At 44.5% G+C, this 56,127-nt stretch overlaps 2 protein-coding genes across 2 annotated transcripts; both read left to right on the forward strand.

The window, feature by feature from the left end:
• Window positions 1-1,813: 1,813 nt before the first annotated feature.
• LOC128298753 (cytochrome P450 4C1-like) lies at window positions 1,814-3,016 on the forward strand. Its single transcript, XM_053034531.1, has 4 exons — window positions 1,814-1,961; window positions 2,220-2,341; window positions 2,414-2,847; window positions 2,896-3,016. The coding sequence occupies exons 1-4, from the start codon at window positions 1,814-1,816 to the stop codon at window positions 3,014-3,016; spliced, it is 825 nt and encodes a 274-aa protein (XP_052890491.1).
• A 12,721-nt stretch (window positions 3,017-15,737) lies between these two features.
• LOC128298495 (atrophin-1-like) lies at window positions 15,738-46,094 on the forward strand. The gene is made up of 2 exons (XM_053034245.1): window positions 15,738-16,984; window positions 45,872-46,094. The coding sequence occupies exons 1-2, from the start codon at window positions 15,738-15,740 to the stop codon at window positions 46,092-46,094; spliced, it is 1,470 nt and encodes a 489-aa protein (XP_052890205.1).
• Window positions 46,095-56,127: the final 10,033 nt, after the last annotated feature.

A 56,127-nucleotide genomic window follows, 5' to 3' on the forward strand; every position in this document is an offset into this window, starting at 1 on the left:
ATAGTTCAGCGCCGGAAGAAGATTACGATCACACGTGGTGTTACAAGGGGTGAGTGTTAAAAAACTATTATAGAAAAAGCATGAGAAAGCTTAAGACATTGGACATTTTTTCGTTTACAAGGTCAACTCGCACTTCTTCACTGAAGCGTCTCCAAGGGCTTCTCTTGCAACTTTTGTTTGAAGAATAGGGTAAACTCTTCGAATTTATGTTTCCACCCTATGTTGGTTGCTATAAACGATAATCGTTATTACCCCTGTTTGTAGGCAAGTACTAATTTCCTTCAGCAAATATTGAATACGTTTCTTCATTTGTACTAAAATATAATTTGTTCAAACATAAAACCATCTAACATTTTTTTAATGATCCATAGTTCATCAAATTTGGTACTTTATCGCATATCTTTTTATTTCATACACGTCAGCCTACTGTTTCCTATCAAAACATGTTTGTTTACTCATGTCTTCTTTAACACACATCTCTTCTTTCAGAATTAGTACAATTTCCCATGTCTCATGATGACGAATGTATCGCTACCCACATACGATTATTTACTGAATCCGAAAAGCACTTAAACGGCTTTAATATGTCAGTAACTTTTTTCTTGAAAACAGCCGTCAGAGGAATGGTAGAAATAATCCCTGATGCCCAAATCTTGTGACGTAAACAGTTTCTTGAGAGAACATTGCTCTTTGCAATGACGTGCAATCATTAGACGTGTATTTGTAATAGTGTAACAAGCAGCGTACTTTAAAATAGATGGCACACATTTTTTAATACTTCTTCGTCAATCCTTACGTATGCGAATGAACAATTCGACATGACCCTTATCATACGTGCAATAATTTAAAACATTCATTCAAATTGTAACAACTGAGCACTGCTAAATATATTACAGATCACAATAAAATATTTCTTCAACTACAACAATCAACAAAAGTTGCTATTGGTATGAATAGACCCGTTTCCATGAATTTATATTAGAAACTAGAATGAATACAAAACCTTTAGAGGTTTCAACTTTACAACAAATGTTACTAGTAAAAACAATATTGAATAACTCCTCAGTTATACTGGCTAGCCTTCAATTCAATGAGATGGAAAAAAATCTCAGTTCCGATGCGCACTAACAGCACCAACAACTTATATGACCTTTTTTGCGATGGTACTTAATCTTGATTTCTGGAGCTGTGACATTAACCAAATGTGGGAACATTAAAACAGTGAAGGTTTACAGCACAATTTCAAGTGCACACTCTACATTCTTTTTCGTTAGTTTGTGATTAGCGTTTGAACTGAACGGAGTGATCATGTTTTTCCTACCGGCGATCATCGTGGTGCTTGGATTAGTTATATACTGGTGTAAGCTATCAAGAGATAGTGGACTATTCGCGAAAGATCTTCCAGGACCAAGATCGTACCCTATTATCGGTTCTACACACTTATTTATGCGCTCCGAAGAACAAACGTTCAGTGCAATCAACGAGTGGTTTCGCAAATACGATAGGATGTTCAAAATATCCTTAGGATCGAAAACTGTACTGTGTCTATCACATCCGGATCTTATCCAACAAGCTCTTACAAGTAGAGCATGCCAGGATAAGGCTTTTTTCTATCGTTTTCTCGAGATGGATTATGGACTCATATCGTCTCGTTGTAAGTCTTACTATCACAGATTGATGTCATTGGTGTAGACACGTTGCTGTTGTTTTTACAGATGCAGATTGGAAGCTGTACCGTAAGATGTTGAACCCTGCATTTAATCAACGCATCTTGATCAGCTTCATATCGATATTTAGTCGTTGCTCGGAAGATATGGTAGAACGTATGGCTAAGGAGGTTGACAGCCCTAAACCATTTGATATGCTCCATTATACCGCCCAATGTACGCTGGAGATGGTGTGTGCCAGTTCGCTCAAAAGTGACATTACGGATGATCCGCATGCACAGGATGTTTGCGGTGGTATTGAAAAGATATGTTCTATTATGAGCAGCCGCCTGTTTAATGTATTGCTCTACAGTGATTTGCTATTTACCATGACACAACGGTACAGAGAAATGCAGAAACTCCGCATCAAATTACAACGTGTGGTAGATCCCGTAAGTGATGAAATGATCAAAACAGAAATGATTTTACAAGGGATTTATGTACTTCAACAACAGATCTTATACGGACGACGCGAGGAAATTGTAAAAGAACGATTGGACAAACTTCATACAGAAAATGAGGAACAGTTTCGTAAACCACTGGTGTTTCTGGATCAACTGTTGAACACAAAACGTGGTGATGAAGATCTAGCAATGCAAGAGATCGAAAACCATATCTATACGATCATAGGAGCTGTATGTAGTTTCATTATCAATAATTACAGGGCCTTTCCTTGTTGTTTCTTCTAACATGTATTCCCCTTCCAGGGTAGTGAAACATCCGCCAATCAAGTGGCCTACATCCTGCTACAACTGGCAATGCATCCCGATATACAGGACCGTGTGTGCGAAGAAATCCGCTCGATTTACGGAGACTCTTCTTTGAATATATCCTTCGAAACGATATCCGCCCAAAACTATCTGGAGCAAGTGATCAAAGAAACATTGCGACTGTTTCCGGTAGCTCCGCTTGTTGGACGAGAAACGATCGAGACGGTTAAGCTGGGTGATGTCGTTATCCCGCCGGGAGTAACGCTGCTCATGAATATAATGCATGTGCATCGCAGCAAGGAGCTGTGGGGAGACCGAGCAAATGTGTTCGATCCTGATCGCTTCGACCCTGCAACTTATGATGCTCGGCAACAGCATCCCTTTAGCTACATTCCGTTTGGCGGTGGACCAAGAAACTGCATTGGATATCGGTATGCCATGTTCTCAATGATAATTATGGTCACTCAAGTGCTCCACAGATATGTGCTGTCCACTCCGCTCTCTGTTAACGATTCGTTAAAACTGTCGTTTGCAGTTACGCTCAAAACTGGCGTAGGACACCAGATATGCATAAAACGTAGAACGAAAGATTCCCTGTGAAAAAGGTTGACTCTGACTTTAATTGAAATAAGCAGTATTGTAGAGTTCAGTGGGTATCTAACCGCATTTAATATTCTAATATAAAGTAACTTATTCTTAATGCAATATTGAACTACTCAGAATTACTCTGATATAGCGAGCGAACGTTTTGTGTCATATTATTACTCAATATACCTCATTAACTATTTAACAATAACTAAAGTCTATATGAACATGAAATCAGGCAACAATAACCACTAGATTTAACTTCTGCAATCACAATCATTGCATTGTTTCTCACCGATTTAGTACAGAATGTCAAAAGAACAGTATGTAAAAAAATAAATTGGTAATATTCGAACATATTACGAGTGTAACTTGATTGAATCAAAAAAAAAAAATAATACAAATAATTGTTTAATTGAATTTTAAGCACTGTTGAATTTTCGAGGTAGCCTGCCTTACGAAAAATAACAACGCCTGTGGTTAGGCAAAGCGCAATACATGGCGTCAACTTTCCTTTAGTTACAGTGGTTTAAACACAAACATGGTTTCATCATCGGATTTTGTGCAGGAGAAAGAAAATCGCGAAACTTCATGGAAAAATTAAATCGACAACTAAAGTTGAACTTTGTATTCTTGTCTTTTCATTGTAAGTTTCATAAAAATATTTAATTTACAATGTGTCTCTAACTAAAGCCAACACTTGATCAACCTAGTGTTTTAAGCGTTTCATGGTCATTAAACATTTTCGAAGGTCTGGAAAATGTTTTACTATTTTCCTGCTAGTATACCTGTAGTACCTGCAAAAGAATAGATATGTAACTCATACATCAACAAAGGTAAAATAGTTTACCCCTAACAATTATTTTGATAAAAAAGAGGCTCACCAGTTAAAATAACTTATCTGGGCGATCATGCATTTGCCTGAGATTTAAGCTTGAATATATGATGAATTAATACTGCATCCGCACTAAATTGGTCGGAACAGTGCTGAGGCTATCCTACTATGGGTAAATAAAGTCTGCTACACCAAGCCAGCATTAAGCATGAGGATATTGCTCCGATAAAGAGGAAGAAAATACATTAACTCTAACTTTCATTTTATTTATTTTGATGTTTACTCTTCTTTTCTGTTCCGACCTAATTATATTCTTTAAAAAATAGTTATTGATTTTCGTTCAGAGTACGGAATACTAGAAAGGGGTAACAGGTAAAAGCAAAAAACTTTAACATTCAGTAATTTAAGTAAGCACTAACCCATTTTAACTTACCTGTTATGCTTTATCAAAGCCCAAACGGACCAAATTTGGGAACACCATGCAATGAGACATGTTAAGCTAATCGGATGATGATCTGATTTGTTGCACAAGTGCACGTTGCCAGCATGATCCAGTTTCTTTTTCCTCGAAACCAGCATTTATCAGATTACCACTACCACGCGTTCGCTCGGCTTTCAACTGTGGCATACACTACAACCGTGCATACGCGCTGTAAGTCACAAAATAAGTCACATTCAACAATATACGCACTGCCTCCGGCACACTTGCATCGCAGCGACGAAAAGAAAGCACACATCAGATGAAAACTACCACTGACGAAGAAAACAATACAATTTACTGCGTCATGTCGCTAGGGAAGGTCATGAGAAAATCGGTGACAGACGTGTTACCATGTGGATGCAGCTGCAATTGCAAAGATAAGCTCGTTCATACACCGAGCTGCAGCAAACCACTACCACCGATTTGACACACATTTCGGTTACATATTTTAACCGAGAACCAAACCGAGTGTTTTGCTGGAGTGTGCTACAAACGCATCCAATATGATAGATTTTGTTATTTGCCCAGAGCGCCAATTTTTAATTGCAAAAAAATGACTTCTCACGACGAACGGTTCAAGCTAAACCCAAATACACATAACCACTGCGCCGGAGTTTTCGCAAAAGCTGAAAAGAACCATCGCATACTGCATAAATGGAACTAACACGTCAATTTCGTATTCGCAGACTGTTTATTTGTTTACCAAGACCCCAAAATGCTCTTTTAACCATCTTCAAACACGTTTCAAAGATCATTTCGCTCGATTTTTTCCACTTTCTTGCTGTAAGCAATGCGCTCGGAATGGCAAAACCTCACCGACACCCTCGGCGCTAACATATGCATCAACAATGTGCAATTAACCGTTTCGATGACTAGCTGCCTGGCAACCGATGAAGTCGTATGGGGAACGAAATGAAGGAGGGAAAAATAAATGAAGAAACGAAAGTGAAACAGCTAAACAACAAAACAAGAGATGCATCCACAGTGGTGTAGACGCAAGACGAAAAAAAATCGAAATCCCATATAAACTCCGGTCACAAAACGTAGAAATAAACCAACCGTTTTGTGAAGGAAAGCATAGGGTTTTGCTAGCTAACTACTAGCCGGCAGAAGTTGTCCGACAGGTAGGTTTGAAACACACAACAAACATCGAAAAATATGTAACGAAATATTGAGAAAAGTTCGGACATGCCCCGAACGCTCCAATAACGCGAGCTGCTCAATAGATTAACGTTTGCTAATACAAACCACCAACCACAACAGCTGGCTGCGTTGCCAAACCGATGGATAAACGATGATGTGTAGCAAAAAAACTCCGTTAAACGATTATTCGAAAAGCAGGCAATGTGTGAACACTAAGGGTATTAGTAGAAGCTCACACAAAAAAGAAATTAAATGAGCAAATACTACATCAATCTGCGTAAAGCTACTATGAAAAGAGCCGACGCACCTGTGTTCCTGTAGTTGCGTGGATGCGCTCCATGCTATAGCTAATGATGTTATTGCGCAACAGTGGTCTGAGAAAGGGTCAAAGTAATTAAGAGCATATACTGGGTGGTGTAAAAAGGATGTACAAAGGTTGTGTCGGAGAAACGGGTACGTTTGCTTTACGTTTTCATTAGCGTGCTGTTTGGAAAATAAACATTCGAGAAAAAAATTACCACAAGGAGGATCTATTATGATCCCATGTTCAATCATTGTAATATTGCATTGGGCATGATTTAAACAAGTCTTTTATCAGAATGCCTGAAGGATGGATTTCTTAATAATTATATTGTACCTAAGCTTATGAGTGATCATTTACAACATTAATTCAAGGAAAAGATCTGATAAAGTCAGAATTCCTATCTCGAGAAAACTCTCTGTTCTTCAAGGGCTTTCAGCATTATAGAAACTCTAATCGCAGATATCGAGATCGTTTAGATCTAAAGCATAGACGGTCCGAGAAGAATCATTTATAGATACAATATAATGGCTATACAAACAGGACGATCAAGATTTGATGATATTGCACACGTACCCGTACGTAATCTTCACGTAAAATGTTTTAAAAAACCATTTATAATTCAATTGCCGCTCAGAAATTGCTTACACCATATTTTGCCCAATATTTTACCTAGAGCATTCTTCAAAAATATTCTTCATTTAGAGAAAACAGAGCAAAAGATCTGAACTACTACGTGAAAACTCTCCAATCTTGCACTGCACAGATCACTGCCGTTCGTTTGGTCAAAAGCTTTCTTTCTGGAGTGCGCAAAAGCACACACTAGCAGCTAGCGGCACTTGGGATGTAGTACGTGTTCCAGAAGGAGGCCAGCTCATTCGGTGGAAAAGTGCAGTGTTATGTAAGTGCAGTACAGGGTCGCGCTGAGAAATGCGTTCCCATTGGGATTGAGCGAGAAATGCGAAGGAGTTCAGCCGGGACGGTCACTGCCGGCTATGACCGGGCGGTTCTTGCGACCGCCACGCCGCGCCGGTACCAGTGCCGGTTTTCCCGTAGGCTAGTTCGGACGCGGTTGTCTGGCTGACCTGAATTGCGTTTCGGCCAGGCCCGTTCCGTTCAGCAGGCGTTCTCGCTACGGAACGTTGTTACGGGTGCCGGCGCGGACAGGGTACAAACAAATGAGATCTTGATTGAATTAGGTGCAGCATCGCATGCTAGCTGCATTTGCACCTTTCATCCTCTCCAGACTGCACTTGAGCTCCACTCGCAGCGCTAGACGCTTGTCGGCCGTTCACACGATCACTGGATCCGGACTCTCCGATTCTTGAATGCATTCGAACATCAGGACGAATGGAATGGATTGGAATGCCAGCAGAATACAATCCGCATCCCGTGCGGTGTGATTCTCGGTCGCGAGTACCACCGCCTTTTCGGACGATTGACCTCGGCCCCGGCTAGTATTATTATGCTGCCGCACCACGACTACCACCCATTCCGACCAGCGCCCAGAGAAGGAAAGCACTAGGAAGTGGTGAATTATTAATGCTTCTACATTTATCATACAGGGTTGCCGACACGGAGCGGATGAGTCCGCTTGCACCAGGTAGGCAACGTATACATATATGCATCCGAGGCGTGAAAAACGTACTTCGAATCGTACAGGCGGACGAAAGAATGAGATCGAACAGCGATCTCACGCGAAAAGCTTCCTGCTAAAACCAACGGTACTGCAATCGCGACTGACCGCGCTGACAAACGGCCCAAACCTTACAATCGGGAGCCTGCAGACTAACAGGCTGAAAAACGCACCTTGCCAATTTTCACTTTTAATAGCATCTCCAAGGGCGAGCAATACTGCAATGGCGATGGCGCATCATAAACTGCAACTCACACTTTGAAGTTGTGCACCGTTCCGGGCAATTTAATACTCTGGTGGTGGCCTTTTTCGCGGTAAAGATAAGCACTCCTGGTTGGGTTTTTTTTGTTCGCGCTTATCGGTGAACCATTCCGGTACCGCAATCGGTACCGTTCTACATATGCCGTTCCTTCTGAACCTCGGCAATCATTAGCTTAAGCGCTTCTGCCCGCACAAGTCCCTTTGCGCACGCCCTTTCACAGTACAACTGTTCTTTTATGCTTGTTCTAAGAATAAAAAATGCGAGATATATTACCTCATTGACCGGCAACAGCCAAAAGAAGCTGATGCAGTGTGGCATTACAAAAAATGGAATTTATTTGATTACTCTCGAACTTAGTTTTTGCTGTTGTTACGTAGAACTATAAATTCTGATTTCCCTACGTGAAGTAGCCGAAGACGAATTTTCAAAAATAGATTTTTAAATATAAGATAATTTGATCATTATCAAAATAATGTTTAATTGCTTGTTTATAAAACGCTACGGCCGCTTCTTGGTATTGGTCTGCTGCAGTAGTCCTCAAAATATATTATCTTAATTTTTTCCATCTATGTCGTCAACTTATTTTAGGATCTGGATTGAATTGCAAAACATGAACCCTGAAGTTTATCATTTTGAGCACGAGATGATCCTTTCTAGCGCTAAGTTGAAGAGTAGACAAGCAAACTTATTTAGATGTGGACACATTTTTAATAAATTTTATATCTTTCCCAGAACAGCTTATATTAACTGTCTGAATTTGCAGTACTTTTCACCGATTTGTACCCATGTATGTAATCATTCATTCAATCCGTGAAGCAATCAACTGAGCGATTTCGAAGGCCAACTATAAAATGAAAGTGAAACGATAGGTCATACGCTCCTGATCACCGTAAGCAAAATACCACAGGCGTAAGTGTAAACAGTCTGTCGGCGTTGTCGTCATTTTGTCATTTGACACCTCAAGGAGAAGGTGCATCCGTTATGATACGGCTGACGAAACAATCAAATGCAACCCATCGCTGGAAACCTGTGCCTTGGGCAAATGTTAGCATTGTGTCAACCCTATGGTTAGGGCGTGTTTCATTACAAACCACCACCAAACCGATCGCTAATCACACGAATCGAATTTCGATCACACAAACGCATATCTGCCCTATAGAGTTCCAGCCCAACCGTTGATTCAAAACCTGCCCGTTTTGCTTGCTTATTGGAGCGGTTTGCGGCCGGGATGGTAGCAGAAATGGCAAACATGAAAATTGATCTTAGGAATTTTGCGTCTCTTCCCAACCTTCTGTCCCGGGCGCATCAGCAAAGATCCCTTCACGATCACGCCGTAGATATGATTACTTTCGACATTTTCCCGTTTGCGGCGTTGACCTCGGCCAATTGGACATCCTCTGCTGGACAGATTCCGGCGTATGGCGATCCCGTTAGGGTCCGGGATTTTAGGAGAGAACAAAAAGACCCAACAACAACCGCAAAACCCATCAAATGGCCATTCCGGCGATCAAATATAAAGCAAAACCGTGTTCTACAGGCCTACTAAACTCGCGAGTTAGAACCCATCGGGGATCCGGGACCGGCGGGATCCGGCGGTGATCGCTTCATCGAGCCCCAACGCCACCGACGTCAACGACAACGACGACAAACGAAAGATGATGACGATCCACTGAACCCGTTGAACCCCTTAATTGGGTCCCATTAGCTTCACTTAGCTTTTGGTTTATTGCTTTACCTAGGAGCGCACCTTCATCCTCCTACGAAGCCCTGTAAGATCTTCTTTTGTTCTTCTGCTGCTACTTCCGCCATTCAAGCCAGCAGGCAAATTCTTCTACAAAACCACCCAAATGGTGTGATGGAAAATGTTTCTTCACCAGGTTCGCGGGCTCACTTCATCCGGAAGAGCGGTGGTATTTTCGACATACCGACACACAACCTGCGGACACAAAATTTCACTCACCACGCCAGGAAGCTGCATTTGCTTGCCGGAGGTTCCTCAACCCACGTACACTAAGAATTCCAAAGCACCCAACGAGAATGGTGGAAAAAGCGACCGAGATCACTATCACGGAAACTCATTGCAGCAACATATCGCTAATAATTTGTTGCGACTAAATATGTCCAAAAACCTTTCAGAGGGTGAACCAAGGAGCAGAGCAGACAAGCGACGGCACGAACGGCACTAGGCAAAAAGGGCTAATGGCTATCAGTGGCGGAGAGTTATGACCCATTTAGCATCTACGTAAGCGCCCCGTTAGCACCGGAGACGTTAAGAACAAGGGAGTGCTAAAACACATCATGTTATCGTGAATTGTAACAAAACAAAATGCTCGTTTAACTGTTGATGGGCAATGAAATGTTCCTGACGGTTTTACGAATAGTCTAAATGTTCTTGTGCTAATTGTGTTGAAAATAATCTACTATTTATATCTGAAGTACCTATATCACCCTTTAAAGCAATAGAACAAATTGTATAACAGCGTTAAATTATGCACTCAATCTTGGATAGAATAATTACCTTTGAGAATTTTGCTAGTTACTGAAAATTTATTGGGTTTTTAATACAATACATCAAACCAACTCTTCAATATATTTATTACACTTCTTAGATATTTTTGAGTCTGATTCTTAAAATTTATGATACGCGATTGACAATTCTATTTAAAAGTAACCAAGTATAGTAACAAGTATTCATTAAATGCTAACAGTAGTTGTATAAACTGTAGTTGCTCAGCATTCCCCGAGTAATTAATATCAATTAAAATTTATTCCCTTATCACTTATCAATCTTGTGCTATAAGTCACGATGCTCGATAATCATCTGTCTAGCATATTCGTCCTCGTGTATCAAGTTATCACCAACCCCTGGTACGGAACTACAGAGAGACGGTCTAGGGCTCCTTAATTTATGATAATTCTTCCTTCAAGCACTAACCAGACCACTTTTTGTGCGTTCCAAACATTGCCCTCTTGTTGTGCCACAATCTCCACACCGTGGTGGAGGTTCGCTTCCACGATCTTCAGGACGACTTTCGCAGATTGCTCAACTACACTGAGGGCCCGGTTCCAGTGCAAGTTCAACTTGTTCAATGCTGCAGAATCCTGAACCACCATACGCTTTCAAGGACATTATTGCACATTTGTCTGATATACGCCCCGACTAGCCCGATGGACACATTCGAACCAGAAAATGAACACTGCACTAAGAAAAGGGCAATATACGGACCGGCTACAAAACCGGACAGTATCTGCTCAATTCTTTCCTTTTACGGACTTCCTGAACGCTGGTACGGAATATGCTATTTGCCTGATCGCCAAACTGTTATCAATTGTGGCATAATAGGTACAGTGAACTAATTGTTGGATGGTAAATTTGCAACCTTCAAGAAAGACAGGTTGCACAGTCATTTTATCACTGCTGAAAATATCATTTGGATCAAGCAAGAGCAAGAGCTCAGCGTTCACTCAGACTTTCCAACACACTTTTCACACACCATCCGATACGATCAACAACTTCCTCTTCATAATACGCCAGTTAACCAATTTATTGACAGAACGCCGGTGAAACCGTTTGCCAAAGTGCTTACCCATGTTTGCTTAAATCATTCCCTCTGCGCTTTGCTGCGTTCCCTAGCTATTGTTTGTCCGGAATCGGCTAGTGTTGCTGGAACGCTTCTAAACTACACTATCGGTCACCATTACCGCTGATCTTTCCAGCATGAAACATTCATAAGTCTTCATTTCTGGCACCTTCGGGACACATACCTACTGGACAGTTTATTTTTGGGAACCTTCTTCCAAACATTAGATGAAGTTGGTGTGTCTGCATGACACCTGCGTCTTAAATATTCGTAATGAAGTTTCCTCGCTGCTTTTGATTTTGGGTGAAAGTGCATCATTGCTTCGTTTGATCGCTGACCGAACGCAGATGGTACATCAGTGAAGCAAAACAATGGTTTAAGACTTTAGAAACGGAACAAACAAAATCTTAAACACTGATTGCTGAGCGGGAAGTTAATAAACGGCAAAACTGTTTCGTCCATGGAACGTGCCCCTTGGAGATGTGTATGTGGCCGTATGGCGCCCCACGATTGCTACGCTCGCCATGGTTTCCTTCGTGATCTCTAGGATTCATCCTGTTCCGCTCATACGAGCCCCGTAGCATCATTCGGTAAATGTCACTTCCTCGTTACCGCCACAGCGATACCACCATGGCGATCGTGCTCAGGAAGACCGGCTTGACATTTCATCGCAAAGCTTCCATTGCCCCAAAGCGGGAAGATCGTGCCAGCGGACGTGCAGAAAATTTGAAGACGATTCGTAAACGGGGGTCAGGATGGACTGACGAAAAACAACAAAACACAACATAAGCTTCCCCTCCAAAGAAAGTTTGCCAGTTGTCCGTTTTGCGGAATAAAAGGTGCCGCTGTGGTAGACGCGCACAAACATCAGCAGGGAAGAAACTCGACCTGTATGCCATTAAAAATCGTTTCCCTCATTACTCATCGCGGCAATCCGAGTTGGACGCTGATAGCGCATGCCGAGTTTTTGCCGTTTGCCACCATGTTCCTGTCGTTTCGGATTCCCGGCTGCCGGGGAAAGCAATACAATCTCGCAACCTTGGACAATTTCGAAACCTTCGAATGGTGCCCGTTACATCCCGTGCAGCTGAAAGGGAGAGTGATTCCTGTGGATTGCGTTTGATAGGTCGCGAATTCCGCAAAGCTCGGCAGGTGTCTCTCATAACTATTCCACCGTTGTGCGATCATTGATCCTATCGATCAGTATTGCTGTCTACAAAAACAAACCAGCTGGGAAACACGCTCGGCAACAAACTTTAGTTTGTCCTCGTGTAGAATTCAATTACCCATTGTGGAATGTGTTTGCTTCCCGCGCAATGCATTTCCTCTCATTGCGCCATCCGGTGATAGAAAAGTAAACTTGTATCAAACACAGTCGACCTGAAGAAAGTCGAAGCTGCCGAAGCTATCATAATGTTTGCATGATTTATTAACGAGCACTACAAGGGCCTGTAAACGGGGTGCCTAATTGATTGTCCCGACAGACCCGACGAAACCCCGGCACAGCGTCACGGGCCGGGAAAATCTTCAACAGTTGTGTGTGGGAACATTGGCTGGAAATCAAACATTTTACCCTACCGCAACGGTTCTCGTACTGGAGTACCCACGAATTTGTGGACAATATGAAATTTCTCCCCACTAACTTTCAATTAGCTGCCATCATCGTTCTCCCAAGCAAAGGAAAAATTAAAGCAAAGATATACTAAACGCACAAAATGTTACTTCAAAATGGAGAAAGAGAGAATAGCCAAGAAAAGGTTGAATTTCACACTAAGGGAATTGAATGTTTTTAATTAGAATCACACAAAAAAACGTCTCAGAAGAAAATACATTTCAAGCAGCTCTCAGGGTCAGTTAAATCTAGCGGTGATTAGTGAGGAAAAGCGATAGATTTCACTTTTCCCTCGCGGATGAAAGATTTTTAACAGTGCTTATAGGTTGTTTGGTGGTATATTTGGATCATGTTATCCACTAACCGTAAAACAATCTGAACTCTACGTAGGAGAAAGTGAAATAGCTAATAATACTGATGAAAACCTCATAAATTCTGGTACACATCTTTTTGACGAGGCTATTTCCTCAACTGAATCTCCAAGGCACCCATCGTTCCCAGAGTGTTGAAGAACGCCTTATCATTACCTCAAGCATCTTCCACTTTCAATTTCAATCACTTTTCCTTTCCAAAACCTCGTACAAACGCCAACGCCCATTTCCGATTTGGTCAGGCATATTTTTTCACATTTCCCACGTGTCAGCACTTGTCAAGCGACAACACCATCCATGTGACAAGAGTGTAAAAAAATCAATTTCCTCAATTTCTGATCAACCCGTATTGATGAGCGTTTCGGTTGGGTCGATGAGCACGGTGTAATGGAAAGTCATCACACCATCATGCACGACAGCACACCTATTGGAAATGGGTTTCGTTTTCTTTTCGGGGTCTGTTTCGTTCTATTTCCATGTTTCATTGGAACCGCCGGAACACATTTGCACAAAACACGATCAAACGCTCCCCTGTGTGTGCGTGTGTTTGTTAAGGGGGTGTTTGAGTATTTTAATTTTATTTACTTCCTTGCCGCAAACGTATCCCATCGGTTCCACTGTCACATGCTTCCTCGTATTTCCCGATCTCTGCGGGTGATTCAATCCAAGGTCTCTACCAGCGGCCCGCTCACGGCTAAAATCATGCAGATGTGCCCATCTAAAGTGTCACCCAATGTCAAACCGATGGCCCGTTGTCGTTGTTTTGATGCGACCCGTACCCAATGAATATTCAGATTTTGGGAATGGTGAGTGCTGCTTTTCCTTGATGCCATGCTCAACATGCCCCCGGCATCGGTCTCGTTGGCGTTGCATTGTTGATGTGGATCCGGTTGCAAGCGCAAAATCTTCATCACCGGCCACCTAAGTCACCCTCTTGATTAGATTTTGCGAAATTTTCAATTCAAAAGTAAGTTGATTATCAAGTTGGGTTTTATCAAGTTTATATTCAAGTTCCTTAACAAGGTTCCACTGGAATGCAAAAAAAATATAATTAATATTATTCTTTCTAATTTGCTTTAAAACATACTTATTGAGTTAAATCTGGTTGTTTTTTTCGATTCTAAATTTTACTTCTGGACCCTTTAACAACAAAATTCTAATCAATCATTTTAAGGAAAGTATCGGATTAGAATATTGATGTTTGAAATATTTCCTCTATTTTGAGGTATGAAATCAATAAAAATGTCAAAACCCACCAGTACCTTAGCGCTTCAACTATCAGCTCCAGATATGTTACCAGAACTCAGGAATTTCACTAGTCGATCAACCTGCTCCGAGGTCCATTCATACGCTTCCAGCATGAAACGAACAAATCAATATGTCTTGTTGCCCGGATATACGAGTCCGAGTCCCATTCATGCTTATCTCTCAGTTTTTACACTTTAGTTTTCTGCTTTTCAACGAGCTTTCTATCTGGCCCTAACATCGCGATCGCACCCTCTTCATTCCAGTTCCCCAACGATAAGCATTCTTTTTCCACCATCATAAATGTATCGCCGCTTGTGCACAAACTCTCTCTCCCTCTCTCGCTCTCTTCTTTTCTTTATTTTCACCCCTTTCCACAAGGGAGAAACCCTTTCCACGCATTCAAAACATTCCACCGATGCGCCGTTGGAGCAAGTCTCTCTGCGATCGAGCCCCGCTCGCGAGCCGGCACACGTTCACTAAAATGCTCTCTGGGATTCGGCCCGAACTCCGGTGCGTCAAGTGGATTTGCACGTTGGCCAGCACCAGTAGTTTTCTTCCAGCAGCCTCAAGGTGTGCATCGCGACGGCACCGTGGCTCACGACCTGCAACATTTTTCGGTTTTCGGTGTTTCCCGGCGATCTCACATCGCAAAATCACGCGCCCTACAGAACGAAACCACACATTCGCCCCGAAGGCTGGAACGCGCTTGGTACGTTTAGAGACGCTGTGTGAAAGTGATGGTTTAAGGAAAGTGACGGCGATCAAATGTGCAAATTGGGCCCCATGGTGCTCTCGTGCGTATCTCACACGATCGTGTAGTCGGTTCATACGCGCGAAAGTGAGTTGTTTTTTTTTTGTGAAGTGAATGCTCAACAGCAAAGCTTTTGGCTGCTGGAGGTATTTTGCTAACGATCGAAAACGCTACTTTGTGTGTACGCGATAGGGCATAACATGGGGTTGGGGCCTATGAATTGATCACAAAACCCGTCGAAAAGGTTTGTCTTTCAAAACAGTGTCAGTCATATTTATTCACATTGGCACACTGATATAGTGATAGTGACAGTGAATCGCAAGTGAAGTTCACGATTTCTTCGTTCTGATCCAAGCGCATGTGCATCAATTTAACGATGATCAAGCAAAGTATTTACAGTGATTCCGGCAATAAAGAGTGACCATTTGTGAAGTCAAATCCTCAAAGCCGTAGTGAATTTTCGAGAGCAACGTAACAGGAGAGCGTATACGTTAGGGGCCGGGAGTTTTACCACAATGGACTCCAAGACCGAAGTACGTTCGAAACCGATCCTGAGTCCAACACGTTCCTTGGACGAGGGCTTCGAAAGTGATCCCGACCGTATCTCCACCGATTCGGAGCTAGTCACGGCCCAAACGACACCGGCATTCGACGTACTGCAGCGAACCGATCGCGATGGAGTGCAGCACACACAGATTGCTCGACGCACCTCGCCCACTACCACGCAGGATTCAACAAACGCCACAGTATCGACCAAGGATAGTGGCCCCGAGAGCATTATCTGTCTGGAGGGTGAAATTGAGAAGGAACTGCGTACCAAACTCGAGAAAACTAACCTTGGACGACCGCCGACTGGACTTCCAAAAAGTGCCCCATCTGCCAGTGGCCAACAGATACGATATCGGCGGATAAAAACACGGGCACCTCCACCTCCGATCGGTTCCTACTACTACCAGAAGCGATCCGCTTCGGTGGACAGTGTGAACCGTGCCGGGGGTGGATCGCACGGTCCGAGCAGTCTGTACAATCTTAATCTCGACCCAGGCAGCACGGTGAACCTGCATCTTGATCTGGCGGCATCGGGACCGGTCAGTGTCGGGGCGCCGGGCAGTCAGTCGGGACATGATGTCCTTGCCGGGCGATTCGTGCGCGTTACCGTTGATCCACGGCATCACCAGGTCTCGCAACCACCCGCCTCACTGAACCAGTTCCGATTGGCGTCCCTGTCGACGAACAACATCTACAAATATTGTCACGCACCGGCGCCAATGACCGGCCACTACCATCATCTGCACAGCCAGCAGCAACAGCAACAGCAGCTTCCACACCATCCGCTGCATCCGCTGTCGCACCACCACCATCATCACCCCTTGCATCATCACCATCACCAAACGCAGCAGCAACAGCACTCGATGCACCACGGACATCACCTTAGCTACATACCGACCCCGGTTGCGACTGGCGGCGGCACGGTCGGACCGGCCAGTGGCAGCAATCGCAACAATTTATACTCATTACCACCGCAGTACGGATTAAGTGCGGCAGCCATGGCTTCCGGTGCATCGTCCATCGGTGCGCATCAGGCCGCCGTGTCTGCTGCTGCCACCGCTCATCCTGCATCAGCCTCCCATTCGCAGCAAGGCACGACCGGGTCCGTCGCAATGTCGGGCGGTTCGACGGTCGGCCCGACGGCTAGGAATTATCAACATTTCAATCATGTTCCAGTTTGCTGGACTCAATCGATACCCAGACAAACGCGAAGGTAAGCATGCCGAATCCCTCCAATTCCCATAGTTCTTTCGCGCATCGGAGCCATGCGCACCGTTTTGCTATCGTCTCCAATTCCACGCACTTGACATTGCCGGTTTCCATTCCATTTCATTTCATCGCGATTGAGCTGGCAACTGGCGCGGAATGCATACAAACGAATCGCTGAGCTAGGAGCGATCTGGATTTCGGTGCACGTTTTGTTCCCCTGGTCCAGTGCGCTTACGAATCGTGCCGTTTCTTCGGTACTCTATTGGTTGCTCCGCTAACCTCAGACGTACCTTCAGAAATTTGTGTTTGTGTTAGGTCGGTCGTACTTTTAGCACGGAACTCACGCCGGTTATTCCGTACGCGTACACGAACCCATAACCCAAATTTCGTGCGCAGAGCCCTCGAATTGACGCAGATAAATACGAATGATAAAGCAATGGCATACAGTATCTAACAAGTGAAACAGGAGTTGCTTCTTTGCGTCTACTGGAAGCGCGGTCGGTTGTGTTCCATTCCGGGCTGAATCGTGAGTGCATGATTAACACGCTGCAAGGGCAAGTTGCTACTGTTCCCAAGCCTTTCTTCCACTTATTCGTTGATCGAATTATATTCCTCTAAAAAGTGAACTGCACTCGAATGTAAACAACTTACCACTTCAAAATGTGACCCATAAAAGATGGATGGTGTTTGTTTTGATGATGGACGGCTGGATCATTCAAATAACATGTTTTTTTTTTATTTTGTGCACCGAATAGATCATTCTCAGATATTCCATGCCGTAAATATCTTGCTTACGTTCACAGTAAACAGCTAACTGTTGAACATTCACTTAGCATCTCGCCATCTTTAATCTGTCGGTTGTGTCCAGTGGATCCCTTGTCGACAACTCAACACTTTACTGGTTAGCACTTTGCGACGATGCAATTGTCAACAGCGTACACTAATATCCCCTGACTAGCAACCAAACAACTTTATAGTAATACGATTCGTGATTGGACATTTGAAATCAACTCTAGAATAGGCTGCTGCCATAAATAGAACCATTATCCGTTCATTAGCCAAATCGAACGCGCATTCCGTAGAGAAGGCCGATAATTTGGTGATACCCATCTTCGAACCTCTATCCGCAAGGAACATCGCTCCATTCCATTCTACACTGTTTACCTCACCACCTAACCACCGCCCAAGCAACCTTACTGCATTACTTCACACGTCGCTTTATCTCATTTTTCGAAACGCTTATGGTGCGTGTCTGTCAATAAAACCGTAAATTATGTTCCCAGATTCGACCGGGCTCGATTGTTTTGCGGTAGAGACTCCCCTTTCGTCTGCAAAAAGTCCGAAAACGTGACCACTTGTACGTCTGCTGTCATCCCGCTTGGGTCGTCAGAGGCGAAATTATACGCAAATCATTCGAACGAAAGATTCCAACAGTGACATCAGGCGACGAACCCATCAAACGGTAGGAAACGCTGCGATAGGCACTTCACGCAAAGGCATGATTGCGTGTGCGTGCGCTGATGACATTTGAGCAGGCCGTATGTTGTTGATAGGCATCTTACGTCCAGTTGTATATGTTTTGGCTTTTTCGTATTTGCTAATGCAAATGCCAATCCCCAAGCCTTTTAAGACACCGATTTGAAGAGGTAGCAAATATGAGGTTCTTATATTTATGAAAAGGTTAAATCATGCTTCATCGGAGCGAAGCAAAGGCAAACTTTACGTGTGTTTGTGCTTGTTACATACGTTATCAATGTTTTATTTACAGCATTGAGTGCTCTTTAGCTATTCAGAATAGAGAAGGCAGTGTGTTAATTTAAAGACAACCGACACATGTTTTTCGATGACCACGTTAAACAATTTTAATATGTTTTGGAGTTAAATGGTTGCTAATCGTCCTGCTCCAGACATCAAAACAATTTACCATTCATTCTCTTTATTTTCAATCATTAATCATGGATCGTTCTTTAGTGTTCTTGAAATCCCACGCATTTAGCCCTTGTTTGGATGGATTCTCACGATTTTGGTGGTCACTTCCGATCGAGCGATTTGTGTGAAAATCCGAGCCCTAAACCGAGATATGCTTATTTGACCACCCAGGCACCCATAATCGTCGTGTTCCTGCCTTGCCTTCGCAACAAAACGTTCTGTCAAGGGCACCTTCTACGATCGTTTCGAGCGATAATTGCCATCGTTCATCCCTTGCGGGCGCAACTCAATAATGCTCACCAACGGAAAACAAAAACAAAATAACCCATCCCATCATCGGCAAACAATTCGCCTCCGAGGAATGGCTCAGGAATCTCTCAAGCGATGAACCTCACGGGACGAAAGCACAGAGCTCAGCCACCGTCATCGGGAAATCGGTTCGGCAGACGAAGAAGGCAGACGAATGGTCCCAAAAGCAAACAACTTTTACTTTCACGGCCCAAAGCATCCAATCCGATCGATCGCATATGCCGCGGAAGCTCGTCCAGCAGGCTTCTCCTTCCCTTTGCTGGACGCCGAGTGCAAGCGTTTTGACGCATATATGTATGCGCGGCAGAAAAGTAACAGATGGAGTGAAAACTGCTACAACACCATTCCAACATCACATCAGTCATACGGTTCTGCAATGCCTCACTGACCAGCTACAACATGCTAATGGCTCTTGTTTTTTCATCCTCCGTGGCAGGTGAAATGTTTGCCCACCCAAGTCATGCATGAATCAAAACCGCCGGCTTGATCGTAAGTTCGCGCAGATGATTTTTATAATGTACCTAGGTGAGGGTTAGCAGTTTTTGTTTTCTGCGCCCATCAGAGATAGTTTCTGCCCAATTGTTTAATTTTACAGCCATAACCTGGATTTCACTTGTTCATCGTGTAGTATCGGAAAAGAGAGAAGGACAGGGGAAAAAACCGACTGGCCAACACCCATCATTCAGTCAACCAAATCTTCGGCAAATGGGAAAAGAAACTCACTTATTGCAAACGCACTTCACCGTAATAGCAACACAAACACTAGCCGTATAAAAAAATACCCAGCACAGCTCGATCAAGTGTACGAATTATTCGATTTTGCCTACGCACGCTACGCTCCACAACTCTCTGGGTTAGCATGGCGCGATTTTCTTTTCGCAGACTTTTCCCCACCGTTGCCGGCCGAACGACCGAAAAGAACGTCGAAATCGAGCGATAATTAGATCCGGATGGTGGCTTGGAGATGACGAACGAAGATGTTCGAACATTTACACACAATCGGCTCCCATCGTGGTAAAAGCACACTGCACGCGACGGTTGAGTCGTCCAGCACGATGCCGAAACCATTACTGACAGTTTTTCAACAGTTCACGCTATCGGGATGCGCGAAAAAATGGGTGGAAATTTTGTATAAATTAATGAGGAAAAAAGTGAAATTAGTTGTGGATTCCATCCCAGACGGAAGTTGATTATTGCTTGCTTTCGATTTCGTTTAAGGGCATCAACAAAAATGAAACTTCTCTTTATGCCGAATGCAACCGAGTTGGATGGGTTGAAAATCCAAACGGTATACCAAAAGGCCATTTTGTATGTTCAACTACTTTCTTGCGCTTCGTGTTGGGTAAAGCTTGGGATTAAGTAAAAACAAACCACCCACCAAGGAGTGTTGTTTAGGGAACTGTACTATTAATTTCATTTGTTTTTTAGAGCAGTAAAGCTCCTCCGTTTTGTTGGCATCTAATAAAGAAATGAAAATATTTCATTACAAAGTGATTTCGGGAAAAGTCCACAAAAATGCACACACCAAATTCTGCCCCAAAGCAAACCAGTAAACATCCATTTGGGCGACTCTGTAGCCATCGCGGTAAAGTAAAAGTAAACCAACCTGATTCTTCGACGTTTGATCCTTTCCGCCGATACGACCGCCATTTACTTTGGTGGTCGCTGACAGACACAATTACTTCCCTCTCGTTCAATGGTTTCCGGTCTTCGATGTGCATACCGCATGGCAGTTTCCTCATTCCGCGCTTATTAACCGGTTGGATAAGACATTATACCGTCATTCAAGTGGCGATGTAAGTCACGAGCGCCACATGTATGCATACACACTCGAGCCCGCCAAGCTTTATCGTGCACTGGGGCGTCTTTTTCGCCAATCTCGCCGTTAATCTTTTCCTGGTCGCAGACGACCAGCCACTCACTGTGTCCTACACACCACACACCGGACCGTCAATCAACTTATGTTTCGAATTTGAAGCGCATTTAACACACCAAATGCTCACTTGCACATGCATAATCGTGGCTGCTTCGAGAGATACAAATTCATCTATTGCTCATGATGCTTTCCGGCGCACGGAATGGCAACAGCTTCTTCAAACGAGCTGGCTCGTAAAATGATTGCAATGTTTAGCCATTAGTTAGTTAGTTGCTTCCCGTGTTTTGTTCCCGGCGTGCCGGTGTCTCTCGAGTTCCCCGAGGTTGCTAGGAGCTGGCCTGCATGGAGTAACAGGTTGCAGTTTTATTTCTTCTTGTCCATCGGAAAGGACGTACTCCAAGCGGCTTATAATAAATGTGTAAAACACAAGAAAACAAACAAAACCAACAACGAAACAAACCTGCCTGAAAGTAAAAGTTTTTCATTTGCCACTTGCCAAACGGTCGCAACGGTTGCGTTGTTGATGCTGCCCGCCTGAAGATGTTGCGATCCTCAGACGTGGGTCGATGGCTATGATGGCTGACTGGCCGTGGACGTGTGTGTGTGTTTTTGCCGAACAGGGGAAAGAAAAGTGCTGCAATCAAGATGAAATTATCGGTTAAATACTTTTACTTCCCGAGCCGGGATCAACTTCAAGTTAGCCATCTTGCCGCTTGCCCTCTCCAATTCCAAAATATGTTTCCATCGATAGAACCGCATCCCCATTGCATAATCTGTCCGTACGACATTATTTCATACCAAAACACACGCTCCCGGTGTCGAAGGAAGACATCGATCGGATTTCTAGGTGGATACGATTCCGGTTTGGCTGCTGCGTGCTACAACTTTTGGGGAAGTTGGGGTATTTTGTTGATTTTGTTGTTGTTGCTCCCACTTCCCAGCATTAATGCCACAGTCAGGAATGTTTCCACCGGCAGGCAGGTTTTTATGCAGCGAAAGTGTGGTATCGGCCCGTTTGGTAGTAAATTGAACGAACAGAAAAAAAAGCGCTTATTCGGAAACGGCTCCATAACCGGTTCTTCTTGGTTCCTATGGTAACGGTTGTTCGGTTATGGAACGCAACAAGTTTGCAATTTTGAAAGATCAAACTTTAATACATCCGAATATGCGACACAAAATATCCGTGCATAACTTATGTACGCACTTCAATGAAATGTAAATCATTTGACGAGACTTCCCAACTTTCGGCAAGAACACAACGTTGATCTCCACTTACTTCTCTGTCCATTAATTCTAATCTAATTGGACTTCTCCAACAAACAATAGCACCGTCTTTAATCCCATTAGAGACATTATCATTTGGATTTCGTTCTAATCTAACCATCTACAGTCCGTGATGGCTATCACAAAGCTAATTGTTTTGGCCCCATGATTCGTCCAATGCAAATGATTCGTGTTACGAGTGCGCTGCAGCAGCCGCTTCGTTCGTTCGTACGACAATAAAAAGAAATAACCGTTGCATCGTCATTTCACGTAATTAAACAGGGGACTTCATTCGTTCTCACACGGCTGCGTTGCCTGTCGTCGCAGCACCACACAACACAACCTCCTCTCCTTCCGTTAATTATAATCTTTGCCGTGTGTCTGATTTTTCACCCGGGCTTTACATAAACTCGCAAAACCTATACGAAAATTACGCATCATTACGCCCTAACTGCAGATAAAGTGATATCGTACCAGCTAATTAATTGTGCGCTTGTGCATGAGCCTCCGCGCCGGTCCGGTGGGGTGTGATTGGATTCTTTCACCCGTCGGCCCAAAGCACTTCCAACGTGGGACTCCAGGGTTTTGTTTCTCCGGGATACTCTCCATCCAAATGTGCCAAACAGCTTCTGCGTGCACAGATATAATTGCATCGGTACGGCGAAAACTTCAACCAAACACACACACAAACACACCCCAGCTGAGATGGTTAGAAAGCGCGCGGAACTGATCATCCTTCTTCGGGGTGCATTTTAAAACCATCGCCCATTCTAGACACGCGAACTTAGCTATTTTAATTAGCATTCCATTCACCTCGGCAGGGCAGGGCAGTCCAACGCCAATGGCGGCTACGGAATCGTTGAAGCATAGCATTCAATGAAACAATTTATTGGCTGCCCTCGCTGCCCTTGCACTTTAGGTGGGCAAATCATTCGGAGTTTAAGTGTGCGGTTTAGCTGTGGAGTTAATCTGCCCAACATCATCTGTAGTTGGGGTTTTGAGAATTGAAGAAGTAGGCCAGCCGGGATACCCGTCTTTGTAGTAGTTTTGGTTAGTTTAAGCAACCCACGTCATACTTACTTTGGATTATCTAAAGACGAATTGAACCATTAATGACTGCTCTTAAGAGAAGTAACTTGCCTACCGTTTTTTTTCCACTAATGGGTACAATATATGCAATTCATTACAATGTCCATAAGGTTCAGTGACGTAGCTGAATTTTTCCAGACTCCGCTGGACAGATCCGGTGCAACACATTAAACGCATAACAAGCGTAACATTACGACGCTTCTTATCCTACTTACGGGGTTGATGATGTAAACACTCCCGGTGAGCTGCGCTTCCAATGCGGTGCCAGTCGGCACCTTCCGTACCTTACATACCGCCAGGTAGAAAATCTTGATTCAATCTACCTACTAATGGTTCACCTTTTCCGCATTGTTTATCGAAACTAAACCATCGCTATCGCTTGCAAACGATCCCCACTCTGCCATTTTACATTCGCAATTGCACTTCCCGTCGCGCAGTCCCAAAGCGCAGTCAGCTCACTTCCCCTTTTTTGTGTTGTCTGTTGCATTTTTTTTGTTTTGGTTGGCTGTTTTTACAGTCTTCCGGGAGTGTAGTTTTTTCCCTCCGGTTCGGCCTCACTTTTCCCTCGCAAAATGTTAATTAGTATCGCGATCATCTTCCAGCGCCATGGACGTCACTGGGTGGATATTGTTTCTTAGGTGGCAAATTTGGTCTCACTGCTTACGGAGACTGTCTCCTGGAGGTAGAAAGCCCCGGCGAAAGATGAAACACGACTTGGAGTCTTATAACAAGAACCAGACACAACATCCGACCATAGTACCCTAGACATGTTCCGTGATGAACCAATTTTGGCTTGACTTTTTCCTGCTAACCGGCGCGCTCCGTCTTTCCGAATCTAAGCATCGGTGTCGGACGAAGTTACTGCGTGTCTTGTTTGCTAGTTTTGGGAATGGGACATCGGACAACTTTATCTCCCTCTCGTTGTTGATGATGCGACAACCGAGATGTAGACGCGCCAACATGGGAAAAAACGAAACCGCTATCAAAAAACCATCTCTACCTGCACAACATAGTTCGCTAAATGAACGTTCGTTCACCAAACCACCACCAACCACCAAGATTACAGAACAGGAAAAGGTGACGAAGATGATTATTTTGCACTCTTCCCAAACCCATCGCAAACCCATGGCGATGGTGCGTGATGTAACGAAGAGAAAGGCGTTCGTATTTGCTGCATTTACGAAAATTTAGAGAGAGAGAGAGAAAACACTTTTTTAGCAAAATGTCGTGGCTTTTGCTTATTTTCCTTTATTACCGCATGCAATCATAATTGTGCAAAAATGCTTCCTATGTTGTGTTAGTCACACTGTTTCACTACAATAGACTGCCTCACTATGTTTCGTACGAATTAATGCTAGCCGGGTTTTTTTGCATTGGATTAGCAAATCCCGCTATTTGACGATCCTTTGGCTACACATCTGCATGCTAAATATCCGATAGCTTTGACGAAAGAGATGGTTTACATATGTACGATTTTGACATGATCCTACCGTGACGACGCACAGCCGGTAGCCGATCGTACGCTTTCAAGCGTAACCAAGCGGCAGACGAAATTCACACCTCGCTCCGCTACATCTTTCCTATTAGTGAGCGCTGCAGCACCATTGCTGGAAACAATACGCTTATTAAGGGCACAATCAAGCATTATAACAACCGGTAGTACGCCGAATTGGAAGACACCCGTTGTGATGTACATCAAATGTACAGCTGATCGTGCATTTTTCATAATCAACAGTAGCAAAAATGTTCAATTTTAACTGAATGTGAATCCGCCCAAGATTAATTCTTACTGGTACTTAAAAATCATTCTCATTTGAACGACGCATTTGAGGAATTTTGCGAAATTGTTCTACGTTTGCTCGTTTCCCAACATCTGTAATATCCCGTTATGCTGGCAGAAAAATTTTGTTTCACAATGTTTATTACTGCTATACTGTTAGAAATGCCCAATTATTTAGTGCAGAAGATTCTCAACACCCTCTCATCAAACTGTCCCAAATGTCCACCAAACCGCTGACCAGTGAAATAATCGAGCGTTTAATCAGCGGAAGAGCAATTGTCCCAAACTGAACCGTCCATCGAATGGCTACTCACGTGTACCATCTCTTCCTCAAATAGATGTCCATACCGTGTTCAGTTTCCGAATCGAAACAACGTACGCTACCAATTACCTTAAGCTGCTTCCCGAATCATTCGAGCCCCATCTCTCATGTGTGAGGCTCGTTAAAACACCGCTAGAATTCAAACCCTTTACACGTAGCGGACTAGCAGGATGAACTCCACCGCGTACGTCAGCCGTTCCGCGGGACGTGGCGTGGCGTGAGAATTCGAGATCCTGCACAGCATCGTGCACCAACACGACAAAGACGACGAAAAAGGGCATTCCGGCCGCCAAAGCTATCGAGTTGTCCGATGAGATGACGGTCGCGAGTACCATCACCGTATGCAAGTTGTTGGTACCGAAACTACGGACAACAAAGTTGCGACGCTTAAGTGAGATGTCCAAATGAGCAATTATCTAGCAAACGGTTTTCAATTGACCCAGTCATCGAGGATCGCGGGAAGGTAGAACAAGCACGAACCACGGGTCGTTTTAAGCGCAAGCGTCCAAGAATGATCTTCGATCTTGTTGTGCTTTCGATGGTGTCGTGTGGTGTTCTTCTCATACGACGGAGGTTTACTCGTGCTACCAGCCAACAGGCCGCAATTGGGCCACAGCTGACGTACACGAAGACATGCACCAAACGTACCCAACGCAGAGTGGCATCGAAACCCCGTTCTCGCACCGCTAACGGAACAAGAATGCATTCGAGAGGATCGATTCCGAGAGCTGACGAGCTGCTGTTGGAGCCCAACCCTTTCCGTTAGACTGTGGTAACTAACGATCTGGCGAATCTGGAACCGTATCGAATCGAGTCGAATCGAACCGGGAATCTCGGGAGTTCTCGAAGACGATGACACCGAGCAGAAACGGGAGCAGTTATCAGAATGGTGAAAGGTGCAGCAAACGATGTCATCTAGGCAGCGCCGGTGGCTTTCAGAAGCGAAACCTCACGCCGGTACGCTGGTAGCGTGCATTGTGCTGGAGCCTCTTGAATGTCCGCCTCAACCCGCTACTCGGTGCATGCTGACTTGCGAAGGAACACCAGGGTTCATAATAATCATAATACAAAACTATGCGATATGCCCATGGCCCATGCACGGCCACAGTTAACTATCCCGCTGTTCATTATATTCGTCAACGATCGGCAGCAGTCAACGGAGCGGGGCTGAGGATAAAATTTAATTACCAGCGGTTACAGAATCATGACAATTTATTTCCTGCACTCTGGCGAGCTGCAACATTAGCAAGCTATGGGCATGCGACGAAGGTGCAGAATGAGGGGGAGGGGGGGGGGGGGCGGTATGTTGGGACGGGCAACAAAGAAAGCATCAGGCCAATTCCCCCAAGGTGGTAGTATATGGGCAATAAATTTATTCTAGATACCGTTAAGTTGGTTGTGCGCCATGACGCTACCGAGATCCTCATATCCCGGTCAGGGGCTGTGTGCTATGGCACTAATTTGCGTTGGTCGGTTAGGTGCTACCAGGTGCTTGATTTGATCCTGGATATCTGTACGATGAACATAGAGCATTCTTCCGTACGGCAAACAAATTGAATGATCTTTAAAAACACATTTGGAGTATTGATTAAGATTGGATGTATAGCAATACGACGTAACTGTTCTTCATGAATTAGAAGAAACATTAATCTTTCTCCGCTGAAACCAACGAATCAAATTTTTATAGAACTATCTAATGTTCTGTAACGTGAAGAATAAGACAATCATTCTTGGCCGTTGGAAAGATGTGCATCAAACAAAGTTCCGTGAGCTAGATAAGAATTCAAATGTGCCATTAAGGATTATGCTAATGATCTAGACGGATCTTATCAACATTACTAGCTTGTCTAGACTCCAAACACATTCGGGTTGATTTATTTTCATTGATTATGAAAAAACGGTCCGTTTATTTTCATTTCTCTCGATTAGAAACAAACATAAGCTTTAATTTTGACGCTGACGTCCACCAACCTACAAACGCCACGGTAATCGAAGCTTAGAATTCATCCTCCATAAACGGGGCTTTAACGTTCTACACCGGCATGGATACCTTCTCATCAAAAAGTTCTTCTTCGCCAGCAACTCCTACTCGCTTTGTTGTGCACACACCAATGCGCAGACTATTCAGCTAAATAAATCACCGTTCATTAAAATAATTCAATAATTTTATCATCCATTCGGTCGACATCAGCCGATGCCGGATTAGAAAACTACCAGTACCGTTCCATTTCGCTAACGACCCTAACTGGTCATACAATGTTGGACCAGTCCAAGATGGGCTTTAAGATAATTATCTGACAGTGGCTTCTAGTCGCTGCTAAGAACCGAACGGTTCCAACAGAACCTTGTAGGAGGCGTGTAGGAGCGGACTAAAATCAATACACAATTTCCGCAAATAAAATGTGGAACTCCGATTGGGCTTGACATCCGCGATCCTTTTGTTCTAACTTTGTGGTTGGTTCACCGTTCGCTTTTTCATTCTCTCGATCATTTGCTATCCTCGATTTTGCGTTTGTCTCCCCCGAATGTTTTGGTTTCGTGAACAAATTACCATAATTTTGCATCCTCTTGCTTTCTAAGAAAGTGGTTTCCAGCTGGTAAGAGCGTTCTGATTTTATAGATTCCGCTTTTGGTTCTATTTTGATTTTAAAACCTTCGTGTCTTTCGATTGGATTAGCAAACCAATCGATAAATATACACAAACAACAGCAGTCTAGACGAATGCTTCCAAATATTTGCGTGGAATTAATAGTATATTTTAAATTCCTTATTTTAGCGATCGTTTCGCAAACTGATCGCTAGAACGAGAATGTTACTTCAAAGCATCATACTAAGAAATTCCAAACAGTTTACTGGATATACGAAATGATTCAGCTCAAGTTCCTTTGAAAGATTAATGCAATAACATTTGGGACGAGTGTTTTATTCCGTTTCTGAAGGCATTTAATGAATTTTCGTATAATGAAAAGAGACACCCCTTGTGATGAAGAAAAGCATATTACGTCGCAGTATCTAACCCATTCGAATCCCGACCAGCCCGCGACCAAAGAACGTAGAATACCGATGTTTCCCTACTCGGGGACGATTCGTCGCTTGGCGCGAATACGGCCTAGCGAGCAAGAGACGGATAAAATAATCCACTGTGAAATTAATCTGATTTTTAACCATTTTCGCTAAGACGCACGACCCTGTTCTCTCAAGGGCATTGGCGTCGTCAGTATTCGTCAGTGGGTTCAACATATCTCGTGCTGATTTCCATCCAGGGCGGCTTTTCCCAGTAGTGAATGAGAATTATTTTGTTCTTTCTTTCTGCGTATAACATGAGACAAACATCCCGGTGGGGTCTATCCTCAACGGAAGACACTTGCCCTCGCCCGTTGTTGTTTGGTGATTTTGCCTTTGTCTGCTGCACGTTCCCTAGTGTTGACCAATGGTCATCAAATCGACAGATTTGCCGGATCATTGAACTCGGCTTGACGTGTCGATCTGTTCCATCCAAATGATCCACAGCATAAGGGGTGCGATTTGCTGGCTGAAACACGATCCCATCGCGACGATCCCATTCCTGACGCCCTAAAGTAGCTCGCGAATGATCTGGCGCGTCTACTCGAAAATCAATCCACCATGGCGAACACCCAACAAGTGGCCACCATCATTTGCGCAAAGGCCAATCAACATGGTCCACAGTTCCTCCCGAGGGTTTTGCGTCTGGTCCGAGCAATCGGAGTCCGAACGATCGTGCGATTTCGAACGCTGTTCCGGTCGGTTAGGTAGGTTCCACCGTGAGTCCCACGATGTGCCATGGCCCATCGCACCAGCCCACTTGCTGGGCGAACAAAACAAACCAAACCGCAAACAATACACAGCAAACAAAAACACTTTCAATTTGCAACGCCATCGAAATTGCCGACTTCCTCATTCTTGGCGCCAGCGCCAGTTCAATATCCGGATCAACGATGTTTTCCGAACGTCCACATTCACCTGAACCTTGCGCCGGTACCCGAAACCTTGTTCGTACCCAAAACAAGTGTGCAACAGCAAATGATCCGTAAGTTTTCCGGTCAAATAGAGAAATCAATCGCTGTCTGCAGAAAAGCAACAGTTTTGAACATTCGAACGATTCCATCCGCATTTCTTGTACAGCGCATGGCCTTCTAGTGCAAGGCGGGGCAAATCATGTTACTCGCCAGCTACAGCAAGTTATGTTCGTACATTTTGTAGCAACTATATCCTTCACCTGCAAAACGGTACAGCACGGTTGCATCGTTAACTGCCGTCAATAATCATCATTAACAATTAGTTCTATTACCAAAATTGCAACTCTGACACAAATCTTCGATTACTCAACACCCAACGTCCAACGACGGAAAGCTCATTTAGCACCAGGTTTGAATGGCGACTGGCATCAACAACAAGCATAGCATCCGACCCAGGATGCTGTTACTTTTGTAAATGTAATTAAATGTATTTTGGATTTCCCATGCGCGTAGCGGACATGCGTGATGCAACGCACCGTTCGGAATGTATCCACCGTGGACCGTCCTTGTGCATCTTCTCGTGTCGGATATTTACACCCCGAAACTATTCGCCTCCCGGTGTTCGACCCTGCGTACGACAACATCCTTTTACAAGCTCCATCGTCGATCGATCCGATCACGTTCGTCCGACTGGGCCATCTCGCGGGGGTAACATTTTTACGATCCGCTTCGGGCCACATACTTTCCCACGTGTGGCGAACTGCAAACGTACGAGGCTTTGGCGCGCTCCGAATGTGTTGCAAAAGGCCGTCGTGTACGACATTATACTCAATGCTACTTGCGGCTTGAATCGGTTGCACATGTTCGGAACAGTTGAACAGATCATCAACATTTTCCTAATTCATTTCATTTGCCAAATTATCCCAAAATTAAACGAAGCGAACGACTTGAAATCGATACAGGGTAACGGGCACTTCTGAACTGCAGTACTCTGGTGTCATGGTTAACAATTTGATACGCGTAAGTGATGAACTTCACTGCCAAAGTGAGGCAAACCAGTTCACCATTAATTATCCAACCATTTTTTGTTGTTCTTCAGCTCTGTCAGTTTTAATCATCTAATGCCTATTTTTTATTCTTTTACTTGCATGCTCTCGGTAACTCGACTAACAGGTAAGTCATCGTAATCGTTCATTTCAATGTCGATTGTGGAAAAAAGGTTAAGGTCTCTTACTAATCCATCGCTCGATAACTGTGCAATATGGGGGTAGAATATGAGAGATAAGGCATTTTTTACTGCCTCTTCGTTATTATTTTAATCTCTATGATGCATGATCGTCAAGGTCACCGAGCTCACCTTTGCAGTTTGCAGTCTTTGATGGCATTTTGATTTTTTTTTTTTCATGAAAATCATGTTTCATGTTTATAACTTCAATTCGATAGTTTAATGTGGATCTACATGAAAGAGATCTTTAAAAAACGGAATTAACAATCGAGAAATTCGACTTTCATCTACCAGTAACCATAAAAACGCGGATATTTATAGCCCACGGTCATCATTTTGCCAATGCTAATTGATTATGATCACCTTCGCCGTTGTGCAAAAGTTCATCCCAACCGAAAACATGGGAAACAATCCGCACGACGAGTTCGTCATAAACCCTCGGCTCCTCCCTGGGACGTGCCAACGCCGGCGTATAATTTTCAATTCGTACAATTCTTGCAAAACCAAACCAAAAGCTTTCGGGGTGCGTGATCACAATTCTCGACCGGCACCGGGTGAATGAAGCTGGATAGGCCCGTCGTTACGAGCGCGCCAGTTCACGGTGCGACCCCGTCAACACCGGTGAAACTGTCAGACTGTCAGTGAAAGTTTAAACATTTTCCCACATCTCAGGTACGCTACAAAATGAAAAATAAAAGGTGATACATATACATAAAACTCGGCGCACTTTCTTTCCGCGCCCATGGTTCGCATCAAATGCTCAGCAAATGCTCGAAAGTTATAGCTCCAAATTAGTAGCAATGGCAATCGTCAGCCCATCATCAGCCGACGGTGTCGTCGACACGGCTGGAAAGCGTACTTTGTTGGGCTTGGCAAATTCATGCTGCACGCTGCAACAGCCTCCACCACGCATTTGTAGCCACATTCTAACAATTGGTGCACCGTCAAACATTGGGTCTTCATAAAATTCTCATTATTGTCCCTATGCAGCACGGGTGGCCTCGCCGTCAGTCGGGGGCGACAATGAAGACGATAAAAAACGCATACGATTCGTACGCCGGTCGTCGGACCAATTGACAAGATGCTGCACACACCTCAGCGCTGACAGAAAGTCGACTAGGAGTAGCTTGTACGCCATTTCATGGGGTGAAGATTTATGCGAGCTTAGCCATAAATTCCGACCTGTTAGAAAAGTTGCTACTGCCGTGATGGTTGTCTGCCGGGTGATCACCCACTCGTGCCGTCCCTGCGAGTTGCGGCGTAGGAAATGATAATAGCAAAAAAGGAAAATGCTCCCCGGGTGCCCTAATGATGAATTGTATGTTGGCGCATTAATGCATCGCTGGATTCCCACGATTTTGATACAGTTTCACCGCCAGCGACGCAGCGATCTATTTGGATGCTCTTTTTCAGCGCCGCCTCACACATATATACATGGAGCCCCGTCTAATCTAGATGCGGCGTCACGCACAACTTTTGGTGCACTCGTTTTGTTACGAGAAAAACGTCATACAGGAACCTGCGGAAAATCATCTTACATTGGAATGACTTCGAGTGGATGCTTTGGATGCTTTAATTTCTTCCAATTGTACCAAGTTCAACTACCCTTGTTAGCTCGTTATCGTTTGCAATTAACATCTCAACCCTGGAGTAGTTTCAATGTAGACTACACAAATTGAAGTACATTTGAAGAGCACTTAGCATTAATATAGGAAAAGCTTTAAGTATATTGTTTTGATTGTTGTGGTAAAATTATCAATTTAACGTACACAAGAAACAACTAAAATCAATTTATTTCCACACGTAGAAACACAAATGCGCTTCATGTATAAAGCCATAAATATATCATTTGAGGTAAAAATAGCTTTCGATAACATAGAAGACTAGCATAACTGTTGTAGACTCTATAACTAACTAGAAACACGCTAAAATCAACAGCAATGTATACTGCATTCAATGATTCATAATATCCGGTTAGTGAAAGTAACATTCCACCTGTTTGACCCTTCTATTGACCATGAATCATTGTGCGGACTTTTCGGTCATCCTAATCGAAGGTCAAAGCCTTCGTAGGTCTTCGCTCAAGAAAACGGTAAACCTCATCAACCACATGGTTTATAAGTTGCGCAACGCCCTTCAGCGATACTGCAGTGTTATGTTTCATTCCAAATCTCTTACATAGAGTGCATCGCACCACTAGCAAACAGATAAATGCGCATTTAAAATGACTTTGATGTGCTTCAACATCAACAGCTTAAGTGGCTTTACACAGCTCTTGTTTTTTAATTTACAACTTCCGATCAACAAGCCATGTGGTGTATTTGGCTTGTATACTAAATCAAGCAACATATCAAATATGCGCTGCAACAAGCTGCGTGTCGTTTCATTTCCTAACATTCGCGTGCCGGATATAGCCATGCGCCGAACTAAAAATAACGAATAACTTTCACTGAAAGATGCTTTAGCTTCAGTATCTTGACACCCTGCCCGATGATCGTTTCGCTGTCCTGCATACTCCAGGAGGTCGAAGAATTTTATCACCTGCGGCTGCTTCTAATTTACATGAAATAAATATGCACAAAACCAACACGCAATAAGCCCGGGCTCGGGCGTGCCTTTAACGGATTACAACTCTCGATTTCAGTTCAAAACACCAACAATCGCTACTAAATGTGACGTCTAGTTTGAGTATTTATTTATGGTGCAGAAAAGGAATAGGCACGATACATTCAAGCAAATTGAGAGTTCAAATCTTATAGCTATTCGGCATCATCGTTCGGCATTATATATTTCAAGATGGCAAACAACATCTCACTGCACCTGTGGAAGACCCACGGAACTCTTAACGCACACTGCAGTTACGAGCACGTTCACGATTCACGGATCGTCATCCAACGAAAGGGTACATTAGTTGTCCAGCGTGACCGCGAATTACTTAGCGCACTTAGCACAGTAATAGGGAAGTCGTAAAGCCATCCCTCGCCATTTGAAGGACCACTGGCAAACCCGCGGTTTCATTTTGGAAGGCCCTGAAAAGAAAACCAATCAGGATACAGCGTGTCACACGCTGATAGTTTACGATGCGAGGAATTTGCCCAAACGGATTGTCCCATTGCTAGAACGATTCGTTACGCCACAGCGATGCTCGTAGCGCAGCGGTTAAATCGGCCGTTGAGCTGTCGATAGAGACGATTTATAGCCATCATTAAAACTTCCATTTCCACATGCCCATTCCCGCATTACCCCTCAAAAGTCCGCCCGTTTCCAAACGGCTCCGAGTGTGTGTGCAGCTTAAACACTGGTGCTCTAAATTCTGCTCCTCCTTCAAGTGGTCCAATGGCAATTTCACGTGATTCAACGTCACAAACAGCAGAAAACACCAGCGCTCGGTATGTGCCCTGTGCGGCAGGTGTCAGAAGAGGCAGGATACTATCTAAACCATTGCATCTTGGCATGATTTATTCCGAAGCAATCGTTATGTCAGTCGGACGTCGGACGGTTAGCTTCTGTGCCAGCCACCGCCGTACCACCTCCCCCTTAAAGGGCACCCACGGAGCGGGCTACGTCACCGCATCGCCGTACAATTCGGTAACGGTCTCTGTCAATCCCCGAAAGGAATCGGTTTGGTCGGTAGGTGGTGCAGAATGTAGACATCCCGGCAGTATCACACGGGGTCTTGAAATATCTCCACGGGTTTCGCCGCGTACATTCAAAGACACTCCCACTCCGTCTCCTGCCCGAGACGACCGGCACCTGCAGGAACCACGGGAAATCGATGAGTATCTGCTTTTCCTTGGGGTTTTGAATATTTATGCCAATTTTCAATCCGATTCCGCCTGCATCGTCACCCCTTGTGCGACTTTTTATCTCGATTGCTCCCGAAGCAGGGCCAGCAATTCAGGCTTCACAAAAATGCCATTAACACTGACCGGTGCCGACGGGTCCGGTTCTAGCTCAAACGGGCATCGATCGAGCAGGCAGACGGTTACATAACCCACTTCCATTCGGGCGAGCGGCCCAACGAAGACATGCTATACCCTCCGGCCCATCACAGTGAGGTCGGCGGGATTCTGCGCTAGAAGAAAACGAGTTATATCTTGCCGAAGCGTGGAGTCGCCTGACGGGGGTATGTGGTGAGAATCCTTTCCACAACGAAAACTGTGTCAGGTGTAACTCAGCTGACCATTTCGTAACGGTGTGCGAACATTGCAGTGGGACCTGCACCCGGCATATGCACATCCGTTTTCCCAAACGTTTTCCCCGATCCCGGGTGTGGATTAAACAGGCCCGATAGACTGACGATACGCTCGGCACGATTCACAGCCGATGGCAATGGCAGAACTGTCCTACTTCTTCGGTACAACCGGCACAAAAACCGACGGTCGTGTGCGATGAATACAATCCAAACCCGGTTCTACATGTTCAAACTAATGGTCATGAGGAGCGCATGATTTGTGGAAGCTGATATCGCTCACAGCGTTGAAATAACTGTGTCCATGGGTTGGTGGTTAAAGAGCTGCAAAGCTTAATTACAGAATTAATGTGAAAGTCAACTTACTAGTATGGTTCTGGGAGGTACCATAGAATGCCAGCTGCCGATTTTGGGATGGAATTTAGAATTCCAGAAGGTCAAACTTACAATTCTATCTTAAGTACATTAAAACAGTTCCACATGTTCTGAAGATGCTGTATACATAAAAATCCTCTCGATCGCTCCTCGAAAGGCACAACCCAATCTCTTTCAATCATATAGCCGGGCATTGATTTTTTACCACAAACTTCCTAGTCAAATCAGAGATTATCCTAGACCTTGGATGTACTAAACTGTAGGTCGCAATACGAGACCTAATTGTTTTAGTACCTATAGTACATCGTTAAGACGTACTCTGTTAAGAATTTAAATGCATAAAAGCTGGTGTTGGTATGTTATTTACCAAAGCAACTCTATGTATATAGCTTCACACTACGTCAATTTGTGAAGTTTTTGACTTTGATTCAATACTCCTTTCCGGATGTTGGTGATGAATTACTCAACAAATATCAGCGCAAAACCACACTCAGATAGAATGCGTCGTAATCGACCGAATGTTGAATAATTTCGGTTATCTCGATCAACAACTAACTTCAATGAACCTCAACGATTCCAAGTCAAGCTTCTACAATCAAACACAGACGTACCGGCAACTGACCGATACGGTGGATCAAAAACAGCGCCAGCTTAAATAGCGAAACAATGTCCCCAATTGATGGGTGAAAAATGACTCCGCACGCGCCGTTTGACTGACTTTGCATGACTAATGGTTTCATTTGCTGTCGATAAATTACACCGCATTTGTCTGAACCATACTTTTCTTTGTGCCACTGTGTTTTTGTTCATTGGTGTTGTTTTTCTTATCCCCCTCGTGGCTACCGTCCCGGCACAAAAAACATGACCAACAACAAAAAAGCGACATAATTCCACTAGACGCCAGCCCGTGAGAAAGTGAACGGGTACGGTGGTGATTATTATTTTGGAGGTCTATGTGTTTGCTTCCCGGGGCTGGTCCAGTAAATTTTGTCTTTATTCCGGGATATAAAAGGCAGCCAAGAAGCAGTATAATAAAAACGCGCACCGAAACTGCTGTACTGCTACGCCGAAGAAAGTCTGAACGAATCCTACGCGACAGCCGGTAAGCTGTAAGCCGAGAAGCTCACCGCTCGGAGGACATAACACTGGGACGTTCCCAGGTGTCGATAAAAATGATTGAAATGCGTGTGACGCAAAGGGAAAAGTGTGCTTACGCAACACCTCTTCGTACGGATCGATAAACCCCCCACCCTCAAGTCACCCTCCCGGCTGGGAGGGCAAAAAGTTAGAAGTGTGGTCGACCAGCAAGCAGAGCATAATTCAGCCTGAAACAGATAAAAAGGAAAGAAAAGAGAAAAAACTGTCACTTTCATAATCGCCACCCGTACAAAGTGAGAGATTACGGGTTTCCGAGCAGCAGTGCGCCATTGGTTTTTACGGAAGACGACGGCATACGCGCCAATTGCGCGCAGCAGCTGTACACCGCTGGCGTTTCCTGAACCCAACAGCATTGGCCACGGGCAGTCGCAGGCGCGTAAGACGCGTAGACTCGCGTGCAATTGTACGGACGCTATAATTAGGTGCAAGCGATCGTCATCAGCCGACCACCGACCATCGGCCGAGATGGACCCCGCTGGTGGACGGAGGCAGAGACCGATTACGTATCGCGTTAGATCGAAAGATCGGCAATCCAGTTCGGGCCCGTGGCGGCTGTGCTCGATGCGAATCTTCAATTAACTTGCAACCGATCCGGCAGTATCTAATGATCGATTGCCACCGGTCTGATAGTACGGACTTGGCACCGCCGATAACCCGTCGAGCAGGATTGATTTATCGTTTACCAATTGCATCTGCTGGCCTTCCCGCCCATCGAATTTCAATCCGATAGCGAAAATCATCACTATCATCTGCACTTGCTTTCAAAAAAGTCGATTGAGTTTCATACCTCATCTGCAACTGTACACTTTGCCAACGCCCTTGCCTTCCTGAGCTTTGCAAATGAGTGTAGCGTAGTATATAAATTATAACAACCAGAAACACTAGCCTGCAGAGGTGCAGGAAGAGCTTCCATTTAACATTCCGAGCACAGGGTGTTGATAATAGGCAGCGAAGAGCAACTGCAACCGTGCTGCTTCCAACGGTAGCCATCCAACCGTTGCCGGCAAAGAATTGCAACGCAAGAACAGTACCGACCACCAGACAACAGACGCCGAAACAACAGCTAAACGGTGCAACATGGAACGAGCGCCTGTTCAGCTTAAAACCATGCTCCAAAACCACAATGGAACAACACGTGAAAGTGAAAGCCTGTATTCTGTGTGTAAATTGTCTTGGGCTTTTTTTTCCACACCCCATCCCTCCATTTGTGTTCACTTTCCAACACAACATAAATGGATGGAGGTGTAGTCAAGGTGTTTATCGACAAGGTGCACTGCTTTTCCCTTTTTGGGTGCATTCTTCCGTTCGCAGAACGCTGTGCGAATTGCCGCAGCTTGGGTATGAGTTTTACAGATTGCTTTGTAATTGTTGCGTGGCTGACCTTAATTGTGGAGTTGTTTTGGTGAGCGTTTTTTTAACAGACATACAATAAACATAATACAACAACTGTCATAAAGCGCGATGCCATATGTGAAGCTTAGCTTTTGCTCGATAAAGTCGATTGGTGCGAAAGGATTTCCTTCCAAATTGCCGCATGAACAAGCCTTACTGCCGGACGATGCTTACGGTGTACGCGTATATTGGTAAAAAATTACCATTCATGTACGACTGCCCCGAACAATTGTGCCTTATGAAAGAAGCATTGTTAATGCTCCGAGCGGTAGCAGTCGTACACGGGGCCATGTATTTTCATTTCCATCATTTTTACTGCCCGCCCATTCAACCGGCACCGCCGTGAAAGGCCCTTGCCCGGGTGCAATTTCCAACGCTACAGGATGAAAGACGATTGCTCACATTCTTGCACCAGGGGCGGGAGCGATAAAGAAATAAAAACATGTGGTATGTGGTTGGATCGATTGCACGCCACAATCGAGCACGGTAAGGATGGTGGTGTCGGTAGCCCATGTCGATCGGCATCTGAGTTAACGCCTGGCGCGGTACCGATCGATCGATCGAAAGTGAAGCAGTCGGTGATGCAGTGAGGCAGCCACTAATCCAACCGATATGATATATTAGCTATGCGTCGATTGTTTCACGGCTCGCCAGTTGACTCCCTCTCCCGACCGGGCTGAGCAATGGCAGGGAAACTCTAATCCACGGTTTCGTCTGGTGCGACGATTCGATGCTATGCTGCGCAGTGTGCGGTAGGTCGACGATCTACATTTGCTGGTACGATCGACGCACCGGTACAGTACGCCACACACGTGTTGGGTGGTGTTTCGGTTGCGACCTGCTTTCGACGATGCAAGTGCTTTTTCCACCATTACACGCGCGCACTATGAGTCGAGCATACTCGGCAGATAAATGCAACTCGATTGAGATCTAGCACCATTACATCTGAGAAAAGGTTTTAAACACATTAAATCTAATTGCCACCGTTCGTTGGTGCAGTCCAAGCGTTTTAGCCGGAAGGGCAATTTTCTTAACATTTTATCAAAATTGATTAATCTTTTTGCTGCCTTCAGTTATGTTTAGGCATTTAATAAAATCTCACTACCTATACCACAAAAACCCAATCAGCAAAAGAAATAATCACTAAGGAAGAATAAGTAGTTGGAGTTTGAAGATATATTTTTTAAATTCGAAGAACTTCCAGGTCTATTTATGATTTTAAAGAAAAAGATCGTGATGAATTTTGTTTTCGAATGAACAACATCAGAGACTCACTTCATCTCTAGTGATAGCTGCATTGCGACAGATGCACCAACGACAGCCAATCGCATAGCTTGGCCTCGATAGATCTGGCCGAAAAGTAGGTAACGCGAGCGTGCACTTACCGTAAGCAAATTACGGTTGTTCCTGTTTTATTTCGTCTTCGCCTAGATTCTGCACCAAAGCAAGGCAGAGAGCTGCGAGTAGGACCTCTGCCAACACCTGTTCCGACTCAACCTTTGCCGAAGTTGCTTATGCTCGGTACCAGAACACCGAGTCAACCTTGTCTGGAGGTGGTTGTTAACACGCGAAATTGATTAAGCGAGAATTTACAATTACTGCGCTCTCACTATTTTGCCCGAAGGGCTCATATTACCCACAAACCGTTGGTTGACGAGAAAACGGTTGGGACTGTATTCGACATCATGTTGTTCTGCATCACAACCGATCTGCTACACTATTTAGTTACAATTCTTGAGGGACATTGGAGAAGAATATGGAAACCCGTTTTCACTGCCATCCATTCCGACGGTTCAATAAAACAAAGTGTTTGAACAACAGCGTAAACAATCATGTCGTGTGACATACCATAGAACTAATCAATGTTGTGTATTCCATTCCACTCGTTTGCCCGTTTGCCCGGACAAAGCATGCAAACTATTCAATAAACGATTTAAAATTAATTTGCATAATCTATTCAGCATAGCCTCATTGGACCTCCTGTCGATACAATGCGTTCCAGAATCGGTATCTGCGAATATCAATATCACCCAGAATTATCGCACATTCCAGCGACTGATTTATACCCATCTGAAGCCATTGTAAACCCGTTTGATATCAGTCTGTCAATACAGTTATGCCTATAACCTGATACGAATGGGCACTTAATGAACCAATTTGACAATCTACAGTTAGAAGCTAACGAGAGCAGAATGTGTAAAAGATTTGGGCTGTAAACTAATCGGGACTGTATCTGCTCTGGAATCTCTGGCCTGCGATGTATAAAATGGTGATCATAAATGTGAAGATACCATCAATGTTAGCAATTCTGTTTAAGAGAAGCTAACAAAACATAGCTTTCGAACGTTTTTATGTCGATTTGATTGGTGAATTTTGTGTCACGAAATGCGAAAGACGAAATATGTCAAGTCAATGTAGTCGCTTCGTGGAACCTACCTGTTGGGAAATGATACACTCTTTTTCGCCACTATACACGCGGGAGTCCGTTAGCTCAAATATGTACAACCTCTTTTGGTGATACTCCGCAAGGTGATATAATTCCAAAGACGATGGGAGTCATCCAATGCCTGCATACTAGACTGCACGACAGTAAAACAAACACAATTTTAGCACCTACCGGTCAAACACTAATTCATCATCATTTATTTCCAACATGACTCATCATGCGACCAACGTCCCTGAACGAACCTGTGCTTTTTGGCACCGTGGCGTGATCCCGGACGGCGGTCCATTGTTTGAGCATCACTCGTATCGCATCATCCCGGCTTATGATTTCATCGGGCCCGGGCATGGTCAGCAGTGTCCATTATGCTCTTGGCATGACACCTCCGACACACGAAGTGCCTGATAGTAAACACACACCGTGCAACGACGCAACCCTCTCCCGAGTGTCCTCCGTTGACGATGCTGGAAACGACTTTTACTTTCTGCGATACTTCGCTTCCCAGCGTTTAATGGTCGAGGTGTTGAGCTGCAAGACTGGTCGGACTGGTGGAAGTCACCGCTGAGCAGGGCTGGGTGTACCGGAGGGCCTTGCATTACCTCACAAGTCAATGAGCCGTTGACCGACCCAACAAGCACTCCATCATTGGGCTGCTTTGCGAACCGATGCGTTACGCTGCTCGTCTCCGGGTGACGGGCATCTTCACCAAACTCAAAACACACATACGCGCGTTGGTTGCGGACGCTCCAGAGCCGCTCATTAGCACCGCTAGGCAATAAATCATGGATCCACTAGCGCAGACACCGGCAAACGGTTGCCTTTTTGCGGTGCAATTATTGGAAGAAGGAAGACGCTCCCGGAGTGATTATTAGTGCCAATGGTCGACGGAATGACCGGTCGCTTGCCATCGGTACGATTTGGTAAGCGGGCTTTTGCAAAACCAGCTGGCTGGGAGTTTCACCTCACCTCCCGCGTTCGTTTCGTCTTCGTCTCTTACCGATGATTGTTCAAATCTTTCAATCGATTGATCGTTGCATTGATCACTCGATAAACGGGTAGTGTGTTGTCTAAGTACAGGTTTCGATGAAGTGGGAAATTGATAGGCGGTATCGTAGGAACCACCCAGCAAGGAACTTATCAATTGTTGACCGTTTATGTGCGAGATAAAGCTCACTGAACCACATGGCGCAACCAGTGCGTCATTCCATCCAGAGAACTAATTATCATCTTGACATGTGCTCGGGGTGTTGAATGTCTCTCGAGAAAGTGATTGCTTCCTGTCTGTCCTTTCACCATGGTTATGCAACGAGATGCTGCGGTTGCAACGATGTATGCTTTGGACTTGTTGCAGTGCTCTTGAGGCGCATTACACTTAACGTCACTGTAACAAATCCTTAACGCAACATTAATTACTGGAACTATCTCTCTTTATATTCCCCTGCACAATGCTGAATACGAATGAAGCAATGCACCACGTTAAGCTCTTCCTTTCTACAATAATTCAAGTTGCCGCCAATTTGTTTAAACACGTGTTGCATCCACGTACCCGAAGCTCTTAAATGTGATTTAATATGTCGCTAATCGTCACCAGACGCGACGACTAATAGTATTCGAATTCAATTACGTCCCACTTCGCAATACTTTTCACTTTTCATCCACTGTGCACGATGTCACGCGTTTCGTTATGCGAAGTGCCCACGGAGGAGACCCGTTTCGCCACGGCTACAAGTTCAATGCTCTTAATTTGCATTCGATGCGAGCCGACATCTTCGACTACTGTGCCGAGCCTTCCGCAACAGCGACAGCCGTTGCGGGATCACGGTGGTTTCGCGTACGAAGTTCAGCCTGATCCTCACTCGTACGGGCTGATGCGGCGGAAGTGCCTTCCCCGCTTGATGGAAGCGAAAATGTCACGCAGTTTGTCACCTGCCACGCTTGCGTTACGCCTGAATGCTGCGGAAGGCGAAAAGTCGCACCGGCAGCCGGCGAGCATCCCGAGCCCAAACGATTTAAGCCGATTTGGCCGGGCGAGAAAGTGTGAAACGGACCGGTAGGGCTAATCGTCCAGCTGCCGGTGGAGCATAGAAATTGGGACAGAACAGTGCGGGCACTAGGTCAATCTCGGCGCACCACCGTTTGGTGCCATTTACACGAATCGGTTTCATTTTCGGTACGGTTAATGAGCTTTATTTTTCATCCCCCTTTTCGGCGTTTGAAGCTGTAGTGAGAGTAAAGATGTTTGATTGCTTCGAGGGCTTTTTGTATTGAGCTTTATAATCCTGTAAAATTCCCTCCATATTCAGGTCTGTATTTTCTGGTTCTGTCTTCACAAAAAAAAAATGACCGGACTATCGAGAAGTACCCGAAGATACTTCCGACACAACCCTTGGGAGTTCGAAGATCACTGGAGCCCATGGTAGACACAAAAAAGTGGCAAAGGAAACGGTCGGTAAACTGCACTGATTATGCAAACCGTCAATCATGCAGCTGCTGCTGCAACATGCCAAATCGCTCGATCAGCAGCTACCAGCGGCACAGCCTCTCTGCATTTCCATACGAAGGAAAGCACTCACATGTCTCGCGCTACCTTGAGTGTCGGGGGCCAAAACGCAACCGATGTTGTAAAAAGCTGTCGATGGATTAGTCAGCCTGGTTCGTGACGCAGACCACTCTCGCACACCACTCCCCTCTCCGTGCCTCTCCCGGAGGTGTGTGTGGTCGGTAATTTGCATACTTGGCGTGAATTTGAGCATGCAATAACCACGAACAGCTTCTTCGTTTGCTACACCGAGTCACGCCGGAATATTGAGCTGGTCTACGTCAAGGCGTCTACGGTCGATTAAACGAACGATGGACCGGCGCGCCACGGTGAGCAGTTTTGCTCACGCGATTAGACGGTTACGCGACACCTAAAGTCGCCACCTCACTCATTAACCTGACCATACTACAACGAGCTGCTCTGGCAACTTTCCTTCCACTTCAGGTTCATGCACCTGAACAAAGTTGCTGGGGCTCACCATCGGGGACACCTACGAGCAAACGATCGACCGGTGTGATTTGAAGGATTTTGAAGACGCATAACCGACGGATAAATGCAATTACCTGTAATGCCGTTCTAAAAATTTTGCCCATTTTGCATCTGTAGCTAGTCAACGATGGAAGCTACTGCACCGGTTTGTGCAGCCGGGTTGATCGTGACAACCAATTAAACTTTATCGCGTTTTAAAGAACCTTTGAGTAGTACTGGGCGAGAATGATTTTAAAAAAAGTGAACGATTTTATTTCCACGAAAGGTTTGACGGCATAAGGCAAGCAACACATGAACCAGTCAATCACACGCCACATCGCAATCGGCGTCGAACGGGAAGGTTACCCTGAGAAGTTTCCACCGGTTGCCCCGAGGCTGTAGGACGAGGTACTCTAGCCTGACTCGTCTACCAGCTCGGTAAAAAGCTCTTGGCAGTTGATGTCATTCACTTTCGCTCATTCGCAACGGAAATTAATAATTACTTACTGCAGAGCGCACAGCTCATACAGCGAGGTTTATAACCTATCGAATAAGTCATAACAATGAAGAATGACAAAAAGTGATTAATATACTACAAAGTCATAATACTAACACTGTAAAACACTGCCATATTAAAGCATATTACTGTTGAAGAAAGTTTTAAAATAAATATCCCTTACTTGCCACATCCATTTATAATCCGTTTCATTGTCATTGTAATGTGCTATTCTTTGTAAATCTTCAGAAAAAGTCTGTTGGTAAACTCAGTAGCACAAGTTTCTGCAAACAAAAACTGCATCAATGTCCTCAGGACAACTCTTTGTCTGTTTTCATTGCGAATAAATAAATGATTCAATCTTTCAATTCATACGTAAAATCTCTTTTTAAGTCCCAAACCATGGACATAGGAGTACTGACAACAAATGTATGCATATAAAAGTTCAACCCAATGACATCCTTAGTGTCAGATTTCAACTTTTACCCACTTTGGGACGCCTTTTTCCAACAAACATTCACACACAATCAGATGTTGCGCAAACCGGGATAGGAATCATATTTCGGGACCCATGAATCATACGCTGGTTTGCCTGGGGCCTGGCATTATTACATTGAAGAAGGAGAAAAAAGAACGTTTTGCCAATGTGTACTCAAAATGCGCGGCCACGGGAATGGGTAAGCGTTTTTGTCATCTGCCATCTCTGTTGCTGTCCGTTCACGGTCAGTTACGAATCGAATAAATTGCAACCGCAAACTTTTCAAACCAAAACGCATCCTTCACTGGCTTCCCTAAGCAGTGCCGGGGGTTTTGCGGTGTACGCAATTTGTCAATTCAATACAACCAATCAACCTTTTGCGTGCTAGCGTGTTTTGCTTACCCGACACAAACATCATCATTGACATTCGCCCAAGGTCCAGGAACCAGGTGTTTTCATCTCGGTGGGCACAATCGCACTACCGACAGTTTTGAAACACTTCATTGAGGCGTACGAACGACGGAAACCGCACTGCCTAACCAATTGAAATCTGTCCTGTGATGGGTAATTTCTTAATTAAAACAACAATGGGATGCTCACGGTACATATACCGCTCCCTGCGCAGGACAATCGATGCGATCGAGCGCCGATACCTTCGACGGCTATCCAGCAAGGTACAGTAAGGCCGACCGGAGGAGTCGAAACAGATCTGAGAATCGAGACGCGACTAAATTGCTTTCGTAAATTGTGTCTACAGGCAAAACCGACATCTGATCTACACGACCACTCACGTTGACGCACTGGCGTAAGCGAGATTACGTACGACGTGATCATCCTCATTGGGGATAGCAACAACAGCAACAATGAAGTAATGAAGACGAGAGAGTTAGCATTTACACGCTAGCTACGCCACCGTCTAATGATCAAATATTTAGACGCTCATCGACGCACAGCCACTCTGCCTTTTCTGCTCTACTCGGGCAGATCTAGCGTGACCGTTCGATTAACATCAACGGCGATTGCCACCGCAGTGGGAAACCACATTAGGTGGGATGAATAAAGTTCACTCAGTCGGGGGTCAACCCTCGAAAACGACGATTTCCTACCATCTTCCATCGGTCGATGCATTCCGGAAAATACCAACTACGAACGTGGCCCTTAGCATGTACAATGCGTTCGCAGATGATCAAGATTGTCAAAAGGTCGACTTGATCAACATTCGACTCTACGAGCAAAATAGGTTTTATAAAGAGATTTCAATCCAGTCTCGACTGATCTTGTTGTACTTTTTATACTAATTTTTAGACTCGGAAACTTGTTCAGGTAGTCTCTATTGGTTGTTAACCTTGCCAAAGCCGTATGAGATTTTTTTCCACCATTCTGCGTCAAAGCATAAAAAATCGATAAAACTACTTTCATCCTGACTCCCTGTATCTGTAGTGACAACTATCCCCAAGGTAGCTCACTCGTGCACTGAAACCATTTGTTTAAGCTTAGCAAAACGTCCAACGTCAAATGCACACCGGATTTCTAATTCGCATGTTTTTGTTTACCCACTTTCCTCGCTGATTTCCTTGCAGATACATCACCCCGACGACGCTACCGCAGGTGATTGCACCATCGAACAAATCCACCAGCACCGGCATATCGCAGAAGCTGCGCGACCTGGCGACCTCGGCCGGTTTGCTGACAGCCAAACCGCGGCCTCCACTGAAACCGGTCATCAAGACGCGCGGCTCCAACAGTACCGAGTTCCCGAAAAAAGTCACATTCAGTGCTTTTGCAACCGTGCAGGTTGTTTGAGGATACCATACGGACAAGCCAAGAGAGAGACAGAGGGAGAGAGAGAGAGACATCAACGTGGAGTAAGAGACAACCGGATCCAACCCCGAATCGTCAAGCCCGTCGGATGCGGGGCCATACTGTATGACGCATGTACGACAGCATCGCCAACGAGAAATAAAGATATCATCCTCATCAACACCATTAAGACATCTCTCATCCAGGACTCAACCGAACGGAATATCAACTATTTCTGCAAGCGAAGCAATAGGAAATAGTTCGTTATTCCCGCCCCAGCGACACATTACAAAATAACCAAAAGATATAGCCAAAACCACGGATAGTTGAGTTCGATTCGATGGACCCTTCACTGGAACATGTTACGGAGCGCCAGAAGGACTTTTCACACCAGCTGTCCTGTAACACACTGGTTCGCTTCTAGACATCCGTATCCTCTTGTGCCGCACCGCTAGCGTACTACAGTAACGCTTTAGTAATTGTAACATAATGAGAGCGACAACAAAAAAAACGACTTTTTGAAACCTAATCAACCAAACCGGCGCGGTTACTCTAATCTCGGTACAAATTGAACAGTAGTGGATGCGTGTTGCCTCTCCTTGGGGAACACGAACGCGTTATATCATAGCAGGTTAGCGCAGGCAAGCGCACACAACAGCCAGATGCTTCAGATCCTTGGGTGTTACAGCGAACTTGCTGCATCTATCAGCAACAGGTTACCGTGCACAATCGATCGTTCGATCGTTTTGCGTCACTTGTACGGCAATTTGTGGTGTGTTTTTTTTGCGTTCCTCCCCAGGAGCACCCTGCAGGCCATTTTAATTCGTACCCAGTTTTTGAGCGGGCCCTTGCTATTAGTCAACATGATGTTCGATAGGTAGAATGTGTGTAACAGCAGCAAAAAAAAACTCAGACAATGACATAAAAAAATCTGGCATGAAATCAGAAAGATTGAGAGCAGGAGTGCAGCAGCGTGTTGCCGTTTTTGCATCGTGATCTAATCTTTGACACCGTTTAAAATGTGGCATTTTCACCAGCCAACGTTGAACATACTTTTTCTGCCATTTCTCAAGATACTATCCACTACAACAAAGGTGACCAAACATATGGGCAAAGAAAGCTTTTCAAACTTTATTGGAATTATTGTAACAGCTTAGATGACACCATTGAACGATATGCCATAATAACATTGATTAGTGAGAAAGAAAGTAAGTCGCTAAAAGAAAGGGCTACCGCCGACCAAACACCGAAAACGGTCGTCTTCTACCATTCAAGCGGCGCTCGGGAAAGTGCGACAAGGTAGAAGGAAAAATTAGCAGGAAACTGTTTTCAACATCGAGATAAGGCAAAGAAAAATTGAGGGCTTGCCACCAGAGACCTTATAGGCCAACAATTAGATCAATTAAAGATAACTGGAACGAGCGATGTTTTCGGGAGCGAAGCGCCAAGCGCACGAGGCGAGATTTTGCCGTATGGTACCGTACGGGGTTTTTTTCTCTGGTGCGGCATCATGAGCAGAAACAGCAAACCGATCTGCATGGAACGAGCGGACCACCGGCGATCGATGATACATGCGGTAGTTGTGAAATGAAAAAACCCAATACGAAAAGCCTGGGTATGCTCGAGTCCGATCGATCGATCTCCCAATTATTCAGCATTGGGCAATTGTGTGATCTACTGCCCTTAATGTAGACAATAGTCGCCGCATTAGCTTTTACAGCTTTTCTATGATTTTATAGTGAAACATCCTTTAAATTAGCTTGTTTCCTGGGAACTAACTCGAACTTGGTCCGTTACGGTTTGATTTATCTTAATCTTAACATCTGAAATGAAAAACTGTACTAGACACATAAAATGTGATTGCTTTAAACGAAACCCGTAAATATGTTTGGAAACTTAATCAACAATTCGCATGACACACTGCAGAGATCGATGTGACTCATATAACGAAGTATGTCAAACTTACTCGAAAAGATGTCAAAGATATGATGCAAAGATAGCCTGAGAATTCGTTCTTAAAACGAGTGACAGCTGCTCTCAAGCATTCAATTCTGTGCTAGATCATTGCCTATCTAAACGATACATCCCTTTCGGCATTGTACCCTATCGAGAAACTGTTACGACACAATGAACTCCTCCTCCGAAGTTTTTCTTAGATGACGCAACATCCAAACTATGCGTTTTCACAGGCCAGATTACAACCGATGCTAACATCAACCACAGCAAATTCACCGACAAAAAAAAAATAAGAACGTAAATCTCACAATCAAATAACCAAACACAGCAACGATTACGCACTGCACAGTAAAGCGAGCAACAGTGAACCGTGATGAAGCGTACGGGAAGAAGGGAACCAAAAGGCCGGCAGACGATTAAAACCATATTATCTCTCACGGTATTTTTTTGTTTATGTAAATACTAATCTACTCTAAGCAGAAAAGATAACCGTTTTGGATCGTCGGAGCATATTGCTGCTAGCGTGAGGGTGGCACGGCTCAAAGCTTTAGCCATCGCGGCCTCGATCGTTTAAGTAATTGTGTGATTGAGCAGATGACTAAGGGCATCCACACTACACCTATCTGTAAATGAAAAAGGTTCCACGGTGCACATCAAACATCCAACCGTTGGAATGAAAAATGAGCGTATTTGAATAAAAGAAACTATTTCAAATGGCTGCAATGAATACGTGAGGTTGTTTTGTGTGTTTTTGTACTAAATAATGCACGTATTTTGCTCCTTTCATCTTCCATTATCCGAAAAAATACATATCAAACTTCTTCTATTCACCACGTCTCAGCTCCCGAGCCAGACAAATCCCACGAGCCGATCGCATATATGTCACTGCGAAGTGGTGTGTATTCAAAAAACCGTTTCATATTTCGTCCATCAGATGTCATCACGAAAGCGAATCGTTTTGTCGTGGCACAACCTAATGCCGTCACCGGGTCGCATACCAACCACCTGCTATTAATATTCATAATACGCTTACCATTTTTTGCGTAATCTACATTAAGCCAAGCTCCCCCTTTCATGCAGCGTGCTAAATTGTCGAAAACTGAGGCTGAAAACTCTCCAACGCGCGAAAAGGCGCATGGTGCAATGACATTTGAAGAAATGCTGGAAGCCCAGCCTGCCGACGAGTTGGTAGCTGAAGCGGATTATACTTTCAATGGTCACCACCGTCATTGCAACCATTAGTGAAGTTTCGAGCGTGTATAAAAAAGCGTGCCGGAGACGTTCTCGCATTACTAACGACATGCTAGTTCCCCGCAAAATGGTCGGTCTTCCACGGGATGCCTGCCAGCGCTAGCAACAGCTTCGAAATCTCCCAACGCTGTCCTGTCGATCGCGAAGCGACCGTCCAGTTTGATGGCTTGCGAGTGCAGCAAAGGGAAGCAGAGAGGAGAAGATATTCAAGCGCAAAAAAGTAAATACATAAGCATCGGAAAATAGTCGCCCCGTATGCACATGCCCCCAAGGCGTATCATTACACTTGTTCCAGTGATCTTTTCACCAGTGATCCAGTTTTTATGGCTTGCATTTCGTTTCGCTCCCTGCTTGCACAAACCTTACTCGTTTGGTCGGTGCAAAAAAAAAACGATTGCAAATGGTGTACAAATCGCGACGAAATCGCCGTTAGGGTTGGGAAGGCACCGGACTAGTCGCATAATCGTTCGCACACGTGAAACCATTGGCCATACCAACGCGGGAACCATTGAAATTTTGAATGCTGGTAGATGATTTCGGTCGTCCCAAGTTGACCATTGAGGGAAAGCACGGTTGGCATTTCATTTGTTGGTGGATGAGGAGGAGGAGGTCTATAAGAATTATGTCGTAACTTCTTCATTTTCGAGGTCATTTTGAAGTTCGACAAGAGACCGGTGCATGTTCAAGCATATGTCATATGTTTTCAGCTCCTCCGTTCCAGTAAATAGTTCCCTAAAAGTTAAGTGGTTTTAATGTTTCTATGACTATAAAGAAACTCTTAGGGTAGTTCAACTTAATTGCAAATTTTCCGTTGCTATAATAACAACAACATAGCTGTTACAGTATACAAACATCGTGCTGCTAGCGGTAATAGTTTCAAAGCAGTATCCGTAAACCCCCCTCCAGCAACGACATCAAGTCATGTCCATTCATTCACATTTCCACTGAGCACCCCCGCAAATGCACCTTCAGCCTGCCCTGGTGTTTTTGAAAATGACATGGGAAAAAAACCATCCACCGTACCGAAAAACCGGCATCAGTTTCCCGGCACTATTCTGGCCGTTTGGTGCGTTCGTGCTTCAACCCCGGATGCGTACGTGCCTGTTAGTGCTCGAGAGCTCGCGGACACTCAAAACAACTTGTCACTCAAGATAACTTCACTTTCTTCTTGCCCAAACGAGCGTATTCGTGCCAAAAGAATCTGCTGTGCCGCTATCAACAACATAGGCAACACTGGCGGCAACGGCAACATACATGCGAAAAGGGAAATCCCACAAATGGCACCATGTGTGGCAAACAGCCAGAAACGGGTGGTGCAACCGCGCGCGCGACTCACGACCTCGTCGAAGGCTCTTGGTAGTATTCGCTCCGCTTCGGTTCCGTCCGGAATGAAACCGGTCATTTTATTGATCTTCAATTTTCGCTTTCGTTCGATTCGGCCACCAACATCGGTCCCCCGACTACCGGACATGTCCATCCGTGGTTTAGCGAGTGGACCAGTTTGTGACGGATCGCCAAAACTGCACCGATCCACCGATGGGTTGGTAGCGATTTCAAGTCTCAAGTGCTTACCGGCAGCAATCGCACAATGAACCGCAGTGCATCGTACTATCCGAGGTATCATATCGGGAATCGTGGCCATCTGGTGTAGATCAATAACGTTTCACTGCCGGCGTTAGAAATACGTATCCATTGAGCATTTGCCCGCACAGTAGCATACTCTACCATATACAAGAGCTCCCAATGCACTAGTCGCCATGCGTGGATCCGTAGTGCATCTACACCACAAAGCTACTTACCACTTCCAACCGAAGGACAGGATAGCAAGAAGAAATAAGCATATAAACGAAGAGAGCAAATCAACAACAACACTTAACAAGGTGGCGAGCAAAAATAAACGAAGCTGAAGAAGAAAAACAACAACCTCCTGCCGATTGCCAATTTCGTACATCTACTATCACTTCTACTTTTGGAATGTAGGTTAACCAAAGCCCGCTGCTACCCATCCAGCGTTGGATTCCGGCTCCGGTTCCAGGGTCATCGAACGGTTGATCGATTTCTGATGAATTTTTCGAGCCACGCTACCCAAACCGGGCGCTAGACCAGCTGGATACGGATCGATAGCAAGGTTGTGCCCCATTATTACTTCCCAGCCGGGGCCAATTGTCAACTGGGCCTTTTCAAGGTTCTCTCGCTCTGGTTAGTTGGCTGTGCGGGGTGGCTAATTAATCACGTTTCCATCTTGTGGAGGATCGTCTGCTCAGTGTTCGTGGTGTGGTCTGTTCCCGTACGTCTAGGTGGTTATCATTATTTGAAGTCTTAAAAGTGGTTCAAATTCATTCAAGATCATTTAATAATGTACGATACATCCCATCGCGAGGAGAACAGAATCTTCCTATCAGGGCTAAAGAAACACCAAAATCCATGACCACAAATCTTCAACCTCGCCTAACCGGACACAGTTGCCGGTCGTGATGCGCTTGAATGGAACATCAAATGAATGGTTTACACTCCAGGTTCCAGAAACGTACAATTTGTCATTCCATTTTGCTTTCCAAAGTCACACGATCATGGACACGATGACGAAATATCCTGTTCTAGGAATCGTACATTGGAACGCGTAACCACAACACACAGAACCTTGCCTGAAGATTGATGGTTTCTTCCACTTCTAATGAGGTTCCATTAGAGGTGTTGCTCTAAAATCTACGCATTGTGGTTTCACCCGCACGCCCAAGCCTCATCGCTTTTAATTTTAACCGGATGAGTGCATGAGAGTTCGATCACTGGTTTTTTTAAACAATCTTATAAGCGTTTCAAGTGTATTTTCTTAGTAACGGATAGTTGACACACCCATATACTTCTTGCACAAACCTTCTTTTTTCACAATTTTACTCAAAAGTAGTCAATTTTTTAAATGTCCATCTTATAAACAGCCTCAATTGCATTTCTGTTCTACTCACTTCAACTCGGTAGCCATGCTAAAGGTTTCTTATTTTCACATGTTTGCTTTTTGTGTTATATAAATCACACTTGCCGACGGCTGGCTAACCGTTTGCATGCATAAGTGACCTAACGAAGGAAGCAACCCCGAGGTACTATTCATTTCAGCGCATTTTCTCAGCTAATTATTAACTGTCAGCAGCCATGTTACCACCACCTAATGCATATAGAGTCCAATTTTAAGTGCAGAGACCTGTTTTCGATTCCGAATTTAAATTCCGTGTTATTTCGATTTTTTGGCTAATCACAATTAGCAGATCGCTGGCAATGGCACTGTACTGGAAACTTTCACGACTCAAAAGTCGATCACGAAAAGCACTTGCTCTGAATTACTTCGTACATCACGAACGGCGACCCAGAGGTGACGACAATAAATAGCAAACAAATGATTCAACAGTCGTGTGTCGCATTAGCGCACTAAGCGGTTCCATTAGGTCGTAATTTGGAGGCGTTCTTTTTAATTTTGAATCGTTATACACTTGTTATGGTTTCGTGCTTTGCAACGTGACTGAAACAAAGGTACAACATGTGAATTCTGCACGAGAGAACTGTAAAGCATGTACGCAAAACTGCATCTTTGTCTATAAATACCGTAAAGCTAATACAGTAGTACACATATAATTAATATCAGCAATATTTACTAAACCTACAAACATCCGCGATTCTTATTCTATTGATCTTTAATCCTTCTAGCTGAATTAATGATAAGGGAACATCTTCCATTTCTTTTCTAGCAGATATTATGGCAGCGAAGCATGTAGCATTAACTTCTGCTTATTCAATCCTTACCCATTATAAACTATTTCCGTTTTGTTTATGAAACCTTCTTGTGATTATGCAAGTCCCCCTCAACCTGAATTGAACTATCAAATTGCTTTACTCTTCACATACCCTAAATGATGTTCCACGGGACACGAAAAATGGATAATCGTTATCGACACACGCATACACACCTGCAGTTCACTTTTGGCTCTTCGTCACGTCAATACATGATCAATAATACAGACTGTCTGATGTGTTTCAAATTATTACCTCAGCATTCACCACTTGGCAGCCATCCATTTCCCCGAACAGCGCCGTACCAAACTTAATTTACGAATATCGGGGCCAATAAGTGCGGCATGCAGAGCTGTCGAGCATATTACACAACCTTACGAGTACAGTTTTCCATCTACGGTGCGTGTTATCATCGTATTTCTACCGCACGAGCATGGAAAGCGTTACAATGACGTGAAGCTGATGGGGTTTTTTTCCATTCATTTCCGTTTGTTTCTTACACGTAGCAGCAAATTTAATAAATTATCCTATTGCTTTTTACAATTAAGATTACCTTGACACATGCCGATTGCATCGGTTAAATATTGTTTTATTACTTTATGAGAAGAGTACTAACATAAATACCATAAGAATTTATTCCACAAACATACAAAGTTTTCTATGTTTGTTTAATCACAGTCTCTGGTTATGCAACGACAGGCCGACAGCTTCCTTTAGCTGTGAAAAAAGCGGAAACAAGGTTCGTCGCTCAGTCGGGGCTCCCGCTCAAGTCTTTCGTTTCGACGCAGTCCAATTTCGACAAGACTTACACCCCAGATTAACCGGATGCTCCGAGTAAGCTCCGGTCAGCATTAGCACATGCTGTAAAACTGTTGCTGCAACATTGTATAGAAACGAAACGTTAATTAACAACAGCGGCGTTTGTATTTGCAACTAGTATTTTCACATACTAGTGGTTTGCCATAACATAACCATACTAATTATGTTGCATCGTCGTGTTAAAGCTCACCAATTCACTGAAGGTAAATCATTTAACAGAAAACAAATACTTTTACTTTTATCATTTTTAACCTACCCTCGTATCGCATCGTAAGCATTGATAGACTTATTTAACAAAACGTTTGATTACTATCAGCAATTAGGAAATAAAACAGTGTGTTGTTTGCGATCTCTTATCAAACAAATTACAAAACCCGTGACATTTTAGTTTTGATGCTAATGTTTTTAGGACTTGTAGCAAAACTCCACCTCCGTTATGTGGCACAATCAAACAACAAAACGACTGCAACTAATCAACAGGAGAAAGTCATAGGTCAACCTAATCAAGCAACCGGCTGGAGTCCGAATCGAATTTGCCACTTTGACACGATTATGCATCTGATCGTCGGCTAATTTGCAACACGCAAAGATCACTGATAAGACCGGGAACCGCTTTCGCTTCCACTATCGAAATGTGTTTTTTTTTCTTTTCCTGTTTCACTACAAACCTCCGAGCCGCCGAAGCATGACGTGAGCATGTCGCATAATTCACCTTGCCTAGCATTCGCCACACGGAACATGAGCGGGACAGAAAATGGCCACACATCTTCATACCGTCCGAAGGCGAAGGCGCGCATCACAATCGCGAGAAAGGCCTCGCGGTTTTGTCTAATATTTATCATCTTCGATTTCTCCGCGCCGACCAAACCGGTGCAATCCGCGTGCAAACTCACCTTTCCCATCCCGATACATGCCGGCACTGCAGAACAGTGCGAGCGGGCGGCTTAGTCGGACCAGTTTGACTTTCAGGAAGCAGCACAGACGATCCGCGCGTCACATTACGTGAATGCATAATCCATTCGCATTTTCTCCTTTCCGTCGCTAGTTTCAGTTATCTTGTCTCCTTAAGGCACCCTGGTGCATCTGGTGGTAGCATACATCCTGGTTGAATTCTGCCGATGCTTTAGCTTAATCCACTGGCCAACGCTTGTGGAACTCATCTCGTTTAGTGTGCTTTTTCTCTCATATATGCACAGTATGTAGAGAATTCCTTCACACATCCGAAGCATTCCCTTAGTAGCCGGCGTCTGGTGTTCCATGCTTGGGGACACGACAGAAAGAGATAACGCAAGCCAACACCAGGCAAGACACCGGTGCTAGGTCCGGTCGGTGAATTAGAAAGTCATTGAACTGCCAACGGTGTAGCCCTGCGAACTGACCGGAAGGAAAGATGAGGTAGATGCTGTCTGATACGGCCGAACAGCCTAACCAAAAGCGAATGGGAGTACAAGCAGTAGGACAGTTTGCCGAAGAGTGCTTAGCGGCCGCTTCTGGCTGAGCTTTAGCCGTACACCATCGTACGAATGCCCCCGAGGGCCCACATGGAAGCCACTCCATGGAGAAAGGAGTCCTACCGCTATCGGGTGAAGCTAGTCGTATTTTTTTTTTGCTTTCCTTGGGCCTGAAGTCAAACTAACGCTCTTCCATTACGGCCGTCACCTGAATGGGGCGACAGAAATACATTTCTTCTAGACTTCCTGATGCTGTCACTAGCAAGCTTACTCGAACGGTGGCCTTGTGGTGACAGTTTTGAAGCATGGAAACCCATTACGTATAGCAATTAAAGGCTCCCAGTTTTGCAAGTAAGCAGTTTCGGAGTTACAAACATTGTGTGATAGTGAAAGAAACCCTAATAAATGATCATCATCCATTCGAACAAAAAACAACTGGTGCAGGAAGAGCTACTTTACACATTGGGCAAATCCAAAACATTATACGAAACCATTGTTTCACTCCATGGAATACACGGAACAAGTGGCGATGCGATCACTCAACTGGAATGAAACATAGTTCAGGGAAATTGCCGATCAATGAAACAAGCATAAATAGTTTGTTTACAAACACAACAACAACGAGTAGAAATCAGACCGATAAACCCTGTACGGAACTTTATGAAATGATATTTTACTCATTATGGTTCAATCTGTAGGTACGGGTATACGCCTAGCAAACGAATTGTTCATTTCCTCATTTACAATACAAATGAACGGTTAACAATCAAATCATCGAT

The sequence above is a fragment of the Anopheles moucheti genome, chromosome 2 (genome assembly GCF_943734755.1).
Source record: "Anopheles moucheti chromosome 2, idAnoMoucSN_F20_07, whole genome shotgun sequence".
NCBI classification, from domain to species: Eukaryota; Metazoa; Arthropoda; class Insecta; order Diptera; family Culicidae; genus Anopheles; species Anopheles moucheti.

Bases quoted from the DNA above. Each gene is read 5' to 3' on its own strand.
- LOC128298495 (XM_053034245.1), top strand. From the start codon at position 15,738: ATGGACTCCAAGACCGAAGTACGTTCGAAACCGATCCTGAGTCCAACA. The intron at 16,985-45,871 runs GTAAGCATGCCG...ATTTCCTTGCAG, and splicing joins ATACCCAGACAAACGCGAAG to ATACATCACCCCGACGACGC.
- LOC128298753 (XM_053034531.1), top strand. From the start codon at position 1,814: ATGGTAGAACGTATGGCTAAGGAGGTTGACAGCCCTAAACCATTTGAT. The intron at 1,962-2,219 runs GTATTGAAAAGA...AACTTCATACAG, and splicing joins TGCACAGGATGTTTGCGGTG to AAAATGAGGAACAGTTTCGT. The intron at 2,848-2,895 runs GTATGCCATGTT...AGTGCTCCACAG, and splicing joins AGAAACTGCATTGGATATCG to ATATGTGCTGTCCACTCCGC.